This window comes from Sinocyclocheilus grahami, unplaced genomic scaffold (assembly GCF_001515645.1).
Source record: "Sinocyclocheilus grahami isolate Dianchi unplaced genomic scaffold, SAMN03320097.WGS_v1.1 scaffold287.1, whole genome shotgun sequence".
Classification (NCBI taxonomy): Eukaryota; Metazoa; Chordata; class Actinopteri; order Cypriniformes; family Cyprinidae; genus Sinocyclocheilus; species Sinocyclocheilus grahami.
Window position 1 is genome coordinate 193539 of NW_015505466.1, and position 62904 is coordinate 256442.

At 38.6% G+C, this 62904-nt stretch overlaps 2 protein-coding genes across 3 annotated transcripts in view; one reads left to right on the top strand and one right to left on the bottom strand.

Moving 5' to 3' along the window:
- Window positions 1-5855, top strand: part of LOC107600578 (Meckel syndrome type 1 protein-like) — a 10688-nt gene extending 4833 nt beyond the window's left edge. The window contains exons 9-18 of one of the 2 annotated variants that reach the window (XM_016292508.1): window positions 83-139; window positions 239-281; window positions 486-548; window positions 876-946; window positions 1026-1095; window positions 1223-1330; window positions 4996-5129; window positions 5224-5306; window positions 5395-5492; window positions 5671-5855. In XM_016292508.1, coding sequence (XP_016147994.1) covers window positions 83-139; window positions 239-281; window positions 486-548; window positions 876-946; window positions 1026-1095; window positions 1223-1330; window positions 4996-5129; window positions 5224-5306; window positions 5395-5492; window positions 5671-5774 — 831 coding nt within the window. In that variant the 3' untranslated portion in view covers window positions 5775-5855. The remainder of the gene's footprint in view (window positions 1-82; window positions 140-238; window positions 282-485; window positions 549-875; window positions 947-1025; window positions 1096-1222; window positions 1331-4995; window positions 5130-5223; window positions 5307-5394; window positions 5493-5670) is intronic. The other variant, XM_016292509.1, reaches the window with a different exon arrangement.
- A 38410-nt stretch (window positions 5856-44265) lies between these two features.
- Window positions 44266-46175, bottom strand: LOC107600608 (frizzled-9). The gene has a single exon (XM_016292544.1). It carries the CDS (start codon window positions 46148-46150, stop codon window positions 44405-44407), a length of 1746 nt encoding a protein of 581 aa, XP_016148030.1. The 5' UTR covers window positions 46151-46175; the 3' UTR covers window positions 44266-44404.
- Window positions 46176-62904: the final 16729 nt, after the last annotated feature.

Here is a 62904-nt window from a genome sequence, read left to right on the forward strand (position 1 = left end):
CCCATGGTTTACTGGTGGATTGCTGACCATTTTCTGGTGGAGTCATCATTCTCACGCATTCTTTTTTTTTTTTTTTTTTTAGCTGTACACACGTCACAAAGACTACCTCAGCAGCCTGGTTGGCCAAGACTTTGAAATGGTAAGAATTGCAATTCTTATCCAGACCTATGGTGTCATACATATATTCCAAATAAAAAAGGTGACATTTTCATCCTGATTGTCCAAACACTTCCTTTAGCCACCTCTAGGGATACTTCGCCTGATTGTAAATGGAGAGATTGGTGAGTATTAACAGTTATCCTGTATCATAAAGATTAGCCTAGATTTACTGTGGGCAAAGCAGTATAACATCAGTACATTAAATGCATGCTTACATTTCAGTGTTTGCAATATATATATATATATATATATATTTTTTTTTTTTAGCACAAACTGGGTCTCAGAAGTTACTGCTCACATCATAATGTGTCCGTTTTTCCTTTCAGTTTCTGCTCAGGGTTATGAGTATGACAATCTTTATGTCCATTTTTTCCTGGATTTACCAAATAGTAAGTCAACCTACTCTCAACCACATACAATGGGAAAAAATAGTTAAGTCTCATTTATAAATGTATGCATGGCATTGCATTTGATTCCAAAATCAAACCAAGTGGTATTTATTTTACAGAAAGAGTTTAAAGAAAGCACAAGTACACTTTTTCAGCAAAAAGCATTAGTTTGCTCATTTTTAAATAGTAAAGTTTTAAATGAAGGCCACACATTGTGGTTTTTAAAACTAATGAAATGACATTCAGACATTTTAAGCGTGAATTAAGTGGCCAGACATTAGTCATTGTATTTTATGTCAGTAATTGACGTTGTTCCATGTTCTTCAGATTGGTCCAGTGTTCCCTTTCACTGTCTGTCCGGTGTGACTCAGACGTGTCGCACACACAGTGTGGGAAAGGTAAGATGACATTTTAGTAAACCCCATCAACCGGCTCTGTGTTCATGGAACTGTGCTAAACATGTTCTCTGTTTTATAGGAGGATGTTGCCCTCTTTTCCTATCCATTCAGCTTTGAGACCTTCTTCCATAAGGAAAGTGAGTCTGATGGTGAGATCTTTGATTGCCTCAGAATATATGTAACTAATGATTAGAAAAATACATTACACAGACAACGTCCTGAAGATATGAAAATAAATGATCAGTGAATAAACACAGGTGCTGATCATCTGTGCAGGGTCATTACCCCAGTGGCCAGTGCTGTATTTCAAAGTTCTCTCGTTGGATTTCTGGCAGCGCTACAGAACTGAAGGCTATGGCTTCCTGGTCATTCCCTCAACGCCGGGTAGGACAGTCTTTTGTTCTGAATATCGCAAATTATAATGTAGTGACATTCATGTCGGATGTTCTCCTGAATCTGTTCTTTTTAATGGTACATAACCAATGCGCAAAGCTTTCATTTTGTTTAGTAAATTTTTAAATTTGTTTATGTGGGTGACATAAACATGTGACAGGTTTTTTTAGTTTAATTTACCTGGTAAAAATCATATACAGTATATCATATATATTTCATATTTAAATCATAAATACCAACCATAAACATTTCCACAAACCTTCATTTAAATTCATATGTAATTTCCTCAACACCAAGAAGGACAAACAATAAAATGGTTTGTATATCCCAATTTGTAACAAGCTATTTTTAGAGTAAAATTGTGATATGGGTGATATACTGTAACCAAAAAACAAATTTTTGTAAAATGTATCTGGTGAAAGCATATTCATGGTCTAATTTAGAAACATACCACTATTTTCGGGTAAGTTTTTATTTTGAAGAAGAAATCAATACTTTTTAGTGCTGTCAAACGATTAATTGCGATTAATCGCATCCAAAATAAAAGTTTTTATTTACATAATATATGTATGTGTACTGTGTTTATTTATTATGTATATATAAATACACACACATACAGTATATGTTTTTAATATTTACATGTATATACATTTACAGTATATATTTATATTATTATATTATATATAAATATGTTTAATATATAAACATAATGTCAGGAAGATGGACTGTCTGTGTTGTGTTTTGTTCCCCATGACCTAGTTTTCCCTCGTGTGTTACATGCCCATATTTGGTTTCCTTCCTGTTCCTGTTCCTATTGTGTTTCATTGAGTCCAGGTGTGTCTCGTCATCCCCTTGTTTAGTTAAGTACTTAAGCCCTGTGTGTTCCCATGTCTAGCGTCCAGTGTCTATCGTCAATCCCCGTTGCTAAGTGTGTGTTCCTTGTGATCCAGTAGATGAATGGAAAGCAGAGGGAGACCTTATAGACTTGTGGACAGCCCTGCCCCCTCTCCTCCCTCCTTTGACAGAGCCCTCTATCACTCCTGTTTCCAAGTCCAGCCCACGGAGGGCTCCTGTTCCCAAGTCAAGCCCTGAGAGAGACTCTGTTCCCAAGCTAAGCCCAGAGAGGGCTCCTGTTCCCAAGTCCAGCCCAGAGGCTCACAAATGCCTGCCCTCCCGCCTGCTCCTGCCTCCTCCCCCGCTGTCGTCTGGCAGCCCCTCTGCTTGCCCTCAGCCCACCATCAGTGCGATGCGAGCTCCGCGGGTCTGCCATCCTCCATTGTCACCATGGCTGGAGAATCCCTGGCCTCCGCCTCCAGCCTCTGAGTCCCAGACCCTGCCTCGGCCCGTCGACCCAGCGGCTCCACCATGGCTCCTAGATCCCTCCTGTCTGCCATGGCCCGGCAGTCCACTGGCTCTGCTGGGCTCCCTCGTCCCTCCTGCTCCGCCTTGGTCTGTCGTCGACCATCCATCGCCTCGGGACTCCACCCCTCCGGCTGCACCTCGTCCCTCCGGCTCTGTCTGGCTCCTCCTTCCCTTCGGCTCCTCCTCAGTCCTCTGTCACTCCAGCTCCACCGTGGCCTTCCGGATCCCCGCCTCGGTCGCTTGAGCCATCTGCTTCGCCTTGGCCCTCCGGATCCTCCCTGTCGCCCTGGCTCATCGGCTCTCTGTCTCCGCCTCGGGCTCCTCCACCACCTGCTCCGCCGCCGTTGGTCGGCCCCCTGGAGTCGTCAGCCCTTCCTCCTCCATGGCTCCTATGTCGGCTCCACCGTGGGTCGCCATTATGGCTGTGGCCTGGGTCCCACCTGGCGCCGCATGCTCCTGTTTCCTCCTTGGCTCCTCCCTCCATCTGATCCGCCCTGGACTCTGTCTGCTGGACCCCTCCCGGGAGTCCGTCTTCCTCCTGAGCCTCCTCCCAAGTTCCCACCCATCCCTCCTTCTGTTGTTTCTTCGTCGCGAGGACGCGCCTACCAGGAGTGGGGCGATATGTCAGGAAGATGGACTGTCTGTGTTGTTTTGCTCACCATGACATAGCTTTCCCTCATGTGTTACATGGCCCATATTTGGTTTCCCTCCTGTTCCTGTTCCTATTGTGTTTCATTGAGTCCAGGTGTGTCTTGTCGTCCATTTAGTTAAGCCGGGCTCACACTGTGCGAATTATTTTTTTTTTTAAGTCCTTTAGCATTGTACTTGTCAGACTGTACGAACATGATGATCATGTCACACTGTAGGATCTCAGTTGCCATTAATGTCAGACTGTACGACAGTCAAGAAGAGTTAAAAACGGGTGCGCGCAAGAAAACTTGTCCGGAGTTTTACCTTATCAACCCACACACGTTCAGTGACTGCGAGCTGCATTGCACGCGGGGCTGTAATGTTGGCTATCATTAAAAGTATATGAATGGCGGCAATACCGGCATATTTAAGAAGAATAGTGTAAGCAGCACTACACACCCACATGAAAACAGCAGCGCAACCGGTGTTTATCATAGCAAAGGCAACGTATCATATGAATTCCGTAAGCGGAGGACGGGAGTGCCGGAGTTTATGTGGTTAGAAGAAATCTCTAGAATTAATTCTGATCATTGCTCATCTTGAAAAGACAGTTTCACGTTCTTCGCAGGAGAAGTCACACTGCAGGACTGTGTGCCAAATCTTCTGGCACTGCCAGAAGTTCGTCGGAAGTAAAATTTGATCGCAACGGCCATGTCGGTGAACATGTCAAACTAACGATCAAAGACTACAGATTTTAGCCTAGGATTATAGGAATCTTTTAGGATTTTCAAAATTTGTCTCAGACGACCAAATCATGGCCAAAATCGCACAGTGTGAGCCGGGCTTTAAGTACTTAAGCTCTGTGTGTTCCCATATCTAGCGTCCAGTGTCTATCGTCCATCCCCGTTGCTACGTGTGTGTTCCTTGTGTTCCAGTAGATGATTAAAGACTGTTCTGATGGTAATTCTCCTGCGTCTCCTCGTTCCTCACTCCTCACAGTAGGCAACTGTGACACATAACATATTTTTCTTAAATATATACATGCATGTGTTTGTATTTATATATATATATATATACATAATAAATATACACAGAACACACACATATTATGTAAACAAAAACTTTTATTTTGGATGCGATTAATCACGATTAATCATTTGACAGCACTAATACTTTTATTAAGCAAAGATGTGTTAAATTAATTAAAAGAAACCGTAAAGGCATATTACAAATCATTTCTGAAATGAATGTTTCTTAAGCACCAAATCAGGATATTAGAATAATTTCTGAATGATTATGTGACAGTGAAGCCTGGAGTAATGGCTGCTGAAAATTCAGCTATAAATACATTTTAAAATCTGTTTAAACACATTTTATTATAATTCTAAACATTTTGGAATAATGGTGTAATGGCTGCTAAAATATATTCAAATAGAAAACTCTTATATTAAATTGTAATAATATTTTACAATATTTTATTTCGATCAAATAAATGCAGCCTGGGTGATCCACTTTATTAATCACAATGATGTACTTTTGTCACATGTCATTCCAATTCAAGATTTTAAACCCAGGACATCGTTTATATAATGAACTGTAGTAAATTTAGTAAGTTCTATTAAGTAAATTTGTATCAGCTTGTTCAATAGTGACCATGTTTTCAGGGTATCACAAGATGACTTGCCACACATGGAGACCCTTCCAGTCCGGCACGGTGGCTGAACTGAGACGCTTCTTCATCGGCGGAGCACCTGAACTCGAGGACATCAGTTATGTCAGAGTGCCTGGCACTTTCAAGGTGACTCTTTATACACTTCCTGCTGTAAAGACTTGCACTAGCATGTCCAGTAATTCAATTAAACAGTTTAATGTTCTCTTGCTTCTATTTTTAGGGAGAGCGGTTGAGTCGTTTTGGCTTTCGCACTCAAACCACTGGAAGTGTGACCTTTACTCTTAATTGTATCCAGCATGCCAGGTTGGCCAACACAATCTCTGCATTTTGTCATTGCAACAGTACTATTTTGCCCCTTTAAGACTGTAAGAGCTTGTTGTATTTTATTCAGGGCTTTTATTGATGCCAACACCCTGAAGAAAAGAAGGCAGACTGTTCTGGATCAGCTGGGCGGACACAGTCAGCAGGGCTCTGTCTATAATGTTCTGGGTAAGACAAGACTATTAATTAGTGCCACTTGCCAAGGTCATTGTTCACATTTAGAGTTAGAGGTTTAAAAAAAAAAAAACCTGTCCCTAGTTGCCATTGACCTCAGTACAGATAAACAATATATCATATTTTACAGGATGTATGTACTTTCTGATTTGGTGTGTGTTTATGATTTCAGAAGCATTTCAGAGGGCACGTATGCGCATGCAGGAGGCAAGAGAGACTTTACCCAGAGATCTCATCAACACCTCTGCACAATTAAACTCCGAGTCTTCTGCATAGGAACATTACACATGGGACGTGTATAAAAATACTGTTTACAGTATTTGTGTTTATGTGTGTATAGTACATTTTTGTATAGTTTGAAATTTACTTTTTTTTTTCAGTTGTGTTTTATGTATTACGTATGTAAATTCTAACTATTTATTTTTACATTTTGCAAATGTACTTAATAAAAACATGGTTATGGTAAAAACCAAACCAGATTGCTTTGGTAACTTATCAAGAATGAGGAATTTCAAAGAAAATTTAGCCCAAATTCAGTCCCATAAAGGGCAGGTGGGAGTGGAAAGTTCTGTGGGTGATCTACTGATAATGTGCAAATGAAAGAACACACACTCATTTCCATAATGGCCCGAGCAAATGAGTAACAATCACAGCCATGTCAAGTGCAAAAGGGGTTAAAACATGCTTGTTTTGGGCATTAAATAATGGTGCAAATACCAGTAAATTAACTACAGCAAACCCTAGCAAATCACATTGCATGATTTATTTAAATACTCATCTCCCATAAATTTTCTGTCTGAAAGGGAAACTCTGTCCATGCCTTTCCATCGCTAATTTTTCACAGTTTTTAGTCATTCCTGACAGTAGTTTTTTTAATGCCAAAAGAGGGATTGCGCTGGTTAAATCTGACCCTAATTGTGCATAATGTTTCACAAACTGAAAGATGTGCTTGTTCTATTATTTCACACAGTGAGGTTTATGATGTTTCAATTATTTCACACTTGATATACTTTTAAAACGTAGGGAAGAAACATATTTGGATATTTTTAGTTTTGTGGTTACATATTTGTGGATCGTGAACATGATTAACTACATCTGTGGTTAGGCCGGTCTGGTGAATTTATGCTGGGAACTGAATTTATGCTGTAGTTCTACTCAAATGACTTTCCAAGAGTTGGTTCAAAGTAATGCAAAGCACATAAATAAACAGCAGAGGGCACCATCTAATCTATAAACATAAGCCACACATGGTAGGGCAGTCATATGATTCATGGGAATTGTTAGTTACTTAGTTCTCTGTGGATTCGTTCACTACAGTTTGTGCTGAAAGCATTGCATATCAAAAGACATGCATGATCACATGGCCTTCATTTGATTTGGATGGATATAGTGAGAACATAATGTCAGCTATCAGCACTCCTGTGTTCACAGCCCTTGAGGCAGGCAGTCGGATTAAAACACAGTTCACTGTCCCCCAGACCACCTGTCCATGTGTAAAGTGAAGCGAAATGCGCAGACTCTGCATGCTGTGTGAAGTGTTCTCCATTTTCATTCTTAAAATTAAAGGTTCTTAAATGGTTCTTTGTCAGGGTGTACAGTTCCATGAAGAATCTTTAAAATCCATGGAACTTTCCCACCGCACAGAAGTTCTTTGTAGTAGAAAAGTGTTCTTTAGGCTATAAAACATTTTAACATTAAAATGTGAGATTGCTATTTTTGTTTATCCTGGCACTTTTATTTTTAAGAGTATAATACAGGGTCTAAAGAGGGGGTGGCAATGTCAGAACTGGGAGATTCAGTCCTGGCGCCTATAACACATGCTTCTGTCAGAATGCATCCTGCCATGATCTCACGTCACTGGAGACACAAGGTCAGAGACTGCACCACCACCAATTTTAAATTATTGTCTTCTGAAGAGACACAATTGCTTTATATGATGAATAGATTTAATTTAGACTAGTATTCACATATAAACTTAATCAACACATACATAGAGCACATCAAATATAAGAAACGGAAGAGCTCTTCATTAGTTCTTGCACAACAAATAAGCATTTTTGAATAATAAAAAAAAGATTGTGATTGCGTCTCTTCAGAAGACTTTGCTTAAACGTAAAAAGAAAAGTCAGAATTGTGAGTTTGACTTCATTCTGAGAAAAAAAAAATCTGAATTGCAAGATGTAAACTTGCAATTGCGAGAAAAAAAGTCGCAATTACCTTTTTATTTTTTATTCAGTGGCGGAAACGGCCTTCCATATTAACTACTCTATTTATGTGAATCTGAAATCTATATGAAAGTTAATTTACTTACACTCACATCATTCCAAACTAATGTTGTTGTTCGTTGGTTTTTGTTTGTCTTGTTATTGATGATAAATTGGTCACAGCACACAAAGGTTTTGGTCTTTTCCTTAAACAAAGTTTTTATATTACTTAAAATAACAGCACGTGTGTATGTTTTAAAATACGTTTTCATGTCAATTTTGGACCTTGACAGCCCTGTCACAAAGAGCAGCCAGAACATCATGCTAAACATCTGCTTTTTGTGTTCATGAATTCAGAATGACAACATGGTGTGCAAGTGTTTTTTACCCCATGTAATTGAAGTCAGTGGTCACCAAAATGGTTTGGTTACTAAAGTTCTTCAAAAAAAAAACTTATTTTGTGATCCACAGAAGGATGAAAGTCATACAGGTTTGGAACCACATAAGTATGAGTCAATGATAACAGAATCTTCATTTTTGGATGAACGAACCCTTTAAAATCATCTTGTTTGATTGTAAGTTGAAACACTTAGTGTCTGAGAAGTAATCAAGTTTGAAATAGTTTTGAATAGCTGGGTTTTTTGTTAAAGCTAAATAATAATATAATAATAAATAGTTAAATAATAAAAATAATAATAAACAACTGTGCATTGTTCAGTTGGCACTAATGAAGTTGTCATAGGCACTGCACATGGCAGGCGAGCTGCTGATGGGCTCTTTATATAGTGCTGCAAAGTCTGCCATCTAAGGTTACTCATAATAATACAACACCCCCACACATGCTCAACATCTCAAATAATACAAGTAATACAGATATTTGATTTGAATATTGAAATTTCTAGTATATTTGTGTTAGTGTTTATTTTTTATAATTTTATTTTAGATCAGCAATTGATTATATTAATTAATATTAATATATTAATAACAATAACTGATTAATTTGAATACTTGAGTCATCCTGTGGCCCCACTGGTTGAGAACCACTGATTTAAAGGAGGAATCCGAATGATATCTAGAATTCTAGCAGACAACCAAACACCTTTGAACCCATAAAGCAACATGTCAAAAACCCAACAGACCACCTTATGTAAACACTCTGAATGCATAGAGACACACTAAAAACCATTCAGTGCACCCTAGCAAGCACATAGCATAAAAGTGCGGTCACATTAGCACAATTTCAGGGAGTGTAGATGTATGCAGCACAGCTCACACAGAAGACACTTTCAAACCAAGCAGCTTTCTGTTGGTGAACATGAATTTGTTGGCAAATCTGCGTGGGGAAACCCAGACACGAAATTCACCATCACATGGATTCTTTTTCAAATAACTGGATTTCGCCTGTGAAAATTTACCAAACAGCGGTAAATGTGACTGTATCTTGACACTGGCAACTACTCACAGCACTTTTTGTGCACAAGTACTCGAATTTTCTTTCCAACTTCCATGTTGTGTCATTTATATATGACGGAATTCTCTTAGAAAGATTCTAAAAATTCAAAAGAAAGAATATCATCATAATAGCAAACAATAGCAAAGCAGATGAGATGGAATTCATAGTGGCTGGCATTGAGGCGACATGCCTGGCAAAGTATGACCTCATCCTGTCATCACAGTGACATCTATTAGCATATGACTCTGTCTCATTCATCCCTCCTGCGTCTGCTTTAGCTTGTCAGCTATGCCCGGCATCTTCATTAGAGAGGCCCGCTGCTGTCTGCTGATTACCAGCTGACCTCGAGTCCCATCTCTGTTCCTGCTCTCCAATGATCAGCCACCGGAATGCAAGTTATGGCCATGCTCTGTCCATAGGAATGACCTGGTATCTCACACCACTGAATGGGGCAGTCGCACGAAAGCACGAGATGCAGTGTACCACGAGTCCCTAAGCTTTTGCCTTTAAAGGCAAAGTGTGTCATTTCTGCAACAATAGCTAGAAAGAGTTCCGTTTTCTGAAGAAAAGTGCTTTTTAATGCAAAATTTGTCACCACAAAGTTAAGGCCCAGTCACACCAAGGATGCTGTAATGATAACTATGACTATAAAGTTTTAAAAACAGTTCTAATTCTATGAAAATAGGGACATCTATAAGTATGGAACCTCAGAGAACTGTCTTTAAGCATGCAGCAAATATACACCCAACATTCAAATCATTTTGTACAACACATCTTTTCTGTGCCTGATAGTATGGAAGTAAAATAATGCCATATGTCTTTGAAACAAAAAAGCATGTTGAATAGCACTAACTGAAAAAATAATGCATGGCAGTGACAGTGCTTGCATTTTAATGCCTTGTATTTCCAGGGCTTGCATTTTTAGGTCCTGAAATGTAACATAGCTGTTCATTTAAGCTGTGAATATTTCAATTCAAAATATTTCACAGACATTTTCATAATTAAAAATTCAATAATTCATTTCGTCCATTTTATTTCACATTCCAAATTCGCTTCCACAAATTCAGTGGTTAAAATTCGGCAGAAAATTCGCCATTGCACATCCGGGATCTGCAGGAATAGCAGTAGAGCACCGGTGCGTGATTTCCAGCTGCTGTCAGTCGCTCACCAGCAGGTGGCGCAAGCATTTACAAAAACTGATCTGCAGAAATGGAGCAAGCGCGCAGTAGAAGTTTTGATTATCGGGGCCAGTATAAACATGTGGAAAAGCTGATTGTGTGTATGTTTAATTCAACATCTTCCCTGTTTCCCGTAGCCTACATGTAAGCAGCGTTCTCTACCACAAAGGAGATTATAATGCTGTTTTACCCAACGCTGAAGCACAGAACTAACATTACATCTGAGGAAGACATATATTGCTTTTGGTTGCTTAGGTTGCTTAAGCATGGCTTGTGTGACGCTGTGCTGTAATCAAGTGGCAACCTCCCGCTCTCTCTCGTGAACCCAACAAGGAAGTGACTTAAACTGTAATTCATCGACTGGCCGCTAGAGGCTGGCTGCAAAAGGGAGTCAATCCCATAGACTCCCCATGTTAAAATGCCCAAATTTACAGCAGAAAAAAACATGTTTACAGCCTGGTTCAAAAAATGATTTTGGTCTAATATAGCTAATTTGGCCCTTCATGACAACTGTGAGGGGGTGAATTTTTTTCATCCGTTTAAATTATATTAAGCCTTGAAGTTCTGCATAATTAAGGGCGTGGCCACTTGAGTGACAGGTGGATTGCAGCTGCTGTCACCACCGTCGAGCTAGGTGGGCGTGGCTTCAGCAACCTGCTCCTGCCTCTTTGCCCATTTTCGATTATCCGGGAGTGACGCGCTGCCAAGATGGCGACGGCCGGCTCCGCCCACTTTGAGCTTCAAAAACGCTCTTTGGAAAGCTACGGGTGACGTCACGGACACTACGTCCATGTTTTATACAGTCTATGGCTGTAATACTGGGGAACCCTCCCGTCACACTCCAGGATTCCCCAACGAAGCCTAAGGCGCCTCAACTAACACAGTGATATAAGACCTCAGATCTCAGAATACACTTTACTGATGATTATGCGAACTATATCGACAGTTAAGCAGATGTAGAATATTAGCGATCGCTCAAGGTTTCACGCTGTTTCCCACAGAAATCTGTTAAAGAAAAGAAAACGCATTACGCGGCTCAGTGCACTAATGCAATGACAGCTATTAAAAGATCAAATTCTAATCTTACTGATGATGCCAACTATATACAGGCAGAAGAGGATATGAACGCAAGTTACGGAACGTGCAAAACTGCACGTTAAACATTTCCCATAAAGAAAACACTTAACGTGGTTTATTGCCTCAAGAAAGTGATAATAAATTATTAAATTCGGCATCTAATTAATAAAATATATTACTGTATATTATGTACATTTAAGCAGATGAGCCCAGAATATGAGCCCACAACCCACAAAGTTTCACCAAACCATTTTTTTCTCCCTTAGAAAACCAAGCGCAGTAGTTTTATGATTGATATTCGCTGCATATTCGCCTAAACTGCTTTAGGGACCGTCTGCAAATTTACCTCAAAACGAAACGAAGTACAATAATTTATTCAAATTAATGTTTACAGTAAATTAATAATTTACTCAAACTGACTAAATATATGTTGCCAATAACTCGCCGTAGACAATACTTTCCCTAAGTATGTACACTACACACATATTTTTAAAGAAAAAATTTACAGTAATTCACCAAAAATTTTCGTGTTCCAAGTGTTGTATGTTACTAGTGACCAGACTGACTTGCTACAGTTTCAATTTTGCCAATATCTTCCTCACTGTATATACAGTATATAATTATTCTTAAGCAATTACTGTAATTCACATAAAGTTTTTTTTTTTTTTTTAATGTTCCAAAGGTTGTAGTACATTCCTAGTGACTAGACTGACTTACTATAGGTACAATTGTGCTAATACCTCCCTTGCTGTACATAAAGTACATCAATATTTTATAATACAACCTTTAGAACATTAAAAATCCCTTTTGGGGTCTTACAGATTTTATATTTTTTGCTTTAAATAATTGTGAATGGTACATACAGTAAGGCAGATATTGGCAAAATATCACATGAAGTCAGTCTTGTAACGTACTATAACCTGTGGAACATGAAAAAACCCTTTTGGTGAATAGTTTAAAAATATATATTTGTGTACTGTACATACTGTAAGGGAGATATTGGTAAAATCTAACCTGTAGTAAGTCAGTCTTGTATCTAGCAACGTACTACAACCGTTGGAACATGAAAAACCCTTTCCAGGGATCTTTATATGTAAATAATTGTGTGCTGTACATATATGAAGGGAGGTATTGGCAAATTCTCACCTGTAGAAAATCACTATAAGCAATACAAGCTTTAGAATTTGACAGTGTGTTATTTTAAATTTTAATTAAAATACATTGGACGTTTTAACCCAGTTGGTGGAATTGGCAGACGATTCCTTGGGTGCGAATTTTAACCACTGAATTTGTGGAAGTGAATTTGGAAAGTGAAATAAAATAGGTAGAAATTTGCCTGTCAAATATTATACATCGTATTTTTAAACCGATTGAATATTTTGGAAGTGAATTCTGGAAGGTGAATATGAACTATTTAATTTTTAATTGTGAAAATGTGTGTGAAATATTTTGAATTGAAATATTCACAGCTTAAATGAACAACTATGTTACATTTCAGGACCTAAAAATGCAAGCACTGTTAATGCAATGCATTATTTTTTTCCCGTTAGTGCTATTCAACATGCTTTTTTGTTTCAAAGACATATGGCATTATTTTACTTCCATATGATAGAAACTACAGATTTAGTAAATGTGCACATATAACACTAATGTTTATTAGATGAGCAAATGCCAGTGTGGTTTGGCCTGTATAAGAAAAACAAAACAGAGTTTTAAAACACAGACAATTACGTGTATCAAAAAAATTCTATTGCTATTTCTTTTAATCTCGTAAAATATAATTTGTTCTCTTTATGATATACTGCATAGTATTGAATGTTTTGACACCAAGTGTCTTACCTCTGTATAGTCTATTCCTATAGAGAGGCACTATAAATATTTAAGAATGAATTAATGAAACGCATTTGTCCATGTTTCACTCCGTCTCGAATTGCGCTTGAGAAACGGTGTCTCTTCCGCGGCTCGGTACGCTTTCAACTCGTTTTTTAGTCTTGAGCAAGTCTGTACGACATTCACATTACACGATTTGACCGATTTTTACGTAGAAAGGTCGACAGCGCACCGCATTAAAATAAATGATCATTCATGTTTTCATAACCGCTGGCCAAATTCAAAAACAAAACTAAAATTAAATCATCTTTGAGAGCAAGGGGTTTTGGGGGCCCTACGCAGCTTGCGTATTTTGCGTATAGGGAGGATTGGCTCTGGCCGTAGCGAGCCGTGATAGTCCCACCCTAAACTCACACACTGGCAGACAATATTCAGTCTAAGCACGTCTATATTAGACTATTATTGCTGGAAACATTTACTATGGTGGGAAAGATCATCCAAAGAACTCTAGTAAAGTATTTACATTCACACTTGTAACATAGCAACTCATGCTGGTGGGTGGGTGGGCGTGTTGTTGTGTGGGGAGAGGAGGAGAAGAAGAGAAATAGCGCAGCTCTGAAGGGTGAAAGTAGAGCTCACAGCTGTGAGCAACTGTTCTGCTCTTTATTTTTACACACTGACTCTGGAGCCCAGCCGGTCCATTACAGCTGGGACATATCTCCAGGGAACAAGGACAACACAAAGGCATCCTAAATCAGTCTGTGCTCTATTTTGCTGTGGTAATTTAAAAGTTCCAGGCAGTGTTATTACTGTTTATGAAAACTAAATAAAAACAACCACTTATTTTTAGCTTTTGATGCATGGTATATTATTGTAAACTTGAAACCTTTACAACCTGCCTCCATTGAACATGAAAATAGTTATCACCAGCAGTAACCAGTGGTATTATTGTTAACTAAAACTTAAACTACTAAAAACATTTCTGTTCATTAAAATAAAATAAATATTATCTGAAATAAAATAAAAATATTAAAAAAAAATTTTCACTTCTACTTTTCATTTAGTTTAAGTTGAAATACTAAAATTGCTTAAACTAAAATTGAAAATAACAAAACAAAAACAATAAATACTAAAAACACATATTAAAAAAGAGCTATCGCAATAATAACAACGAACAGAATTATTAAAACTTTCCAATAATAATAATAATAGCTATATAAGAATATTAATGGATATTATTCAATTATATTATTTATATTAAAATAACACTGGCAGTAAGTAACACTAGACTGTGTAGGGAAATTACTAAATAGTAGTAGTTACTAGTTAGTGAATTAACTTTGGCAGCCCTAAGGGGTGGGGGGATTAAAGAAAAAAACATAACAATGATAAAGTTAAAAATAACAAAAGTGTACCTAAAATAAAAATACAAATTGAAAATAAAATGGAAATATCAACTAAATTAAGAAAATGACATTAACCTTGATTACATTATAAATAAAAGTAGGGAATGTCAGGAGTCTCAGGATAATAACAAAAAATTAGTTGTTAAAAAAATGGAATGATTTAACCATCTTCATGAGTTGATGCATTTACTGTTGAAACAGGAAGTGTGGGTGGGACATATCGAAGGAAATTTATTCATTTATTTCAAAATCAAACATTTTTTATCTTTGCCAACAATTGCAAAGCTCCGCACATGACATGTGAGAGAAAAAATTCAAGACAGTGGCCATGAATTAAAAATTTGTTCCCTCATTTTAGTCAAATCATTACTACGAGCAAATTAATTAAACATGACCATGAATTAATACATGTGAGAACAAATTCTTCAATTGTGGCCTCAATATTTTTTTCCTCAAAATTTGATCCATAAACAATTGATGGTTGGGTAAAGGATTAGTGCAATGAAAAGGACTAAAGGACAATATATTTTTATTATTATTATTATTATTATTTTAGCCATCAGAAACAGAACAGTAAAATGAGACAGGAAAGTGTGGGTATGGATAGGGGAAGGACACAGGTTGGATTCAGACTTGGTCCTTGTGATCCAACAGCTCATAAGTTGTGAACAACAGCATTACCTTCTGCACCACGTCTGTGATTTTAATGCTGTAACAGTGAACAGCTTTTCTTTTTCCCAACATCCTGCAACTTCACACGCCGCCTCGCTCCAGCTATCAAAAAGGGGATAATCAAAAAGCAAATATTGATGTCTGCAAGGAATGCATTCCTGTTTCCACAATCAGCTTTGCAAATAAACGTCTCTGGGTCAGTTACAGGGATCCATTAAGGAAAGTAAATACATGGATGAAACTGTGTTTTTGTGGCTGCATAGTTCAGATTAAACCTACTTTCAGTTACAGTACATCTGGTTCAGGCAAAGTTTGAGACAAACAGCTTCTGTATGTAGAGGGGATGTAGAGATCCATTCGGATTCAGATTTGACTTGAGGCACGGAAACCCACAGCAGAGTTTTCCAGAGGCGCTGGAGTGTGCTGGCATTCAAGGCCACAGCCGAGCCTGGGCCAACTAAAAGTCAAGAACTCTCAACTGAATTCATACCACAGAAAGTACAATTCCCAGACTCTTAAAGGGGTCGTATGATGCAATTTCAAGTTTTCCTTTCTCTTTGGAGACTCGAGTACTTGTAAGTGCAGACGATGACTGGAGAGGATAACAGGAGTAGTGGAGGCCATAGAGGGAACATAGGTAAGTATTAGACAGGGATATTTACAAAGAAGAAGATGCTGGAGATTGTTGGAGAGTCATAGGAGAAGACGCTGGAGATCCTTAGAGATTCGTAGGAGAAGAGACTAGAGATAACAGGAGATCACTGGAGAATCGAATGAGAAGACTAGGATTCAGGCAAATGAGCCTGCATTCCAAATGAAGCCAGACACTGAATGAAAGGTGAGTGTGATCTTTATAGTATCTTTAACATGAGCTTGCAGGAGCGAGGCGTAGCAGACTAATTGATTGGAGAAATCCTCCATTTGTCAGAAAGAAGTCAGTTGTTTTCATATTTTTTTTAAATTATGATGTCAGAGAGAGAGAGAGAGAGAGAGAGAGAGAGAGAGAGAGAGAGAGATGAAACATATACACGATGAGTAAATTGTTCACAAGATGACATGCATTGCCTATGACATGCATTTAGAAAACAAACAGGGTGAATTTTCTTTTCATACTGACTTTAAATTTCATACTAGGCTTTAAAAGATTGAAATAGACCACACAAGTCCCACAAACTTCTTTTGGGCCATTGAAAGTCTTGGTCACCATCCACTTACATTATATGTAAAAGAGCAGCTTGGATATTCTGTCAAATAACTTGGAAAAAAATAACAAATGAGGGGGAGTAAATGATGACAAAATGTTTATTGTTAGATAAACTATTCCTTTAATTCTATTATTATAATTATGTCAGTCCTCTTGGGCAAAACTCTAAGGCATTGCAGCATGCCTCTTATTCTCCAAGCCTCAAAGGGTATCTTTAATCCCTGCCTAGCAAGCAAGCAAGCAATTCTTCACTCTGAATGGCATATGACCCCCTGGGTGACTTAATCCTATTTTTGTCAATGTATGCTCACATATGGTGGCTTGTCACACAATACCAGAGGGCCATGTCTTACTCTCAGTGATCAGGCGGTGAGAGAGAGTGTGTTTGTATGTCTGGTAATGTGCTGTCAAAGAGAGGATTAAAACACTGTGTAGGCCACCTGCCAAGTAAAGATCCTGTTTCCTTTGTGCCTTTATATGCAACAACGGCGGAAAGCTTTGGTCAAGCTCTTGTGACTTCTGTTCTGTGTAGCTGTCTGCTTTGTTGTCATTGTTCACAACATTTGTGTGAGATCTACAATTGCAATAAAATTACAGCATTTTGAAAGCGTCTCGAATACGTATGTAACCCTCATTCCCTAAAGGAGGGAACAGAGACATTACATCGACACTGACATTATGGGGTCTCTCTTGGGAGCCCAATAACCTCTGAGAAGTATGAAAAATGGTCAATGAGAATTGGCAAGTTGAATTTGCATGGCAAGCCATTCCCCTAACATACAGGTATATAAGATGGCGGCATGCATCCAATCATTCAGATTTGTGCTTGAGGAGCCAAGAATGGGTCCCAGCCAGTCAGTGGTAGTTCAAGGTTGTGGCACGAGGGACATAATGTCTCTGTTTCCTCCTCTAGGGAATGAGGGTTACATACATTCCCTTTCAGTCAGTCACGTTCAATGTTACGTCAACACTGACATTATTGGGTCCTTATGGAAAGCGCCATAGGTTGGAGAACAGACAGAGGAACTGTTCAAGGAAAGACACGGGTTCCCGAGAAAGGGGAAACCAACCGTGGAAAAATGAATTACCCAAGCTAAAGCTCCAAGCGCTTCCACGTAAACGCGTGACACAGCAATGCAAGGGCTGGGCCTGCCTCCTCCAAGGGAAGTGCTTGCAAGTTTACCACCTGATCCTGAAAAGGAGTGGTGGGAATTTTGGGCACATATCCCGATCGGGGTCTCAGGATTATGAGAGAATCAGCTAGCCCGAACTCAAGAAACGTTTTGTCGACCGAAAATGCCTGCAGGTCCCCCACCCTTTTGATGAAAGTGAGCACAGTCAGGAGTGCTGTCTTAAGGTACAGGATATTAAGCTCAACTGACTCAAGGGGCTCAAAGGGAGCTCTCTGTAGTCCAGCAAGGACCACAGAGAGATCCCAAGAGGTGATGTGGTGATGAGGGACAGCCTCCGCTCCAACTTTGCTTGCAGGAGGAAATCATGACACCAATAAAACGTTGTTTCAGAAATTGTTTGAGTGGGACCACTGTCTTCCCCCTGAATTAATTCAGGCAGGCCAGCACTGACTGGGCACGATTGTTCATAAGTCGTGCCATCATATTGACCGAGTCCAATGGCTCGAAGGGGAGGACCTTGTACTTATACGCTCAACCCTTGAAAGCAAACCTAACAAATGGTCTGTGTCGAAGCAAAATCGAGACATGAAAATATGCGTCCATCAGGTCGATTGCTGCAAACCAGTCATGGGGCTGAATGCATGAAAGAATGCGTTTCTGCATCAGCATCTTGAATTGGAGCTTGTGCAAGGCCCTATTCAAGATGCGCAGATCGAAGCGGTGGGTTATAACTGATCCTGTGTCATAACCCACCGTTTTTCTTGGATATGGGCTGTAAATCCCAGACTTCATCTCGACTGGAGAACCAGGCTCCATTGCAACCTTCACCAAGAGGATGAAGGGCAATGCTTCCTGGAGTAGAGGCAGAGAGTGTAGTGCAAATCCTACCTGGTTCTCCAATTAGCGTCCTACAATTGTGACCTCTTGGCACATTGTAAAAGAGAGCACCTGGTGGGCTGGTGGAAAGGAAGCGAACTCGGAGGCTTGTTGGAAACAGAATCACGGCAAGGCAATATGACAATATTGACAGTTTTGCCAATGAGGCCAGCCTGGGAGATGGGGGCATCAAGAAAATGTATTTTGTCGGCATCCCACATCTCAGCCAGGTTCAGTCAGAGATGGCGTTCCTGGACTACCATTGTAGACATCACCTGACCAAGGGCCCACGCAATGAGTTTTGCTATGCAGTTTCTATGGTATTCTGAGGGATGCATGTAAGGATATAAGGATGTTCGGAGTAGTTAATAGGGTGACCATATGTCCTCTTCTTCCCGGACACGTCCTGGCCAAGATTTCTACATTGCCTAAAATATCCAGGTTTTGGCTTTGTTTTCCTGTTTTCATACTTGCTGAAGATGATGATCAAAAAGTAGTTTGACCAATAACATGCAGGAATTTTACATAATTGACCAATCGTTCAATCGTCGTACGTGAGAAGGTGGGATCTACAGAGAACGGTCAAAGCAATGCAAATACATATAGATAGTGTGTTCAAATTGAAGCAGCGCTGCGCAGACCAACTGGTGTATTGCATCAAAGTACCACAGGAGCAATTTGAAAGCATAATCCTGGCCAGGACGTGTCCGGGAAAAAGAGAACATATGGTCACCTTAGTAGTTACTAGAGTGTTACTGGTGTTTGATAGGGCAGTTGATTAAATGATTAAAGTAAAAAAAAGCCCACCCAGGTCTCAATGTTGTTTGATATGCCGTTAATCTTAAATCTAATTGCTACAACTGAAAGTAATACTCTCCTCAACAAGCTGTGCAATTTGAAGTATTATTCAAGTTTAGGGTACAAACAGCACAGGACAACTAGCCAGTGAAGTTTAACTCTTTCCCTGTCATTGAGAATTTTCTGGCTTAATGTGTTTTTACTGTCACACAGTAGGGGGCACTATTACACATCTTCTGAAAGAGTACTGAATCTCTGGATCAAACACAGGTGAAGAAGAAGCAGAAACAAGCAACAGTCAACATGTTCTCACTCCCAACTCGTCACGTATTGTTGCTTGGTCAGGACCCCTTGGCGTCACTTTTTGACGCACAGGGTACCCCTTTAGCGTAATTTTTTTTCGATGTGCAGGGTCCTCCATTGCTTTAATTAAGAAACCCTTGACGTCAATATGCCTACGCGAAAGGCACTGGGAATTTTATCGTCATGATTAAATTATATTATTTGATTATATGGTGTGTAAACTTTCAATGTAAACTGTTACAACAGTTTTATTTATTACACTATTTACACATTTATGAGCACGTAACCCACCATTTGTCTACCTACCATTTGTCAATAAAACACAAGATATAACAGGCAGATACAACTTCAGTTATAATTTATTCAAAAAGTATTAATATTCCAAGTCTTCTGAGGCAAAATTATTGATTTGTGAGTGGAACAGACACTATTGCCATCTCCGTCTGCTGTAAAGCTCATCCTGTGTGCTGCAGTCTGTGCACAAATTCAAAAAAAGCAGCCAGAAGAAGCCTTACGTCAGCGTTGGTTGTGAAATGCTATTGGCTCTTGTGTGTCTCGTGACCGATTTCATCATGCTACGGGATGGGAGTATCTATTTGAATTAGATGTGAGCGCGTTAACGGAGATCATTTTCATAAAACTATTTCTATTTTTTTACAAATGCATGCAAACAATTAAATTAAGACAAACAACTGAAAACAATGGAGGACACTGCACGTCGAAAAATTATGCTAAAGGGGTACCTTGAGCATCAAAAAGTGACGCCAAGGGGTCCTGACCAAGCGTCAATATGTGACGAGTTGGGAGTGAGAACGTGTTGCAACAGCATATGTAAGCAGACGCATATATATGTAAAGTAAAGTGATCATCAAACATTAAACAGCATATAAATCAAAATTGCTTAACATTACCAAGTGAAATGATGACTGAAGTGGTATAGGACTGTGCAAGCTTGAGGGGTGTTGATGGAAATCATCTATTCCATCTGTGTTTTGATCATCATTTTGAATCCAATCCAGGCATAGTTATTGACAAAAATTAGATTTTCTTAGCTTTTTGTTCAAAATGTTTTGTTTTGTTTTTGTTAATGAAGCTTACCCACATTCAAGAGTTTATAGAAAATAATGCATGAAGCTAAAATAAAATGTTGTTGTTGTTTGTTTGTATGTTTGTTTGTTTGTTTGTTTAAAAGCAGCTGGTGGCGAAAGAGTTCATACTTAGGGTTAGAGATTTGTTAAATTTGCTATTGTGTTGGCTGCAACCACGCAATATTTACGTTAGTGTTTAGTAGAGTGTGCATGTTAGTTTCCGGTCCCATGTTTTTTTTTATGAATGTAGTAGCGATATTTCTGAAGCAAGGGTGTGCAAACCTGTTCCTAGAGAGCACTGTCCTGAGTTTAGAGCCAACCCTAATTAAACACACCTGGTCCAGCTAATCAAGGTCTTTAGGCTCACTAGAAACTTTCAGGCAGGTGTGTTGAAACTAAACTTTGCAGGACATTGGCCCTCTAGCAGTGTTGCCAATTTAGCTACTTTGTAGCTAGGTTTAGCGACTTCCCTGCCCCTTTTGGGACTTTTTTCAAAAGTTTAGGGAGAAATATAGCAACGTCTTGGACAAACCTTATCTAAGTTCTTATCTTGCCCACTGATCTACATTCATCTTTATATAGATCAGTGAATTTGTCATTATGATATCATCTAGTGACATTTAGCTACTTTCAATTGAGCTGCCCTCTAGTAACAGGTTTGAATATCCCTGTTCTGGAGTAATGGTGGTGTGCACACTGAATAGACAATGCCAGATAGGTGGTGATTTGATCATTTGTGCCTGTGTTGAAAAACAGTTGTTGTAGCTGTTGGCAGGGGCTGGCCTTTCACTGTTGAATTGTCATTTAAGCTTGATTTTCTTAAAGTATTCCACATTTGCGCATTATACACTTTGAGGTGTTGAACCCTTTTTATATCAACTTGCTAGCAAATAAGCATGTTTATGTGCCATTTTTATAGTCATTGTTTGTTAGTAAATAATGATGGGGTTCTACTGATGTAATGTTAGGAAAACTCTGCTGAGAACATTAAGACGGTTTAGTGTCAGTCTCTGGCAGAGACGATGGCCTCCCATGGTGCCCACTGTGATAAATGCATTGCATCCCCTTGCTTGATTTTTTATTTTTATTTTTTTTGCACAGCAGCTGTTCGGTAACATGTGGTAAGAGAAGATCGAATCAAGCAGGGATCTTAATTTTAGGGACAACTGTATGCTGGACACTTGGGGTTTTGTATGATAGTGGTGTCAGCAAGGGAATGTAATATCTCTCACTAAAGCTTCTGTATCATTATTATGAGACACAAAGTTCTCAATCTCACCATGAAATTTTATGATTTTTTCAGTTGGTAAAGAGTTCTAATTTGGAGCACTTCCAAGATATTTCCTCTTGTCCAGTGCTTAGAAGTCTCCAGACAGCAGATGACACAAGTGTTTTTATATACTGATTCCAAGAAGAGTAACCAACACTGCTGGTTATAACTTACAGTATAAGTCTGGGGACACTCACTATCCTACACGTACTGCTTCTTATGACATAAATTTAAACAATAGAAATCCTACCCATTCAAACTGATTTTTGAGCCAAGTAGATTTTTAAAGCACTTGCCAGCAAATGACAAAATAAATCATCTACAAATGCTCGTATTAGAATTTTTTCTTTGAAGCATAAAAAAATGACCTGCTCTTTTCTCTCTCTCACATGAACACTGACTATCAAGTCGAGCTGTACAATTTTGCTAAAAAATCATAAATTATAATTTCCCTTGATATTGTAATTTTGATTATTAAAGTCAATTCATATAATTTATATTAAAATACTTTTTGTGTTGGGAAATTGCATGTCATTTTTGTCAGTAATAGCCTATTACTTTGGTCAAAAATAGCTAAGTTAAACTGTTGCGTCCATAATTCTTGCTCACAGGCTCAAGATGAAAACATATTGCTGTGGTTATCACTCAGTGTCAATAATCATTCTTTCCGACTATTCACTCACAGAACAATATTTTTTCAGGAACTGTATAATGTTTATGTGGCTGTTGGTTCTCTTAACAATATATGAAAAACAAAACTTTTATTTAAAATGCAACAAGTGAATATAAATGTGATATGTATCATAAGTGAAAAAAATTGAATACTTTTCTTGATTAAGTATTCGTAATAGCAATTATTTTTCCAATTAATTGTGCAGCCCTAAACTTTACACAGAATTATGGGGTTGTAGATTCTGTGAAAACCTATTTACACGGCTCATAGCCATTGACTGAGAAATGTAAATCAAGCATGTCAAATAAAGATGTTCCAAGAAGTGCCTTCAGCATGAGGGCATGGTTTACACCAAGGCCGTCCAAACTCGGTCCTGGAGGGCCGGTGTCCTGCAGAGTTTAGCTCCAACTTGCCTCAACACACCTGACTGGAAGTTTCTATGCCAAGTAAGAGCTTGATTAGCTGGTTCAGGTGTGTTTAATTAGGGTTGGAGCTAAACTCTGCAGGACACCGGCCCTCCAGGACAGAGTTTGGACTTTACACCAAATAATGTATGCACTTCTGTTGTGAGAAAATCTAATAAAAAACATTTCTCTTTATATGTCAAGGATATTTGTTTTCCTCCTTTACTCCTTTTTATCTGCTAATCTGTAGATTTATCATTTTAATATCAAAATGTTTTCTGTAGTTCTAAGATAAAACTTTGTTTGACAATCTTATAAAAACTGAAGACTTACTGCAGGTCCAGTAAATGTTAGATATTGTCAGTGCTAAAACTAACAACAGTTTGGTTTTCATAAATATTTACTTTCTTCTAGCATTATATAATGCCTGAGGGAGTACTGCACATACAGACAGGGCGATATGAAACATCTGAATGCATGTAGAAATCTGGTGAACCATTTTTCACATGCATTAATTCAATGGCGTTCTCCCCCAGCACAGGTCCCTGAGCTCAGCCAGCTGGCCAGAGAGATTCCTGAGAATACCCATGAGTCCACTGGAATGTGCCGCTGAGGTCGAGTTGTGTCTGTTCTGTCTTACTCAGCGCACTACCATTCCATCAGAACTCGGTGTGTATCTTTAATAATCCCGTATATCCCCTTGTAAGCACTTGATTTTTCCAGCCAAAATAAAACAATCAAACTCGTTTTATTTACATATTGGGTTTCAGTTTTTAAAATGACTGCAGAAAATGTGTCCTAACTCTGCAAATCAGATTAGCAAAGCGAACTGAAGACCTAAAACTTTAGTCCACAGGGTTTTTTTTGAGAACCTCATCTTGAATAGCATCAACCAACCAGCTAACCTCCAATTTTCTACTCAATGTTCTACAATCAAGTTTATTTTCTTAAGTTTATTCTGTAAATGTATTCTATAACAATCAAGTTTGAGTGATGATTTGACATAAAGTCGGTTTATGTGATTTATTAGTGCTTTAAAAGTCTTTAAACTTTCATTTTATCCTCTACAGTATAGTTCTTCTAAATGTAAACACTGCTACATTTGGCACATAAAAGTTTCATACCAAAAAATGGCCCAAGTCCTTCATACAATATAGTATGATGGATTAGGCACAGTTTGTTCCAAATCATAGAGCTACATTGAAAATATTGTAAAAGGTGCCTGGACGGAGTACTGGACGGAGTACTGTAAATCTGGTGGATTTTTGACATCTGTCTACGTGCTTGCATTTTGGCTGAATATTTACCACACCCCTTTCTGCTACAAAACAAGTTCTATGTCTGTCATCATAGGATACAATTTTATGGTGTGCCAATATGTCCCAATACTGCTTTACTTCATATTTATTACAACTATGTATTTTACCAGTGAATGTGGTATGTACTTTTCATGCCCACTGGAAATATACAAATTAGGGTGAAGCCACATTGTCGCCCATTCCAGCCAAGAACTACCACTTAGACAGACAGGGGCTGTCTGGCTGACATGTGTAAAAAAAATAAAAATAAAAAAAAACACTGACCAGATCATTTCTATGTAATGAAAAAAGGTTGAGTAAATCTGAAATCAAGGCCATCACATGCAGTGTTATACAGCATGCAAGTGGTAACTTATTTAGCGGTGCAGATATATCCGAGTCTAAGGACAGAATTGTCTTCCATTCAAGGAAAAAACTTCCCATTAGAGCTGTAGCCTTGACATGTTGCGAGGTATTGCTTAAGTTTAAATCTTTGCTCAAGGTCCTTTCCTGGTCTTGTTCCCCTTCTCTTATCATGATTATTTATCCAATAAATGCAAAAATATAACTTAATAAGAAAAAAAAAATCAAACAAGCATAACAAACTGCAACATGCAGCAAGCAGCAAACTTTTCATGGTGGAATTATAAAAATCTGTTTATCCCATATTCCAGAAGCTGCACAGTGACCAGCCAATCAGACTGGAAATAACAGATTTCATCAGCTCGTGTATTGTGGGTTTGTGAGTCTAAAGGGCATCACACACTGAATACAGAAGGTGGACAACATCCATCCATCCATTCTCCAAATCGCTTGTCTTTTCCAACATTTCATTCTAAACACCCTGGTTGGATGGCTAGTCCATCACATGACTAACATGCACATTCACATCTACGGTCAATTTACTATTGATAGTTCACCTCTTGCACATCTTTGGATTGTGGGGGAAACATGCAAACTCCATCCATGCAAACTCAGAAATGACTTGAACAAGGGACCTTCAATGCTTCCCACTGAGCCACCATGGGGCAATGAGCATTTCTGGCACTGAGCCATGGGAACGGAGCGGGGCCGGTGGAGTGAATGATAATGAGGGACACCTGCGCCACTCACTGGGTCTCGAGTCCCACAGAGGAGCTCCGGAAGGATTAAAGGAGGAGTGACGACACAGAAGATTTAGTTCACTAACAACTAACAGTTATGACGTAAATATGATTTTAATTGACTATAATCAATCCTAAAATTCGGAATTAATAACTTACTTTTCACGTCATCATTCGCATGTACACTCAAGCTTCAAGGATATCCCACTCTTGTCCAGTTTTGATTCAAGTCAAGTCAAGTCACCTTTATTTATATAGCGCTTTTAACAATACAGATTGTGTCAAAGCAACTGGACAGCATTAATTAGGAAAATAGTGTGTCAATAATGCAAAATGACAATAGTAAACACTAATTTTTCAGTTAAAGACAGTTCATCACAGAGTTTGGGCGCCAAATACACTTGTGAATTCACTGAACTGTTAACTGGAGACTTTCTCTGACTGAATCATTTGAATTAGTGAATTGTTGACTAGAGAACAGTGGCAATACCGTCCAATTCATGAATGAATCATTCAGTTTGGTTTGCGAACCAATTTAACAGGTTCATTGAAAAGAAACAGCTTGTTCATGAATCAGACACCACTATCAGGTCTTAGAGCGGGTAACGATTTTTCCAGTTCAAAATTCGAGGAACACTTCATTAAGAAATGAAGTGAAGTTAAAAGTATGATATTATGTTTTGGAATGTAGTGAAGTAAAAGTCATTTTTTTTCAGAATAAAAATTGTCTGATAAAGTATACAGAAAAGTATTTAAATACTTTTACTGTCCACCACTGACTTTGGTTCTCAGCAAGACCAAGAGCAGTGAATCTAGAATCACAACTAGTAGTGACTCAGAATTCAGCTGACTAGTAGTTCTTTGACAAATTTGCTAGTAGACTGTAGGTTTTTGTCTGTCTTGACATAAAGTCTGCAGCAAGTGGACCAAAATGTCTTCCACTGTTTTTGCACAAAAAGAACATCCACAAAAAAGTAATTCCAGGACAGAATAGTTTTCCTGCTAAAATAAACAAATCAAGATATCCAGCTTTTGAGGGGCAAAGAGACAGTGCTGTTGAGAGCCTGGCATCTTTTGTCATAGCTGAGCATTAGTGGTAAGTAACAGCTGAGAGAATAGAGGGTATGACATGGAAACAAACAAGACATGGCCCACTGTCCTCTTCATCTGGCCTTGGTTTCCTGCTGACAGATGCGTTAAAGGGACATTGCAGGCCCAGAGTCTGGCGCCAAACTGTTTTATGGCCCGCTGGGTGAGATCAGAACTTTCCTCAGGGTGGATGAAGGAGTTACAGGAGCACGGCTACTAGACCGAACCACTTGACCTGTCAAGAGTGGAGGGTGTTTAAGAGGACTCCTGTGGGACGCTGGCACATGTTGCCATTCCCATAAACACTCGAGCAGATGGAGTCTGCATCACCACTGCGCAGTTGATGCTCTTGGAATTGTCACAGCAATTGTGTAAAGTCACGCTGTGTGCGTGCGAGTATGCTCAAGTGTGTAGACACTTTCAGAGGCATTGTTTACATTGGTATAATAGGAGCAGACGACATTCCAGGGTTCATATTAAGATGAGTGTGTCCTTGCTTGTTGGTATCTGACCTTAAACGTACATTTTTGGTACCGTTTCAACTTTCAGCCACATGATGCCACTCTATTTCAGCTCTGGTTTCAACGTCCTTTCATGCAACATAGCAACGCCTTTACAAACATTCATACGGTGACATTTCACATCATCAGCTGCATCCGTGAAGGACAATACTCAACTTGGGAGGAGAACACGATCACTATATCTGATGAGGGAGGAGACTATTATTGGCCAAAGCTGGCACACAGTGGTCCTGATTGCTTTCAAGTAAAGCAAGGTGACTGATATAGCAAGAATATAAGGACGCTATCTCACCTGTTCCCAACAAACAGTAGTCCTGTTCTAAACACTTGCCATTGGATGAGACAGAAATTGACATATCGGTCTACTCAAACCATCAGAGAAATGTACTAAAAGTGCCACATAAACAGCAATTTAACAGCACAGAGAGACAGCAATTTATTTTTACAATTAATTAAAAAGTAATATACATACACACACACACACACACACACACACACATATATATATATATATATATTCAAAGTAAAATAAAATATAATATTAAATATCCTATTTTTAAATGAAAAAAATGTAATTATAATATAACTACAGGGGGTTTCTTCAACGTGAAAAATGCAAGCAGCTCCCAAGTGGGTCAGGTTTGCAGAAGCATGTTATTTCTAGCAAATTTGTAAATTGATGCCACTGCTGTCAGTACTTGTGACCTTTGATATACTGTATGTTGCTGTGCTTTAGTCTAGTTCACACCCATGTTGTTAGCCAACACAGTCAAAACTAATATAATGAACACTTGCTCTGGGACACATTTTCTAAAGTATGGACTCTTTATATAGAACTAGATTATATGGGGAAATATCTAGCTTCAAGAGCTTTTACTGTCCTTTCAAGTACAACAGAAATGTCCAATTCTGCTCTTGGACAGCCACTGTCCTGCCGGTTTAGCTCCAGTCCTGATTAAACACACCTGAACCAGCTAATCTCTGTATCTTTAAGATTACCAGGTTGCATTTCCTCTTCGCTTTAAATCATTCATTATCTTCTCCAAGCTCTTGGAGAGTCCCTGACGCCATTTTGAAGTGCGTTCCACTTTATCAAGTGGATGATGGAACTTTATGTGGACAGATACTTGACCTCTCGATTTTGACAGAAGGAGCAAGTCTAAAATAAGGAATAAAGCCATATTTAAATAAAGTCATGAGGAAAAAAGTTGTAAATAATAAATCAAGTTCACAGTGAATTTCAAATGATCAAGGGCTTAGGCCGTTCCAAGTTGTGGACACTCATTCAACATAAGCAATAACATACATCCGAGTCCAAAAAATGGAGGAGATAGCAAGGGAAGGGCATTCAAATTTGAAATGGAACACAGTCCGAGTAACATTCAGGTAAGTGTGTTGAGGCAGTTGGAGTTAAACACTGCAGGACAATGGTCCTCCATGAGCAGGACTGCACACTTCTAAAGTATGGTAGTAACCACTAACCTGCATATAGTCTACATCCCAGCCTTTACTGGTTTGTGCGTCTTGCATTGATTACTAGAATAATTTCTCAGAAATGAGTAACAAATAACTGGCAGACTGCTGAATAACTGCTATCCAAGATAAAAACACTGTAGTCGTTTTGGCGAGTTTCTTTCTTTCTTTTCTTTTTTTTTCTTCTTTTTTTTAATCATTAAATTATTTGGAGTATATTATTCATTTTATATCATGTTTGCCATTTACCATTAATTTTTAGGTTTTCATTCCAGAAATGTCTGAGAAACTGCTCATCCATAGTTTTTAGCAGATTGCTTACATTGCTTCCTGTTACCTTGGCGGTTATCACAATTTTATTCAATACAAACCAATGAAGGTTCATAATAAGCCTTATATAAATTAAAAACATGAATATGAAATTAAACAATTGGGAACAGAGAGGTGTAACTATCCAAACAACACTAATACTGAAACCCATCTGCTTCACAAATACATAAGCGCATGAATTATAGGGGTCATATTTTGCTAGGTCTTTTGAATTTAGCTCGATGTGTCTTCTGCTGGGGTTCATTGCTGTTCAAGCAGCCTACCTTTTGAATAAGAACAAGTTCACCAAAACCACTAATCAGATCATACGTGACAGGCATACACCAGAAGAAGGCCAATGTAACAGAGTAGATAGTCCCTATGTGAAATGCTGATGCAAAGGGGTTAGATTATGGCCACATGTGCTTAATTTAGCTTAGCCAAAAACAAATACTGCTGGCCTTCTGCTTTTCCCAGTTACTCAGCACTAAAGCAGGGTGTGCTGGTACAGAAGAAACCACATCCTTTTGGACATCATTGTACCGGAGTCGGCACCTGTGAGAATGCTATTGGCATCGTCATCTTCCTCCCACTTCCACTCCCACTGTCTGTCCTACCAGTGACCTGAAAGGCGGCTGTGAATTGACTGAGGAGGGTTGGTATATGAGCTCATGTGAGGAGGAACTAATCACTCGATTTGCCAAAGTTTGTCAGGTGATTTTGAATGAGTTCTGCATTACTCTTTTATTGTAATATACTATTAACTGTGTTAATCACTTTACTTGAATTATATTGTCAAATCAGACAGCAACATCAACTGAAGTCTATTAGCTTATCTAAAAAAAGGACAAGCATTGATATGATCCACCCCAGCTTCCTGTTAAAACACTGGAAAGAAAACTCATCAAACTTTAAATGGCTTATACTTTCATCTGAAAAGAGGATTGCATTGAAAAACAGCTGTATCACAGCAAGTATGCAAGACCTTGAAGCAAGCATGGCATGCCAATAAGGAGAATGACTGAATGCAATGTTCATCCTCCGTTTCAGTGATGCGTGAGTCATGGGCTGTTGTGAGAATGAGATCATGGCAATATTTCTTCATAATCAGCAGCAGTGCGAGCTCCAGCATACTCCACTGATCTGCGGGGGCAGACAGGCACGCGAGGGAGATCACGATGCAAACAATGGTTGCTTTTTGCAAGTGGGAGTGTTCCAGATGGTGGTAAAGAAGGTAAAAATGTATGTGCACAACATTGTAATTTAACGGGGTAGTCTACCTCAAATCTTAAAAGCAGATTTTTGTACTTGCAGGTAATACAATATTAATAAACTAAAAGACCTTAAAGAGAGAATACTTTTCATGTTTCTTATCAAACTTACAGTAAGCACACTTTGTAATAATGTCAAATTAAAAACTTTATACTTTAAAGTTGTGCTTTAAAGAAATAGACTTATTTTGATTTGTTGACAAGTATTCTAAAGCCAATGTAAAGTACTTGATTATAATTGTAAATGTAGTGTTATTTGGTATAACATCATTACATGTGTAATTACAAATATAAACATGTCATATAAGTTTCATTAGAAATGACATTATAGTGTATTTAGTTCACCTTAAATTCTTGTGAGTATACATTCGACACTTAAACCATATTTCAAATACAATTATAATTTTGTGGGCAGCGCGCCGACATACAGCGCCGCTGCGCTTTGGCCGTCCCGTGTTTGAATCCCGATTCGAGGACCTTTCCCGACCCCGCCCCCTTCTCTCTCTCCCACTTTGCTTCCTGTCATGTTTGATCACAATAAAGGCAAAATGCCAAAAAATAAATCTTGAAAAAAAGTTAATTACATTTCTAAATTACATATAATGATGTCCTACCTAAGTGGGTAAAACACTCTAAAGTGGAATTCATTGCATTTAATATAAATTTAAACTGTTTTCATTTAATTATAAATTTCATGCAATTAAAGGTACGAAAACATAGGCCTATATTAAATTCACACTGCAGTATTTTTTTTACAGTATATTATTTCTATAATAAATACTGTTTTTAAAAGTATGCTAAAGTTATTTTAAAGGTGCACTAGTAGGTTTTGTTGTTGTTGACAATGACAGTGGCCCTAGACTTTATACTAACACCTATAAGTGTGGATGCAGCATGATGCAAATTTTCAATTCAGGTTGCATTGAAGAAATAAAAATTTTTCTCATAATATACCATGCAAATGAAAGTGTCTGATAAAAGGAGGGATATGCACAGAGCCGATCCTAGACTTCTGGGGGCCCTACGCAAAACTGTGTCGGCGCGGGGTGGGGAGTGGGGGTCTGAATGTCGAGAAGCGGTGTCTCTTCCGCGACTCAGTACGCTTTCAACTCGTTTTTTCTTTTTTTGTCTCGAGTAAGACACTGTATGACATTCACGTTACATGATTTGACTGAATTTTACGTAGAAAGGGTGACAGCTCACCGCATTAAAAGAAATTATTCAAAATTCAAATTCAAAAACAAAACTAAAATAAAATCATCATTGAGAGCAAGGGGGCCCCCTGGTGTTTCGGGGGCCCTACGCAGCTTGTGTACTTTACGTATAGGGAGGATCGGCTCTGGATATGCAAATAAAGCAACTTGACATGGCAGCAAGTATGAGTGGTGACCCACCTTGAGTTGAATTAAACAGCCACTGTTTTCAAGGCCACTGAAAAGAATTAACTCATTACTCAATTAGCTAATTTTAAAAAACATTTGTTAAAAGTACTATTTTTGAATTAGAAATGACATTATAGTGTATTTAGTTCACCTTAAATTCTTGTGAGTATACATTCGACACTTAAACCATATTTCAAATACAATTATAATTTTGTGGGCAGCGCGCCGACATACAGCGCCGCTGCGCTTTGGCCGTCCCGTGTTTGAATCCCGATTCGAGGACCTTTCCCGACCCCGCCCCCTTCTCTCTCTCCCACTTTGCTTCCTGTCATGTTTGATTTCATATGTTCCTGTCATGTTTGATCACAATAAAGGCAAAATGCCAAAAAATAAATCTTGAAAAAAAGTTAATTACATTTCTAAATTACATATAATGATGTCCTACCTAAGTGGGTAAAACACTCTAAAGTGGAATTCATTGCATTTAATATAAATTTAAACTGTTTTCATTTAATTATAAATTTCATGCAATTAAAGGTACGAAAACATAGGCCTATATTAAATTCACACTGCAGTATTTTTTTTACAGTATATTATTTCTATAATAAATACTGTTTTTAAAAGTATGCTAAAGTTATTTTAAAGGTGCACTAGTAGGTTTTGTTGTTGTTGACAATGACAGTGGCCCTAGACTTTATACTAACACCTATAAGTGTGGATGCAGCATGATGCAAATTTTCAATTCAGGTTGCATTGAAGAAATAAAATTTTTTCTCATAATATACCATGCAAATGAAAGTGTCTGATAAAAGGAGGGATATGCACAGAGCCGATCCTAGACTTCTGGGGGCCCTACGCAAAACTGTGTCGGCGCGGGGTGGGGAGTGGGGGTCTGAATGTCGAGAAGCGGTGTCTCTTCCGCGACTCAGTACGCTTTCAACTCGTTTTTTCTTTTTTTGTCTCGAGTAAGACACTGTATGACATTCACGTTACATGATTTGACTGAATTTTACGTAGAAAGGGTGACAGCTCACCGCATTAAAAGAAATTATTCAAAATTCAAATTCAAAAACAAAACTAAAATAAAATCATCATTGAGAGCAAGGGGGCCCCCTGGTGTTTCGGGGGCCCTACGCAGCTTGTGTACTTTACGTATAGGGAGGATCGGCTCTGGATATGCAAATAAAGCAACTTGACATGGCAGCAAGTATGAGTGGTGACCCACCTTGAGTTGAATTAAACAGCCACTGTTTTCAAGGCCACTGAAAAGAATTAACTCATTACTCAATTAGCTAATTTTAAAAAACATTTGTTAAAAGTACTATTTTTGAGGTGTAAAGTGGAAAAATGCTGCACCTTTATCTTAAAGAAATTTACAATAATTATAGGTTTTTCTGCAAGTTTGGAGATCACTGTGAAATAATAAATTTAATTTACATTACAATGGTAATACATATATGTATAGCGTGACTTTTTTTAAAAGCTTTTACAATGGACAACACTGAAGGTCATTACTATTCATCATTGTTCTGCAGAATAATCATGGAAAATTTAATTTTAGAAGATAACAAATTAAGCCAAGAGAATGAAATTTCACAGTCCTATTGGGCCCCACAAAAAAAAATGACTAGCCTGCCTCATTTTGAGACAATTTAATAACCATTCACTGTGAAATAATAAATTTAATTTACATTACAATGGTAATACATATATGTATAGCGTGACTTTTTTTAAAGCTTTTACAATGGACAACACTGAAGGTCATTACTATTCATCATTGTTCTGCAGAATAATCATGGAAAATTTAATTTTAGAAGATAACAAATTAAGCCAAGAGAATGAAATTTCACAGTCCTATTGGGCCCCACAAAAAAAATGACTAGCCTGCCTCATTTTGAGACAATTTAATAACCAATTGCTTCTTCCTGAACTGGCAAGGCAAGTGAACTGGCCAAGTCAGGGAAATTAAGCAGTCCGAGTCACTGTTTGCATGTTCATATGTGTGTCTTGTTCCAGGCTTTGGTGACGCCAGCCAGTCCAAAGAGCTCCAGGGAAACCAGTGTGAGGTGCCAATGTACCTACTTCACTAGTTTTAGGGGGGGTAACCATTAGCATATGCCCCAGTTGGGGGTTTCCCGCTTTATTGGACTAGTGTGTCTCATCTCGCTAATCACAAGCGCACTGACACAACTACCATGGGACGCCTGTTTATGAGCTTTCGTTGTAAACAGAGATCCATATAAAAACCATGTTTCGCTAATGTTACTAATTAGGCACTTTTACTTTCCCATGGGTTTACTCCCATTTACAAGAGTACACACTATACATTTTCAGCCTTAAAGTAAAAACAGTGCTATATTTTCTTTTGTCTATGCAGTTTTTAAACATTTTTCCACTGACGCCCGTTTGTCTGCGAATTGTAACTGTGACAGAATCCATAAAACGACCAAATCCATTTGTTTATTCATGCAACAAATACAATTAATGCAATTTTCAGTATCTCACTCAGTATGTTCAATTTATTTGAAAGTACCAGGCTCTATAAGCTCTGAACTAGCACTATGAATTATTTGAAAACTACTCTTTTCAATATAATTTAGGTTTTGTATTAAAATAAATGGGCACACAGGAGGCCTGAGATTGTGATGGTGGAGCGATCCTGTACAATCCCAGTGAAGTGTGCAAGATGGCAGTAATCTGCTGTATGCTTCACAACAAAACACTCCAGAACCAACCGGTAAAACTGAGAATTGCACTGTGCAAATTGTGTTCAAAACTATATTTTTTACCTTGGTCCTACAGCTGGACACTACTCGTTGTGATACTTATAATTTTCCATAGCTTGCAATGTGTGTGTTGGTTTTAAAGTGCAAAACATACTATGAAAGTAGGTGATTGCAAAACCTTGAAGCTACACAAATGCCTCTCATGGTTTCACCTGCAGGTAGAGACGTCTAGATTTGAAGAAATGCTTTATACTGAAGCTGTCAACCAAACAAGGCAAAGGAAGAAATTGTAATTCCATTTGACATGAAAAGCACGATAATAAAAAGCTACCCAGACTCCTCATGAATTATACCAGCATACTTCTTCCTGGGTTTAGTGTGAAAATGTATGATCTCACTTTGATGTAATTTTACTTCTGGTTCAGGTTGACTGGTTTCTCGATCATTCTCTCAAATCCAGTTTGTTTGCTTTGTATGACGGAGATGAAATCAACAGTAGGTCATAACAGAAACCCATTGTCACAATTCACTCAGAGCACGGAACGAGGAGACAGCTTCAGACCACAGTCTTTTAATAATCCAAACACAAGGGGTACATAGGAGACACAGGAACTCATGGAATGACGTTCGAGGACCGACAAACACTAACTGAAAGGACTGGGGCTTTTAAACACTGGGTGATTGGGAAAACACAGGTGCAAGGAATGACTAATTAAAGGGAACACGGCACACTTGGGGAGGGAAAACACAACACAAAGAGTCCAGGGGCGTGACATTACTCCACCCTCCCGGAAGGTGCGTCCTCGCACCATAGAAACAACATGGGGAGGGGAGTGGGTGGGAACTAGGGAGGAGGCTCAGGAGGAGGACGGACGCCCGGGAGGGGGCCGGCAGACAGATTCCAGGGAGGAGACGACAGAGGGAGGAGCCAGGGAGGAGACAGGAGGGAACCGGAGCAGGAAGAGCACAGCAGGACCCAGGCCACAGTCATAAAAGTGGCCCACAGTGGAGCCGATGGAGGGAGGAGCCATGGAGGAGGAATGGCCACCGACTCCAGGGGGCCGACCAACGGCAGCGGAGAAGGTGGTGGAGGAGACCGAGGCGGAGACGGAGAGCCAACGAGCCAGGGGGATGCCGAGGATCTGGGGGGCCAGGGTGGAGCCGAGGGCTCTGGCGACCAAGGTGGAGGCGGAGATCCGGAGATCCACGGCGGAGCCGGAGCGACTGTGGACCAAGGTGGAGCTGGCGGGAGGAAGGAGCCCAACGGAGCTGGTGGGACAGAGAGACGAGGTGCAGCCAGTCCAGAGGCAATGGCGGGTCGACGCCCGACCTAGGTGGAGTCGCAGGGACGAGGGAGCCCGGTGGAGCTGATGGATCGATGGGTGACGGTGGAGGTGAGGGAACAAGGAGCTGAGGTGGAGCCACTGGGTCTACGGGCCGAGGCGGAGTCTGGGCCTCGGAGGCTGAAGGCGGAGGTGAGGGAGACTCCAACCACGGTGACGCTGGAGGATGGCAGTCCCACGGGGCTCGCACCGCAATGATGGTGGGCTGAGGGTGAGTAGAGGGGCTGCCAGCGGTGGAGGAGGCTGGAGCGGGTGGGAGGGCGGTCATTTTCGAGGAGCGGGCACTGGAGGGCGCTCTTTCACTGGAGCCCTTCCTGGGCGGAACTGGGGATCAGGAGCCCTTCCTTGGCTAAACTGGGGATCAGGAGTCCTTCCTGGGCTGAATTGGGGATCAGGAGCCCTTCCTGGGCTGAACTGGGGATCAGGAGCCCTTCCTGGGCTGAACTGGGGATCAGGAGCACTTCCTTCTTTGTTCTGGCACTTATGTCCTGCCATAGTCAGCTCACCCTCAGCCATGATGCAGGGGGCGGAGCTCCTCTCCGCGCTCACACCGTCCACGGCATGCTCCCTTGTGTTGGGCACTGTCGCCGGCTCTCGCACCTGGTCTGACGGGTTGGGCTCAACTTCCAAGGCAATCCTCTGCTCAGTTGCTTGGCTTTGCTCTGGCTCGCGGCAGGAAATGGCTCTCCGTCATCGGTGGGCTCAGGCTGATGCTCCGTACCGCGGGGAGATGGTGGGCTGGGCTCCGAGTGAAGGGATCCATGGGGACACAACAGAAAGAAAAACACTGAGAAAAAAAAACGGAAAACAAACAGAGGGGAAAACACCGAAGTTACTGTTTTGGTCGGTCCTTCTGTCACACTTCTCGGGAGACAAGGAGCGAGGAGACACGGAGATAGCTTCCAACCACAGTCTTTTTATAATCCAAACACAAGGGGTACATAGGAGACACAGGAACACATGGAATGACGTTCGAGGACCGACAAACACTAACTGAAAGGACTGGGGCTTTTAAACACTGGGTGATTGGGAAAACACAGGTGCAAGGAATGACTAATTAAAGGGAACACGGCACACCTGGGGAGGGAAAACACAACAAAAAGAGTCAAGGGGCATGAAACCCATAAGCAAAAAGGCAGATTGGATATGTATTTAAATGAAGAGAAAAATGTGGATCAGTAATTCATAAAGGGTTGCTAGACAGCAGTGTTGGGCAAGTTACTTCCTAAATGTAATACATTATATATTACTAGTTACTGTCTTTTGAAAGTAATTAGTTACATTACAATATTACTGTCTCTGAATTGTAATGTGTTACACTACTTTTGAGTTACTTTCACCAAAATATCCACAGAAGTTTTATAAAATGCCAAAATGTAGGCTAGTTCATTGCTGCTCATTCTACATCCAGTGGAGGGTAATTAGGTCTATATAGCATACAATTATAAAATCATATTTTGATACCGGTATGTATAGGTCTACATTAATGTTACGTTGTAGTTTAGGTTAAACACAGATAAGCACAAACCGCGTTATTACATTCATAAATAACACCGGTAAATAAAGCGAAATGTTATAATGTACAAACAATAAACACAATACCTAGCCTATAGGCTATTTTGAATGGTTTCAGCAGAAAACAAGAATAAAAAATATAAGTTGCTAAACAAGCCAAAACGAATTCAATGCGAAACTGAAAGCAAACGGCGCTCTCGCGCAGACTACCTCTCTCATTCGGCATTCATACATTTAAATGTGTTCATATTTGCGATGTATTTGAATGCTAAACTATTATTTATTATGTAAACCAGGCTTACTTAACGCGCTTAAAAAACATCCTCGTCACATGAGCAAATGTGTGTTTGGCCCGAGCTCAGGCTGAACGGCACGGATTGTAACTACGCAGTACGAACTATTTAAATTAACCAGTGTATCTATATGTTTGGTTGACTGTATTTTATTCTGATAATGAACAGGCTGCAACGTTTGCAAAGCTGTAGGCCTATGTGTGTGCGTGAGGCGCCGGCGTGATCGAACAGCGGAAACAAACAACAAAAATTTACTGAAAATAACAGGAGTGTGTACATCTCACAAACGTAGAATCCGTCTCGGCAGTCATCTCAACCATCTAATAGGTTGTTTGCAATCACGTGATTCTAATGACGCGCGAAATGCAGCTGGAGGGCAGGAAGTGATTTTTCTCTCCATAGAAATCACTAGCAGAAACTCCAAATGCCAGTGTTTTGCATTGTTTATGGATGCTCAAATCGGACAAACCGAGAAACCACAAGGAGCTTTTATCGTGTACAAAAATGTGTTGCTCATAAGGGGGAAAAATTCAAGAATTTGCTAGCCTCCCTTCTGAGGTTTCTTTTCTCAACACTCCTCAGCGCTGAAAGGGAACACTCGATGCTGATTGGCAAATTTTTTTACCAACAGAGGCACGAGAGCTCAGCTCTCCCCCGGCCTCCCCCTCCCCTTCTCTATCATTAGCGGTTGTAATTACATCAGCAGATTCGGCACATTCGCAACAGAAAAGCGGCGCTTTCACGTTATGTTATTACAACTGTGAAATTACAAACAAAAAAATACACATTCTGAGACATGAACTGAAATGAATTGTGAATTTTATTAACATTAAATCCTCCTCCTCCCATTTTCACCTCAAAGTTATGGGGAAGCTGTGCCTCCCCTGCCTCCCCCGACGAGCCGCCACTGCATGCAGCAAAGTTTCAGGAGTGACATATATCCCGCATCCCTCATATAAATACGGGATTCACTTTCGAAATAGCTTGTTTACAATCAGGGTTAGTTGCTTAGCCTATATCCATCGCATTAATGGCAGGCACGTATTTCAATTTAGTTTAAAAACCTTTACAACATAAGGATCACGTCCAACATGTTGTGAATATCAATACCTTTCTCTTGTAATAGTGTGGTGGTTGAAGAGAGATCCCCTCATACGATTGTAAGGGCGTTGGGTGTGCAGCAATTCAATGAAAGTGCTATATATATATATATACTGTATATATAAATCCATCATGCCTACAACAGTGGCCTACATTACCGACTTTCCCGTATCTCATCCGTTCTTTTTCAGTCACTCCTGAAACTTTGCTGCATGAACAGGCTATGTAGCTGTTGGTCCTGTTAGCGGCACGTAAAACAAAACTATTCAAATTCTGAATTGATTATAGCCTGCCTAGAAAGCGAGCAAATAGCGCTTCCATATAATCACTAAAAAGCTGTCACTCACTTCAATTGATCACAATCTCACGATGTTCCTTTATAATCAGTGAAGCTCTCTGAACTGCAAATAATATCTTGTCTACGTGTGGCGTTTAGCACTGAGTGAATTCTGACTGTCACAATGTGTGAGAGGTGGCAGCCCAATCTATTTATATCTTTATAAATATCTTAATATATTATTATATCCTATAATAACCATTTGCACACACGAGCATTATCCGGCTTCGCTCCTCCCGACCGCAGACACAGGTTTAGAAGCCACTTTTTCCTGCGTTTTTCAATCAATTTCTTGACTTTTCCCCACTTATGAACAACACATTTTCGTACATGATAAAAGCTCCTTGTGGTTTCTCGGTTTGGCCAATTTAAGCATCCATAAACAACGCAAAACACTGACATTTTGAGTTTCTGCTAGTGATTTCTATGGAGAGAAAAATCACTTCCTGCCCTCGAGTCATCAGTGACGTCATGTGCAAACAACCTATTCCAGCAACAGAAGATATTTTACCCGCCAAATTTTTTCTCTGGTGCTGTTTTGCAGTGTTGGTAAATTCACCACTTAATTTTGAGTTAAAATATGTTGTTGTAACTTGCGTTACTGAGATTGTAACGAGTAATAATATTAGGCCTACCCAAATTTTATTAGTAATGCGTTATATTACTGCGTTACAGCAAAAAGTAATATACTACTGTAATATTATTACTTTTGTAATCCGTTACTCCCAACACTACTAGACAGTACCTAACAGTGTTTTTTGAAATCTGCAGGAATGTCCTCCTCACTATCAGGCCATTCGTTTTGAACTCCTGTGATGTTATCCAGATCGCTGTGGTGTAAATCTTCTGTGAGAAACCAAAGAATGTGATAACAGAGTCATATAAAAACTCATACATTTATCAAAGAGAATAAATCAAGTTTTAACAACTCCTTTTTTGACCTTCTTATAAGTGAGTATAATTCATCTCATAATTATGGAAAAAAGCAGTAAATGGTCTGAAAAAGACAATTACACTTTTAAATATATGAATTTGCATTATCAAAATGTGATCTGTAAACAAACAAACAAATCAAATCACTTTTCTACATTTTAAATCTTTATGTTGTAATAATCTTTTGTCACGCTTTAAAGAATTGCACTAATTTTCTAAGGCAATAGAAATAATTATGAAATTATTTGGGTTACACTTTATTTTAAGATGTCCTTCTTACAGTGTAATTATACAATTAAGTACTGATTAATTAACAACAAATACATACGTGACCCTGGAACACAAAACCAGTCATAAAGGTCCATTTTTTGAAATGGCAATTTATACTAAATAAATGAGCTTTCTATTGATGTATAGTTTGTTAGGATAAGACAATATTTGGTGAGATACAACTATTTGAAAATCTGCAATCTGAGGGTGCAAAAAAATCTAAATACTGAGAAAAACGCCTTTAAAGTTGTCCAAATGAAGTTCTTAGCAATGTATATTACTACAGGGTCACATATAGGATTAGAATTAGGGTTTGGTTTAGGGTTAGTTGTAATTATGCATACTTACTGTTACTACTACACTGCACTTTAACACTGAACTACTGTACTGCTACTTATGACTGGTTTTGTGGTACAGGGTCACATATAGGATTAGAATTAGGGTTTGGTTTAGGGTTAGTTGTAATTATGCATAATTACTGTTACTACTACACTGCACTTTAACACTGAACTACTGTACTTCTTACTGTAGTAACTACAGTAAGTAGTACAGTAGTTCAGTGTTAACTAAAGTGTTACTAAATCAAGTCCTACTTGTGTGTCAAAAAGCACTCTTACGATCTAATTGCATTTAATATAAAACTTTCTGAAAAGTTATTTTCCATAAGTGTCTTGTGTGCAAAGTGTATTTCTTTTTCACTGAATGTCACCCATTACTAGCCCTGCAAATATGAAAACCGTGACAAATTGTACAGTTTTAAGTCCAATGTCAACTGTTTATCAAAAGCAAATAGAGAACAAGTGTGTGTGTGTGTGTGTTTAACACAAGCGAAAGGCAGAGCCGTTGGGCAGCTGGGACGTGGCTGTGTAGATAACACTCACGGCTGAGACTCAAGCATTTTGGTGGAAAGTCCTTTTGGTGACAACAGCTTCTCAATGGTCTTTTACCATAGCCTCATTTCCACATCAAATGATGAGGAATGGGATACTACCCATGGGGTAGAGAGTAATGAGCACCACTCCTTTATTCTTGTTCTCGATTCCTCTGGCTTCTTTAAGAGGAGGGAAAGTCCCAGATGCTTTAATGATCCTCCCTTTACCAGACACATAGCTTCTCCTCCAAACTAGCAGACAATTACAAGGCTATTCTATCTTGTCCATTCTCAAGCTCACTTACAAGCCCATTAACATTCACTTGATAATGGACTCAAATGGCAAAAAGGGTTTCTTTTGACTGTGCTTTGCCTAAAATAGAACTAAAAGCCTTAAACATCAAGGTGTACAATGGAGCCTTTATGGCCTGGGTTTTGATGAGCAAAATAATGAACTGTATTGCTGTTTAAATGGAAAGCTTTTTTTCTGCATAAATGCGGTGGTGTCGTACAACTACTTCAAAAACATGCATGTATAGCTGATCTTGGCAGATTCTACATAACAAATATGGTCTTTGTGTGTATTTGAGCAGCAGTTCCATGGGTCGTGACAGGGAATTGAGAACATTAGCTGTAATATTGGTTCAGTTCTGCTGTTATAGGACTCTGATCACACACTTTTTAAGGCTCAAAACATTAGGAAACACTGAGGTCTAATTGATTACCAGTAAAAAAAGACAAACTAAAACTGTAATTCTAGCAATGCATTGATGCTACATTACTGAAATTACTGAAATCTTCTTTATATTTCAATTTTTATCAAGATTTAAGGTAAAATAGAGCACTCTGGGAACTAAAGTGCTGTTTAACCACTCTACCATGGTAGATAAAATTATTTAATGTATTACATTTATTTAATAATTTATTAAATATGATTAAGTATATATAATAGAAAAATTTAAATAATTAAAACAATTAAAATTAAATAAATAGATTATATTTATAATTAATTAATTAATTAAGCAGCACAACTTTTTTCAATGCTTATAATAATATGAAAAGCTTCTTGAACACAAAACCAGCATATCAGATTTCTGAAAGATCATGTGCCCCTGAAGACTGGAGCAATGACTTCAGAAAATTCAGCTTTGCCAATACAGGAATAGATAACATTTGGAAATATATTACTATAGCAAACAGTTATATTCAATTGTAATAATATTTCAGAATTGTATTGTTTTACTGTATTTTTGATCAAATAAGTGCAGCTTTGTGTGCATTAGAGACTTCTTTCAAAAATATTTTAAAAACATACAGACCCTGAACTCCTTAACGGTCATTTAAGTACAGTTGTTCATTATTAATTAGTAATATCAGTGTTTCTGGAAATTCCTGTTTTTCCCCCCTGTGCATGATAACTTTTATGGATATGCATGAACTTTTATCATGTTTCACGACACATTTATGGATAGTTCATACTGAAAAATAAAATACTGTATATTACCAAAAAACTACACTTACAATCACATCATTTAAAATCAATTGTAATTGCAAAGAATTTAAAAGCCATTATCAACTCAATTCTAATATCCTTGTGTACTGATATTTCTTATACTGTAGACCTGGAATTATGTACAGTACAACAAATATTGTTCCCTCTTATTAAAAAAACTGCTTGTGACACTTCTCAATTTTCATGTCATGTGTGTTTGCATTGTCACTTATAAGATAAAAGTGTCTGCTAAATGAATAAATGTTAATATAACCGTGACTTGCCAGAGAAAACTATTCCATAATCTTGTTAAATGTTAACAAATCCATAGTCAAGAATTATGTTTATGTTTTTTTTTAAACAACAGCACAGCTTTAACCATCTATGTTGCCAAATGAGTAATGTCTTGGTAGTATTTAACAGGAATTAAACATTCATCTTCCAGTATATTAACATTTCATTCAGTTTTTCCTAGTCTGCTGGCTGATGCAGCAGGCTCTGGTTTGTCTTAAGACACTACTGTTTACAAATGCTACTGCACTGTAAACCTGAAAACTGAAAACAGCCATGTGTTAAATTAGGTTTATACAGACTGCTACATGTGGTTAATGCACTGTTAAGTTTAGGCTACAAGCTCCAAGATAAACATGCTTTTTTATGACCAAATGGAACAGCAGTTTATACTCAAACGCCTGAGACCTGCCAAATCATTGGACAATATCTACAAAGGCACAGGAAAAGTGCAAAAGATAAATAAAAGAAGTTAAAATAGTTAATCTAGGTGTATTTAATAAAATACTATATACTATTGCATTTTATATTTAAACAGTTTGGAAATTAAAAAGTAAAGAACTACAATTTCTAAAACCATTTCTTATTCTTTGTCTTACAAATTGATAGGAGCTCATCATTTAAGGTTGCAAAAACCCCCAGCTTTTATGAACATCACAAACACAAATAATGTCAGATATAAGACATGAAAACAGTGTAAAAAGTTGAAACTATTTGATATGAGTTATGTACAGAACTATTCTAAACATATCTCCTCTTCATCAGCCTATGATTTCCTAACCGCAGAATTGTGCATTCAGAAAACAAAACAAAAATTATTTTAAAAAATGACATTTATGTAAAAAATAAAAAAGGTTAAAGGAATTAGGCTAAAGAAACAAGTTTAATTTTTCATAAATTTATAGCATCATTCTCAGCTGACTGCAACTTCGCACTTTAATGGAAGTTGGCTTGGTGGTTTTGTAAGAGGATTTGATAACTGTAAATATAAATGGATCCCGTTGTAACATAATCACTTACTTTACATTTGGTGCTAGACAGATGTGTTAACAGAGAAGTGTTGAGAATTCTGATTCTGATTTTTCAGTATTTTATATTCTTAAATAAATCGAACTGAATGCAGTACTGAATTCGGGTTTGAAATAATACACACTTGGCATAGAAAATTATTCTTATAACCTTAATAAACTTGTTTAATTTTCACTGTATAGAAAATTATTCCTACTAAACTTTGATAAACTTCAAACGTGTTTAAAAAAACATAAGAAAAAGATTTACCTGTACAGTACAACATTTTGCATGTAACACTAGTAAAACTAATCTTTATCACAAAATAAACATATTTTTAAAACTTTAACGGAGAAAACACATCATGATAAATGCTTTATTGCTCCTCTTTTGAGGAAAATATAACATACTGTTAAATTATTTAAAACTCTTCCTTATATACAGTATAGCACATACAGTACAAAACTATACAACCAGCAATACTTAAATATCCACAATAAATTAAAGCATTCTGCAATTTGCTGCATTCATTCCATACAACAAACCTTCCCTTTTATTGAAGTGACCTCTGCTATGTCAAGGAAAGGCTTGTAAAAGCCACCCCTGACAAATGTTGTGACTTTTACCATGATCTGTAGTCGAACCTGAGCATCTCATCATGATATGAGCCACAAAAGTCTGTGCATGGCTCCAGAGAAGAGGCCTTTAGTCTCAAACATGTGTGGGACTGTCTGTGTACATGTCCGTTTTGTTCATGTGAAGTGTCACAGCCGGTGCTTTGTAATGACAGTGGGAGCTGCTGCAGCTGACACTGGAGCAGGGCTTGCGGTTCGTTTGCACGGCCAATCTCCTGTTGCACAACCCCTGCCAGGTCTGAAGTGTCTTTGAGCTCCATACCCAAACCCCGCTAGTGATGCCCACCACTAATGACATGAAAATTTTCAGCATGAACACAGCCACTGTGGGAACCGACAAGTCCAAGGTGCAGTCCTCGCTCCTGCGACCAGGAAAGGACACGCACTTGTTTTCCAGAGCTTTGAACTTCCAGTATTCCATATTGAGCCTTTCATAGAAATAGCATATGATGACAATAGTAGCAGGCACCGTGTAGAGAATGGAAAAGACTCCAATCTTAACCATGAGCTTCTCCAGTTTTTCTGTGTTGGTGCCACCGGTTTTCATGATTTTGCGGATGTGAAAGAGCGCAACAAACCCCGTAAGGATGAAAGATGTCCCAACAATGAGATAACAGGATAGAGGGATCAAGACAAATCCAGTGAGAGCATTACTGTCCATGCTGCCCACATAACACAATCCCGTCAACTCGTCCCCAGCCACCTTCCTCATAGTGAGGATGATTATGGTCTTCACCGCAGGAATACCCCAGGCGGCCATATGGAAGTAGCTACTGTGCGCCTCAATAGCCTCGTGGCCCCATTTTCGTCCCGCTGCAAGAAACCAAGTGAGGGTGAGGATGACCCACCAAATGGAGCTGGCCATGCCAAAGTAATAGAGGATGAGGAAGACTATGGTGCACCCTGTGCTCTCCAAACCCTCCCGGATAATGTAGAGCTCTCCGTTTTCCCGATCGCAAGCAATATTCTCAGCCCCAGCCACCGAGCGGATGATGAAGGCCACCGAGTAGACATTGTAACACATGGAGAGGAAGATGATGGGACGCTCGGGGTACTGGAAGCGCTGCGGGTCGAGGAGGAAGGTAAGAACTGTGAATGCTGTAGAAACATAGCAAAGCGTTGACCACACCACCATCCAAATGAATGCAAAGTCCTTATCTTGCCGAGACCAGTAGACATCCACCGTAGGAGTGCAACGAGGCGCGCATGACTCACTCTTGTCCACGTACTGGAACTTCTCCGGGTTATCACAGGACCGCAAGCCGCTTGAGGTATGTCCGCTCCCTGCTGTGGGTTCCCTGGACCTCGGAAGTACTGGCAGCATTCCCTCACCTTTCTTAGTCTCAGGTTGAGTGTCATTTTCGGGAGCTTCGATGCACAATGCATTCGGGTCGTTGTTGGTTGGCAGCTTTGAGCAATCCAATGAGTCCGGCCATCTAAAACTGAATTGTTCCATTATGGGTGAACACCTCTGTCTTGCCTGTTCACACATAGGACGGCATGCTGGGATAGTGGTGGACACTTGATCGGCGCACATTGGCACATACAGAGAGCACAGGAAAAATCGCAAGTGGACATCACATCCGTACTCCACCAGAGGAGCAAATTCGTTCAGTTTAATGCTAGCTTCCTCTTGGCTTTCATAATTCATGAAGTTGGGCATCCGTGTCATGTTGTAGCCGATTCCCTGGCACAAGGGAATGGTGATGGGTTCACATTTTGATGGACGGCCGCGCTCCAAATCATACGCTCCAATCTCCAGTGTAGATCCAGCAATCATAAGCTGGAAAAGTACAATCACGATCTTTATGTAATGGGCCATTGTGATAACCTCAAGAAAGTCTTAAAATGATTAGTACATCCAATGCCATGCAGATGATATTTGTCTTGTTTTGTTTATAACAGAAATTCAATTCATCCTTCACCATACAGTAACTGACACTGAATGCTCAGTTGTTTTGAAGAAAAAAGATTTCATTTTGGAAATCTTCATTGTCATGTCATTGTCAGCAAATCCATTGTGATTCAGTTTTAAACGTATCCAAAACGTCTAAATGTAAAGGAAGTACTTTAAAAAGACAGTCAGTCCGCGCGATTAATCCGAACATTCAATAATGGATGTCAAAACCAACATCTGGTGCACCGGCACAGTATTTCAAACTTTAAAGCCCTTTACAACACGCTCTTTTCAAAAGAGTTTCGCTCAATTCACCGTTCCCGTTCACATCCACGAGAATAAACTTTCAGTAACCAGCAGGACGGGTTGAAAGTGTCCATTTGTGAAATCTTCCGATGTTATGCGGCTCCACGCATGGAAACAGTGCGCTTCACGTTCACTTCTCGTTGTGCTCTTAAAAACGGGCTCTTGATCAGTGACAGACTGACAAGCTCCTCCTAACACTCCACCTCCTCCACGATACTATAAAAATACAGTCATTCCTCTTCACAGACAGAATCACAGCGTGCTTATACAGAACAGAGCTGCGTTTGTTTACTAGAAAGATGTGTTGAAATAGGCTAATTGAGAAGTCGCCGGATCTGTTAGAATCACTGAACGTTACAGCAAAACAAAACGGATAGTTGACATGTAGGAAAACAGTGACAGCAGTGAAATATTTTCTAATTCCTGTAAGGGAAGTTATGGACATACTCTTTATTCAACTTCAAGATATCAGGTTAAAATGTGTAAAATAGTCATTTTGGTGTTTTGTTTGTTTTCTTAACCTCTGGAGACCCCGCAAAACATTTTAGGGATTTTTTTTTTAAATGTTCATGTCATTACATTGTTTAGAGCATAAAAAAAATGTAAAAAAAAATAAATAATAATTGTTATGATATTTCATTCATAAGTTATGCCACGTCCTTGGTAGAGGACATCGGGACTCAATAAAAAATAAATAAATAAAAAGAGTAAAAAATAAAAACACTTTTTAAATCACCAATACATTTTTAGTTTTCAGGATTTTTTTTCCAAACTTTGCATAAAGATAATTCTCAACTATGTTATAAAAGAATGATTTGATATACCATTTTTCTTTATGCAAAATGTGTGTAAAATGGCCATAAACAGGTTTTCTCATTATATGTAATGTATAGCCTATCTATAAACTACATCTAATTTGCATATTAATGTGTTTTTGGGGCAACATGTAATGAAAAAATAAGTGTAATAATAGGAGTAATAATTGACAAGATTTATTTAAGATAATATTTTTAGATAAGATAATATTGTTATATTTTTATATTTTAGATAAGATAATATTTCATAGGAAAATTGAAATATTAAAAAAATGTTAAAAAAAATAATAATAATTGTTATGATATTTCATTCATAAGTTATGCCACGTCCTTGGTAGAGGACATCGGGACTCAATAAAAAATAAATAAATAAAAAGAGTAAAAAATAAAAACACTTTTTAAATCACCAATACATTTTTAGTTTTCAGGATTTTTTTTCCAAACTTTGCATAAAGATAATTCTCAACTATGTTATAAAAGAATGATTTGATATACCATTTTTCTTTATGCAAAATGTGTGTAAAATGGCCATAAACAGGTTTTCTCATTATATGTAATGTATAGCCTATCTATAAACTACATCTAATTTGCATATTAATGTGTTTTTGGGGCAACATGTAATGAAAAAATAAGTGTAATAATAGGAGTAATAATTGACAAGATTTATTTAAGATAACATTTTTAGATAAGATAATATTGTTATATTTTTATATTTTAGATAAGATAATATTTCATAGGAAAATTGAAATATAATTTCTTTCCCTATTCATGTGTTGTGTCTCCCAAAATAAACATAATATAAAAACATTTTTAAAACATGCTTGCAATAAACATGAAAATAAACATGCTTTTAGTCCCGGTGTCCTCATATGAGGACATGTATGAAATCAACGTCCTGTTTCGTAACAGAAAGTCATATTTTGATTTGAAACCCCATAACATTTTCCTGAAATGTTGATTTATGACACACAGTTTAAAAATTAGTCCGATTTAAATGATAATTACAAAATAGTATTCTATTTCCATAAGAGTGTCACTAAATTAATATCAGACATTTTTGAAGACCAAGGAGAGGGAGTGGTCATAGTGAAACATCCAAACATTTGGTATCTCTTGAAAGCCCTGAATGTGCTCTGTACAGGACATCCAAACTTAAAACTGTGGCATGTATAGTCTCAGAGTCCTTATATGTTAAGTGCCAATGTTCAAGTGTTGAAGTGTGCCTCAACATGAGGTCTTTTTTTTCTTCAAACAGCAAAGTACTGCTGTCACTGTTTGAAATGTCATGTCAAACACAATTGTGACAATGGATCACAAAACCAGTCATAAGGGTCAGTTTTTTAAAATTGAGATTTATACATCATCTGAAAGCTGAATAAATAGGCTGTGACACAATTATTTGAAAATCTGGAATCTGAGGGTGTAAAAAAAATTGAGAAAATGCCTTTAAAGTTGTCCAAATGAAGTTCTTAGCAATGCATATCACTAATCAAAAATTACATTTTGATATATTTACGGTGTGAAATTTACAAAAACTCTTCATGGAACATGCCCTTTACTTAATGTCCTAATGATTTTTGACATAAAAGAAAAATCAATAATTTTGACCCCTACAAAGTATTGTTGGCTATTGCTACAAATATACCTGCGCTACTTATGACTGGTTTTGTGGTCCAGGGTCACAATTATATTATTTTTTATTATTGTTTTACCACAAAATGAGACACTGTATTGCATTATATGATACTAAAAACTGCATTTAAATATTTCATTTGAACTGCTTAAAGATTATTGAAATGGTGGAATGTGATAGGCTATAGGCCTACTTGTATATTACATATATTATAATGTAATATGCTAAAAATATATCTACTACTATACCAAATTCATTTATATCAAGCTGTAATTCACTCTAAAACAGTAGTGTATGACAATGCAATATAAGACAGTTATGTATGTGTTCATATTACCGATACATATAAGTGTAAAATATTCTAAGCATTCCAATATTACTGTTATGTTTTCATTATGTATTCAAGGTCAGAAAGATACACTGTTTCAAATACTTTCAAATGTACATGTAATGTTTCATTCCCACAGTACATTTGAATAAATAAATAAATAAATGATTCCAGCATCCCTGCCACATATTATAAAGGGTTTGGAGAATGGATGGATAAATACATCTCAGACTTCCTTGCACCCTCAAAACCCCCTGTTTTCTTTGTGTGTGTGTGTGTGTGCAGTGACACCAGTGCCATTCCCAAACAAATCCTTTTCTACTCCCAAACACAATTCCGCAGGTTCATCCTCTGGTTCATACGAGGCCCAGGAGGCTTTCACTTTATCATTAGTGCCTGCCTGCTTATGCGTTTCTGGGGTGTACGGTAGGGAAAGCACCACCTGTGACATGGCCCATCTCTCTACCATTCTCATGCTAAACAGAAGAGAAGAGGAGTGCCCCTAGAGTCTTAGTGTGGGCATTTGTTATCCCTAAACTCAGCTCTCAGCCCGGCACTCAGGATGCAGATGCACTGGACATGTTCCTGCAATACAGAGTATCAGTTCTCTGGTTTTCTCATACTCTGACGGGTCAATTTCCTGCTTGTATAAATGAAACAGGATTCCTTTTGCTGGCAGTTTTTGTTTTGGCTGAGAGCTGTTTATGCACTGCTTTCCACGTCCACAACCGCAAGTCTGCCATGAAAGAGCCTATTCTTCATGCTCACTGAATGGAGCAAAAATAAAAGCAGAGCAATCACATCTACAAGGGCAATCAGTCAGAGATACAAATGCAGCCATTAAAGCTGGGAAGAGCTTTCCAGTGAACCACGAACATGCTACTTAGCAGATTTTTTAAAAGTATCTTAGAAGGCTAATTAGGAGACATGATACCAAAATGTCACAGCCACAAGTAAAGGAAGAAAAAAAAATGTGCCAAACTTTATGGGGACCCCAAAAGTATTAGTGACTGGGATCCAAACAGTCAGTACTCACTATACAAATCAGCTTATGCACAATTCTGTGTGTCAGTCTGATTCAGGCAGTTTTGCTAACACGAAACATGACAAAAAAAACTTTTTTTCATTTGGGTCAAAATAGATTCTCAATGATTAAAATAATAATAATAATAATAATAATACATTTTTCATAAATAAATATGTTTATGTTTCTGTATTTATATTGATTTAATATGTCATGTGGGGTAACCATCTTTTTATTTCTTTATTTAATTCTTTATTTATTATGTCTTTTGCAACTTACTGTACAAAGATACAGGTACATTTATTTATTTGCTCACTCAAACTGGCATGAAAGCAATCTTTTTCATCAGTATCAGTTGACAGCAAATATCATTCCAAATCATAAAAGTAGGGAGCATATAATATCCACTAATTCTTAACCATTCTTTATCCTGAATAAATCTGAATTAGAATGATCTAGACGTGAGTGATCTCATTCTGTTTGTGTATGAGTGCAGTATGATCATGAATATTCCTAATCTAACCATCAGCCTGAGGCAGGAAAGGCCTTATGTCTTCACATGACTCTTATTTGAGCACAGTCTTTCTGGCAGTCGGCGGGACTAGCCAGTCCCGTCCAAACTATGAGAACAACAGAGGATGCCAAGGAAAGCGAATACTTTTTGAAAAATAATGGCTGAATCCGTTGTGCTCAATTTGCAGCATTAAAGTCTCAACTGGACATGCCATAAAAAATGACATTTACAAAAAAGGACTTATATAGAATATTCACACACACGCTCACTGTCGAACGATGGAAAACAACACTACGGCCCACACAGGGTTATGAAAGACAGTGCAGGTCAGGTTCTATGCATTTCTATGCACTTTGTCATAGTTGTAGATTTTAGGCTTATATATCCTCACAGGACACTTTACAGGCCCCATAAGGTATTTGGACACATAAGTCATGCTTAAAAATTTACGAATGTCATTACTAAACCATATCCCAAAGCACAAACGAAAAAGCAGCTGTTTGATGATAGAATATTGCAGGACCTTCCAGGCTGTATCTATTCTAGAGGATATAGTTAAGTGGCAGGTATGGCAAGGTTTTCAGTGAGTATCTTTAACCAGTAGATTAAAATAAATTGGACAGCCTAACACTCCTACCTCATGCCACCCTCCCCCTGCTTGGGTTTCCAGCAAGTCACAGACACCTAACAAGTCCTATTAATACGGTGTGGATGGTAACAGGAATCAGGTGTCATCTCACTGGCTTGAGTTCACAAGACCGTGGTGGGGTATATGCAGACAGACTGTGACATACTGTCTGATACGTGCCAGTACCTTGACTGTGTTGGATGGAAGGACTCTGGTATTCACTATAGTCAGGGTCCATGGGGTGAGGTGTCAGCAAGTAGGGAGCAATATTTAATATTTCCCTGTAACCTTCATAGTTGGAATTGGGAATAATAAGGTTTTAGTCTGTTCAGTCCAATAAGAGGTAATTGTGTAAACTTTCTTTTGTTACTCTATCAAGAATCTTAAATTTTTTATATTTCTAAAAATACTGCAATAAAACATTTTGAATATTAAAACTTTTTGGCCTAAAAATATGCAACAAAATGGGATTCTAAAATCATTTATTCTTCAGTGGTTCAGCTGACCCCTTCACATTTCCCATCAGGGGCCAGTTGCATAAACAAAGCCACTACAGTGTGTTGAGACTGTCTTTTAAGAACTAGTTTGACCACTTAGCAGTTAACCAAGTGGTAACCAGTCTTACTTTTCAGATTCAAATGAGACCATTCCACCCTTTTATGTAGCTGACTTTACAAAGTTATGAGCACGGTGCAGTCTTGAAGAAAAAAAATGTGATTACTTTTAAGACTAGTCTAAGAGGATTATGCAACCAGCACCATGCCCCCTTACCAACCAAATCTGTCTTTGCACACAAGAGGTGACATGCACATAAGCAGCATCTTAAGTATATAAATACAGAATAAAGAAACATGAAATGAATATCGAAATATGAAATGATCTTAAAAAGAAAAAATGAAAACTGCCAGTAGGTGTCTTAAAGAGTGAGTCACTGAATCATTCATTTAACCGATTTTTTGAATGGATGATTCATTCAAAAATGATACAAATGAACAACTTTATAAATAGATCATTGAAACATTCACTCAGCATATTTGTTCTATAACACAGAGCAATCCAGTAATGAAACACTTGAGTCTGTTACTCAGAGAATAGAGCGAAACCAAACAATATTGTGTCTACAATGTTAAGTCTTGTTGAGACTGTCGTAACAAATCCGATTTTGTGCATATCCAGATGGAATCTGATTTGATTAACTGACTGTCCACACAGTGTAGTTCATATCCGATTTGTATGTCCATAAGCCTCTTTCTTTTTATGGAATGTGCTTGGTTACTATGGCAATGCCGCTGTGTTGTTATGCCTACGCTAAAAACAACAATAACATCAATACAGTTTGCAATACAGATATTGTTTTACAAGATGACAACATGTTGCTGTGGCGCTGGATTAATATTCATCTTGCTAGGCAGCGGCAGAAACGCAGGAAGCTGGAATGTGCGACTTTATTCCGCGCTGCCGTCTCCAACATCTGCTGGTTTGACTTGCAATTCGCAAGTCAAAACCCCTCTAAAACCAGCCTGCTGACCAGCTAAAACCAGACTGGGTGACCAACTGAAACCAGCCAACCAGCTTAGGCTGGTTTTAGCTGTTTGTTTGTTTTTCAGCAGGGAACACAAGCTTGATTCTGCAAAGACGTTTATTATGTTTTCTACAAAAACATCTGACCTTTTTACGTTTTGACCGATCTGACCGGTCAGACTGAAATGGATTTCCATGGAATGCGATTTGAATAGGATTCCAAACCACATATGAATGTAGCTCGAAACAGAACCTGAAAATCTAAATATGATCGGATTTGCACAAAAAAAACTAATTTGGGCTGACAGTCTGTACTGTAAAATTCTTGTTCATTTAACTGTTGTTTAAATTCAGCATTTGCACTTGTGCTGATATTCAGGAAGAAAAAAATCAGAAAAATAATATTTTTATATTATAATATTGTTCTAATCTAACTTAAAAAGTAAATCAATAAAAATAAGTAACTCCTGGAGTGTATTTTTGCCCCCATACTGTGATTTTTGGATACATATTTATTAATTTTAGTGTCATTTTTTTACTCTTAAGTGGGACAAGTTGTGTCACTGAACCACCTTTTTTTATATCTTTATAGCTGTATATAGTTGTACAGTTGTAATTTCACTTCTGAAATCCTAAATTAGGCCTATCAGTTTTATCTTTGTGTAAAAAAAACTTACCAACTTACCCTATACTCCCCCTGCAAAGCATTTGGAATAATCTAACTTTTTGCAGAAGATAAAACTGAAGCCATAACAAAGATATTAAATGGATGTGTGTGCGTATGATACACTGTCTCCCTTATATGGTCGATGAAAATGATAAATAAAAGACACAACCAACACAACAATTCTGGTTATAAATCTTTATTTTTCAACATTTATTCTTGTCAAAATGTTTTAAAATAATTTCAGTGTACTAACAGGGGTTCGAAAATCCTTAGACATATGTCATCAGTTATTATGGTTGCTATGTCTATAAAAAATAATACATGATAAAAAGAATAACAAAAAGAAATTGAACATGCAAAGAAATTTCTTATTTTAAAAGGTTATTTTCAAATTTTTGGATCCCTTGAACTAACTAATCTGACTGACAAACTACAGAACACATACTCAATTCAAGTTTATTTGTACAGCGCTTTTTACGATACAAATCGTTAGCCCCCTGATTATACCTTACACTTCTCAACCATGCATTTCCCCGAAAGCATGTCATATGTTTATGGTGAGATGCTATTTCCCACCTGCCAGGGTGGCAATCAGTGATGTCTTTCTCCAGACCTTGGCACTCTTTCCACCCATCAGCATGTTGTGTTTGGAGCTTAAGAAATTCATCCCACTCCAATTTCTTAATCAACTGTCACTCAAAAAAACACATTCGTTATTATCCTCCCATTCCAACACCATGGCATTTGCTTTTCTTCATCTTACCTCCACTCTCACTTTCCCTACACTCCTCTCTGTTCTGTTATGCCCTTGTTCCAGTTACTGCTAGACTAACATAAACATAAATCATATTCACATAGAGCCAATTCTTCTCCGGCAAGCAGGGGAGTTAAAAGAAAATGCATATATGGTATTTTTGGCAAAGGCTGGCAGGGCTACACAGTATCAAGCTTTGTTTTTTAAACCTACAGTGAAGCTTTGTGAAGAATTAAGGTAGTGTGAAAAAGTTTTTCCTGGTTTTTTTTGTTTGGATATTTGTCAAACTTGAATTATTCAGATCATCAAACTAATTTTTATATTACACAAAGATAACCCGAGTAAATAAAAAATGCAGTTTTGAAATAATGATTTCATTTATTAAGGGAAAAAGCTGTCCAAACCTGCCTGGCACTACGTGAAAAAGTAATTGCCCCTAAATCTAATAACTGGTTGTGCCACCCTTTGCAGCAACAACTGGAATCAAGCGTTTGCGATAACTGGCAATGAGTCTTTCACATCGCTGTAGAGGAATTTTGGCCCACTCTTCTTTGCAGAATTGTTTTAATTCAGCCACCCATTGGAGGGTTTTCAAGCATGAATGGACTGTTTAAGGTCATGCATCTCAATCGGATTTAAGTCCGTACAAGGACAAGGTCAAGGTCAAGCATCTCAATCGGATTTAAGTTGACGTGGCCACTCCAAAACCTTAATTTTGTTTTTCTTGAGCCATTCAGAGGTGGACTTGCTGGTGTGTTTGGGATCATTGTCCTGCTGCATAACCCAAGTGCGCTTGAGCTTGAGGTCACAAACTAATGGCCGGACATTCTCCTTCAGGATTTTCTGATAGAGTGTAGAATTCATGTGAGGCCTGCAGTTCTTTAGATGTTGTTCTGGGTTTTTTTATGACCTCCTGGATGAGTCGTTGTTGCGCTCTTGGAGTAATTTTGGTAGGCCAGCCACTCCTGGGAAGGTTCACCACTGTTTCAAGTTTTCTCCATTTGTGGATAATGGCTCTGATTGTGGTTCACTGGAGTCCTAAAGCCTTATAAATGGCTTTACAACCCTTTCCAGACTGATACACGTCAACTATTTTGTTTCTCATCTTTTCTTGACTTTCTATAGATCGCGGCATGATGTGTTGCTCTTTAAGCATGCTTCACTTTATCAGACAGGTTCTATTTAAGTGATTTCTTGATTCAACAGGTCTGGCAGTAATCAGGCCTGGGTGTGGTTAGGGAAATTTAACTCAGATTTCTAAAATAATGTGGTTAATCACAGTTCTTTCATGATTTAACAGGAGGGGGCAATTAATTTTTCACATACTGTAGAGCTAGGTAGGTTTGGACATCTTTTTTCCCTTAATAAATAAAATCATCATTTAAAAACTGCATTTTGTATTTATTTGCATTATCTTTGTGTAATATTAAAATTAGTTTGATGATCTGAATCTTTTAAGTGTGACAAATATGCAAAAAAATTAAAAAAACAGGAAGGGGGCAAAAAACGTTTCACGCCACTGTATGATGCTAAATGAAACACACACTAACAGCTTTCATTCTTCTATGCAGATTAAAATGAGAGACTTTGAAAATGGAGAAACGTTGAATACCTTTGAATTCCTTGCCCGCGTGCAAAAGTCACGGCCATGATGGACGAGTTGCTAATAGCATACTGCTATGTGATAATTAGGTTATTCTGGTTGGTTGCTAGGCTGTTTGTAGGTAAGGTGTTATACTAACCAAGGATGCATTTACTTGATTTTTTTTTTTTTAAACAGCTAAATATTTAAAAATGTAATTTATTCCTGTAATGGCATAGCTCTTGGGTACCAGTCTTCAGTGTTACATGAACCTTCAGAATCATTCTAATATGCTAATTTGCTTATTTTCGTATTATTATCAAAAACAGTTGCCGAATATTTTTGTGGAAACCATTATATATTTTGTTCAGGATTCTTTGATTGTTATAATTTTTTTTTTAAACAGAAATCTTTTAAAACATTATTAATGTCTTTTACTGGTACTTTTGATCAATTTTGATATGTACTTGCTGAATAAAAGTATTCATTTCTTGCAATCAGTCAATCAATGTAGTGTCTATGAGGCTTTTGGCCTGTTTTACTCACTGCAAGGCAAAATTATAATCACTTTTGCCACAATTAATAGCACGCCTCTCCTCAAAAAGTCACACAATTTGTGTATCATTCATATCCATAACACAAATGTACAGGTCAGGTTGTGTAAAACCCTAAATATGAGCTTTAATAATGCTTGCTATGACAGGCGTCATAAATAAATAAAGAAAATGAGATGTAAATGAGCTGAATTGTTAGATGGATGGTAATATTTTGTTTGTTTTTCCTCTGTGTGATACACATGATACACAATGACATATTTGTAAAAGAAAGACAAAAATCCTAAATCTGTGTTTCCTGCCTGAACAAGCCTTAGATAGCACCGATACCTCACCACTATCTGAAAATGGCATCATGCACAGAGACTCCACTTTCACACAATACACTATCGAAAAAGATTGTTACTACAACATGCTCCTGAGATCCACACTTAATGTTACGTGTTATGACTGTTTTACATGTTTTGACTCTAATTAAACAAAATTAATATTTAATGAAATACTATTCTCAATATGTAATCAAGGCATTGGTCAATGTATTCTTCAGTGTTAAATGTAAAATGTAAAATGTAATACAGCTCATATAAGTCTACTGACTCTCTGTTCTTAATCATACTGTTTTTAAATCGGAATTACCCCATTTTTACCCCAATTTTCATAGCTATCAGGCTGTACACAAAAATATATTCATTAAAAGCCAGAAATATTCTTTTGAAACAGAGCCAAACTCTATTTCTAACCATTGTAACTCCAATAGGACCAATAATAATAATAATAATATCACTGTGGAATAGAGAGCATAAAATGTGCAAAATGAAGGAAATAGACCTGAGGCACAGGCTCACTGTGTACAGCTTTGAGTAAGTTTTGCAGTACGACGTGTCCATTTGGAGGCAACAGATAATAGTCTCTATTGGCCTGTTAAAACTATGCAGGATGGTTGTGGGGGGGGTTTTCTCCAAACTGTTTAGCTGGCCAACACACATTTGATACAAGACTATTTTATGAAACGTATAGAGCGCTAAAATAACTTATATAACATATAGCCTAATATATTTTAGTTCTGGCATGTGTTTCTAAATGCATCAAAGACTATTCAAGCCTCTTCAAGTTTTATTTAAACCAGAGGGAAATCAAATTTGTCATGTTGTTCTTTAGCAGTGCTATTAAATTAAGAGTAATGGGCTGAAAGCATCACTCTGACCATGCATTTATACCTGACGCAAAAAAAAACTCACCCTTTGGCTTTTCATGTTCAACATCTAAGGGCGCCAATTTGTCTGTAGCAACCATGGGGCATCGTACCACCTCCTCAGCCCTGAGCCAGGACAAACAGTGCCCCAGAGTGCCCAACTAGTCTTGCAGTTTAGTACTAAATGGAGTTACTGTGCCCAACACAGCTTCCCAGCATGCCCTGATAACCCAAAACATTCCAGCCTCACAAAATATTATCATTCAAGATAAAAACGGGATTTATTGTGCAATAACTAATTTTGTTGTGTAACAAATAGGCCTATATATGAAACATACTTGAATTAAAACATTGGGAAAGGCAGTGAGATCTGTAACTAATTATAGAGTGACTGAGGTACAACTTTAAAAAGGAAGCTTTATATGCATGAAGCTTAACAACAATAACAGTACTGTTGGTATATTACATACTTTGGCAGTCCCACTTAAGAAAAAGGGGGCAGGAGGACCCACTTACACAAACAGTAACCCACTCTATCAAGCAGCCATCAAGTTACAAACAAAATAAATTAATAAATACATACATACATACATACTAAAAAAAATAGAAGTTTGAGTTTGGATATCTGCAGCAGGATATATGCTTTTTTTTGTATCAATAATACTGTAATAATTTGCCACATAGTTAGCAACATAGGACCATTGTGGTGTTTAGAGCAGCATACTACTCTTACTATTTTACTACTTTTATTTCCAGTGTGATGAACAGGAAGTAAAATCAGTGGTTATTGATAACATCTCTTTCTTTACTGTCAGACTCTGTTCCATGTCTGTGTGTGTTTTCTTCCCCCACGTGCTCCATGTGCCGTTCATCGGTCAAGCCCGCCGGCCGCTCCAAAGTCAAGTTTGTTGGCTGCCACTCACTCAAGCCCGCTGGAATCTCTGCTGTCAAGCCCGCCGACCGCGGCTCTCTCCAGCCCGCCGGCCGTTCCTCAGTCAAGCCCGCCGTCCCCGAGTCTAGCCCACAGAGGGTCCCAGTCCCCGAGTCTAGCTCAGAGAGGGTCACAGTCCCAGAGTCTAGCCCAATGAGGGCTCCTGTCCCCGAGTCTATCCCAGAGAGGGTTCCTGTCCCCGAGTCTAGCCCAGTGAGGCCTCCTGTCCCCGAGTCTAGCCCAGAGAGGGCCCCAGTCCCCGAGTTTAGCCCAGAGAGGGGCCCAGTCCCCGATTTTAGCCCAAGTAGGGCTCCAGTCCCCAAGTCAAGCCCAGGGAGGGTCACAGTTCCCAAGTTAGGCCTACGGAGGGGGGGTAGTACTGCCTGCTTCGCCATGGCGCCCCAAATGGGTACCGCTCTAGAGGCCCGCCGCGCAGTGTCTGTCCTGAGGGACCTCCAGAGCGCCTCCCCCCTCCCCACTGGATGTTGTGTAGCGCGAGGAAGCACCTTCCACGAGGCGGGAGTAATGTCAGATTCATGTCCTTATTTGGTCTTCCTGTTCCTGTTCCCTGATTAGGTTAATTTGTCCCAGGTGTTTCCAATGTTTATTATGTCATTGATTTCAGGTGTTCCTCATTGTGTCCCTCTAGTCCTGTTTATTTAATGGTTTCCTGTTTTGAGTTCTTTGTCCAGTATTGTTTGTCTCACCCCAGTGCTATGTGTGCTTTCCTGGTGTTCTGTTCAATAAAGGTCTATGATTTTTGGAATCTCCTACGTCACCGCATCGCCTCACTCCAGCACAGTAGGCATGCATGACATCAAAGGGGGCTTGAGCACCTGCCCTTTTTCTTCCTCGAGAGAATGTGCCCTTTTTTCTGGGGAGTTTTTTTTTATTTATAATAAATTAATATGTGTGTGTGTGCGTGTGTGTGTTTCTGTTTGCGCACAGCTGTCCCTGTCAAACAAATAAAAAAATCTAAATATCAGGTCGGGTCAGGAAATGTTAAGACTGTGGAGTGTCAAGTTCCGATGCCTTCCTCCCTCCGCGCCTCCGCAACACAGCAGTGTAGCGCACATTTGATCAGCTGCACATCACGTCACAGACATGCAGAGAGCTACCAAGTTAGCTAAAGTTGAGCTAAGGCAATAGGAAGTCTAGTAGGTTAGACCAGTTCAGGTTCTTTCACTGCATGATTCAGTTGATTGAAATGCATTTAGAATGATCACAAAATGCAACATATGGGGGCAGAAATTTATATATTTATATCATTTCATATAGTTAATCAGTATGAAGACTGATGTTTTTTCCACCAAAAAGGAACATGAGAAATGTGATATTGATTTTATACAGCAGATCAATAAACAAGAATTTAATATTAAGACACTTACGTTTTAGACACAATATTGACTGTCTTTGCTCTATTTTGCCAACAGATATCATTTCAATTTGCATCGCTGAGCAACATGAAGCTGTTTTGTTCCTGATTTAATCACCCGTTTAAATGATTTGGTTCAGTTGCAATGACTCACTTATTAACAGTGACTTGCTGCCGCCTACTGGCAGTTTTAATTTCACATTTAAAGTATCTTTTCATTTTTTTTTTATAATTCCAAATATCAGTATTTAATGTTTTATGTTTAAAATATCAAAACAGTATTAATGCATTTGTAACTGCAGTTTGGCTTTTCATGTTCAACATCTAAGGGCGCCAATTTGTCTGTAGCAACCATGGGGCATCGTACCACCTCCTCAGCCCTGAGCCAGGACAAACAGTGCCCCAGAGTGCCCAACTAGTCTTGCAGTTTAGTACTAAATGGAGTTACTGTGCCCAACACAGCTTCCCAGCATGCCCTGATAACCCAAAACATTCCAGCCTCACAAAATATTATCATTCAAGATAAAAACGGGATTTATTGTGCAATAACTAATTTTGTTGTGTAACAAATAGGCCTATATATGAAACATACTTGAATTAAAACATTGGGAAAGGCAGTGAGATCTGTAACTAATTATAGAGTGACTGAGGTACAACTTTAAAAAGGAAGCTTTATATGCATGAAGCTTAACAACAATAACAGTACTGTTGGTATATTACATACTTTGGCAGTCCCACTTAAGAAAAAGGGGGCAGGAGGACCCACTTACACAAACAGTAACCCACTCTATCAAGCAGCCATCAAGTTACAAACAAAATAAATTAATAAATACATACATACATACATACTAAAAAAAATAGAAGTTTGAGTTTGGATATCTGCAGCAGGATATATGCTTTTTTTTGTATCAATAATACTGTAATAATTTGCCACATAGTTAGCAACATAGGACCATTGTGGTGTTTAGAGCAGCATACTACTCTTACTATTTTACTACTTTTATTTCCAGTGTGATGAACAGGAAGTAAAATCAGTGGTTATTGATAACATCTCTTTCTTTACTGTCAGACTCTGTTCCATGTCTGTGTGTGTTTTCTTCCCCCACGTGCTCCATGTGCCGTTCATCGGTCAAGCCCGCCGGCCGCTCCAAAGTCAAGTTTGTTGGCTGCCACTCACTCAAGCCCGCTGGAATCTCTGCTGTCAAGCCCGCCGACCGCGGCTCTCTCCAGCCCGCCGGCCGTTCCTCAGTCAAGCCCGCCGTCCCCGAGTCTAGCCCACAGAGGGTCCCAGTCCCCGAGTCTAGCTCAGAGAGGGTCACAGTCCCAGAGTCTAGCCCAATGAGGGCTCCTGTCCCCGAGTCTATCCCAGAGAGGGTTCCTGTCCCCGAGTCTAGCCCAGTGAGGCCTCCTGTCCCCGAGTCTAGCCCAGAGAGGGCCCCAGTCCCCGAGTTTAGCCCAGAGAGGGGCCCAGTCCCCGATTTTAGCCCAAGTAGGGCTCCAGTCCCCAAGTCAAGCCCAGGGAGGGTCACAGTTCCCAAGTTAGGCCTACGGAGGGGGGGTAGTACTGCCTGCTTCGCCATGGCGCCCCAAATGGGTACCGCTCTAGAGGCCCGCCGCGCAGTGTCTGTCCTGAGGGACCTCCAGAGCGCCTCCCCCCTCCCCACTGGATGTTGTGTAGCGCGAGGAAGCACCTTCCACGAGGCGGGAGTAATGTCAGATTCATGTCCTTATTTGGTCTTCCTGTTCCTGTTCCCTGATTAGGTTAATTTGTCCCAGGTGTTTCCAATGTTTATTATGTCATTGATTTCAGGTGTTCCTCATTGTGTCCCTCTAGTCCTGTTTATTTAATGGTTTCCTGTTTTGAGTTCTTTGTCCAGTATTGTTTGTCTCACCCCAGTGCTATGTGTGCTTTCCTGGTGTTCTGTTCAATAAAGGTCTATGATTTTTGGAATCTCCTACGTCACCGCATCGCCTCACTCCAGCACAGTAGGCATGCATGACATCAAAGGGGGCTTGAGCACCTGCCCTTTTTCTTCCTCGAGAGAATGTGCCCTTTTTTCTGGGGAGTTTTTTTTTATTTATAATAAATTAATATGTGTGTGTGTGCGTGTGTGTGTTTCTGTTTGCGCACAGCTGTCCCTGTCAAACAAATAAAAAAATCTAAATATCAGGTCGGGTCAGGAAATGTTAAGACTGTGGAGTGTCAAGTTCCGATGCCTTCCTCCCTCCGCGCCTCCGCAACACAGCAGTGTAGCGCACATTTGATCAGCTGCACATCACGTCACAGACATGCAGAGAGCTACCAAGTTAGCTAAAGTTGAGCTAAGGCAATAGGAAGTCTAGTAGGTTAGACCAGTTCAGGTTCTTTCACTGCATGATTCAGTTGATTGAAATGCATTTAGAATGATCACAAAATGCAACATATGGGGGCAGAAATTTATATATTTATATCATTTCATATAGTTAATCAGTATGAAGACTGATGTTTTTTCCACCAAAAAGGAACATGAGAAATGTGATATTGATTTTATACAGCAGATCAATAAACAAGAATTTAATATTAAGACACTTACGTTTTAGACACAATATTGACTGTCTTTGCTCTATTTTGCCAACAGATATCAATTCAATTTGCATCGCTGAGCAACATGAAGCTGTTTTGTTCCTGATTTAATCACCCGTTTAAATGATTTGGTTCAGTTGCAATGACTCACTTATTAACAGTGACTTGCTGCCGCCTACTGGCAGTTTTTATTTCACATTTAAAGTATCTTTTCATTTTTTTTTTTATAATTTCAAATATCGTATTTAATGTTTTATGTTTAAAATATCAAAACAGTATTAATGCATTTGTA

Excerpts from the sequence above, each read along its gene's own strand:
- LOC107600608 (XM_016292544.1), bottom strand. The coding sequence starts at position 46,150 with ATGGCCCATTACATAAAGATCGTGATTGTACTTTTCCAGCTTATGATT.